The following is a 66,047-nucleotide window of genomic DNA, read 5'->3' on the forward strand; positions in this document are numbered from 1 at the left end:
AGGAAGGGGGAGTGACAACGGGCCACCCCAGGGCCACCCCACCCCCCACAGCCCCCCTGCTTACTGGTGGCACCGTTCTGCTTGCCGGTGCCTGCCCCTCCGCTGCTGTTGCTGCTGCCTCCGCCGCCCCCTCCCCCACCGGGCTGGACGCTGGGGGGCCGGGGCTGAGTGGTGCTGGACCCACTGGGGGCCGGTGGGGCCACAGCCTGGGCATAGGGGGCAGGGGTGCCTGAATTGTGGCTGGGAGCTGGGCTGGCCTTGGGACCCAGGGCACTTGAGGGCGCTGCTGGCGTGGAGGCCCCATTGTTGCCAGGGGCGGTGCTCAGGGCGGAGGCGGCGGGCGGGGGGCCAGACGGGTAGCTGGGCGGCACAGCTGGGGATTGAGGGTGCTGGCTGCTGTGGACGGGCTTGGAGCCATTTTTGGCTGGAGACTGTGGGTGGGGGAGAAGAGGATCAGGACCCAGTGGGCCAGTAGGTCCGCCAGGCCTCCCGCACACAGCCCTCCCCCAAGCTGGGCTCCACGGTCCTCGCTGGGCCTGCTGCCCCCAGCTGTCCCCTCCTGTGACCTGACGCTCCAGGCTGCGATCACCACCTTCATGCCGAGAACACTGGCATTCTAGCCCACACCAGCATCCCACACCCCGCGTGGACGCCTCTGCACAACATCCCACAAGGCTGCCACGGCCTGCGCATCAGGGAGATGAACCCGCTAAGTCTGATGACAGGGGAGAAACTAACAAATGCACCCAGTATGAGACCAGCTGGACCCAACTACCAGTCCAAGAGAAGGAGGGAAAACAGCCTAGAACTGGCCAGTAATTCTGAATGTCACCCAAAGGGTCAGAAAAACAACTTGAGGGGCCACCGTTGACCCCCACCCCAGAAAGTAGAGGAATAAAGTGCCCAGGGCACACCCTGCAGCCAAGCTATTTGCCAGGCAAGTGCTACTGGCCAACCAGCACTCCTGTCCTCAGGTGGCGACCGCCCTGGCACCTCGCATGCCACACATCAAGGGGTCTTGAGACCAACTCCCTCCTGGTCCCCCGAGTCCTACACAAGCCTCATCAGTGACAAGCCACCAGGCTCCTGCCTGTCCGCCTCCTGATGAGAGCAGTGGTTTCTACAGTGTGTGCTCTGGCCCCGTGCTGGCGGGGTGGGGGTGGGGGGTGGGGAGGGGCTCACTTGGGGAGGACAGAAATCCCGTCAATAGCACAGCCAAGGCTTGTGACGAGGCCCACGGAAACCTGTTCGATTTCAGACCTATTGCCTCTCCAACCTGTTGGCTTTACAAGGTGGGGGTCCCTCAGCCTGACCCAGCTGGACCACCTCTAGCCACCTGCAAGCTTTTGGTGTTGACTCACCCGTGTCACCTGCCCCTTCCCACACCAGACAAACCTACATCCTCCTCTAACGCACAGGGCGGGTGCCACATGCCATCCCTTCAGTCCACATTCACACTGGCCCTCCTCAGGGCTTGAGAACCAATGACAGAGTCACACCCACCTGGCTGACTTCACTGTCCGTGGAGCGCCCCCTCTTCTTGTCATCCTCAGAGTTTTCCTGAAGGAGGGGAGGCGCCCTTGGAAACCCGTGTCACCTCTAGGCCCCAACCAACCCTCCCAGGGCCGTTCCAGCACCTGTGCCCTTAACCTCACTGGGGAACCCAGGGTCCTGGTCTCCTGGGAGCCTCTTCCAGACCCAGGAGCCCCTCTCCTTAGGGAATCCAGCCCTGGATCCCTGCCTAAGCTGCCCTGCTGCCAGGCCTCCACCGCTGGCCAGGGACCCCACTGACACTCTATGGCCCTACGGCCTGGATCCAGGACATCTGGACCCCACCCCCTCCCGCACGCCGTGTCCCCGCGTCCTCACTGTGGTGCAGTTGGCCGGGCTGGGTGGGATGGGAGAGCTGGAGGTGGTGGAGGTGGGTGTGCTGCTGGACTGGTTGAAGATCTCATCCTCCATGTGACTGTGGCTGGGGGGGGAGGTGGCGACCAGCGCCTGTGCTGTGGGGGCAGGGAGGGGCATGCTTAACAAGCTGGGACGCCCCCCGACCCAGCCCTCACTGCCCTGTGCCCACGGGCCTGCCCCGGGCCTCACGAATGTCCTCGAGGTCCAGGTCGTCATAGAGAAACTCGTTCTCCTCGAAGTCGGGGTCCTGGGACGAGTCAACATAGTACTCGACGTCGTCCTTGATCTTGCGGATGGCATCCACGAGGATGGAGTCATTGTCCAGCATGCGCAGGATGGTCTCCAGCATGCGCACGTGGTAGCGATGTTTCTCGATGTGCCGCTTCAGGCCCTCGATCCGGTCCTGCTTCTGCTGGCGAGCCCAGGGCCAGGCTCAGGGGCTGCACGGCTCCTGCCCAGGCCCCTCCTGCCCCCACAGAACCTGTCCTCAGTCCCCGACCCCCGGAGAGACCCAGAGGCTCTGCTCCAGCCCCTCCTGACACAGGCAGTGTGGAGTCCACCCACCCTCTGACGTATGAGAGGCGCAGGGACCCCCAGCTCCCACCCAAACATCCCTGGAAACCTCTAGACCAGACAGGCCTGTGCTTCCCTACAGTGTGGCCCTGACAGCCCAGATCTCTCAAATGCAGCATACCCCACACCCCCCATCTCGCCGTAAGGATAATAACAGTGCCCAATTAGGGGGGACTTGTCGAATGCGACCGTGATCACCTTTGTAACGGTCTGTCATCACACCTGCCCACCCTATGCATACACCCAAGGGAATCCAGAGTTGGCAGCTCAGTTCCTCCTCAGGCTTCTGGTCTCTATCCCCCAGCACCTCCACAAAGACCTACTGTGTCACCCCTCTAAGCTCCAGCTTCCTAAACAGCTCAGTCTCAGACACCCAAATCTGGTGCACCTCCCATTGCCCCCCACCCCCGGACCCAGCTCTCCGTTCCCTGTACTTCGTGTGCCAACAAGTACACATGGTTTGCATCCCCCTGAACCCACACCCCACAATCTGGAGTCTGTGAATGTGGGCCCCTAGATCTGGCTTTGTCCTCGACTGCTCTCCTCGGGCCAAAGGAGCGGCTCCCGCGTCCCACCTTGCCTCCGCCTACCATCTCGGCCCTCGGCACCCTGCATGTCCATCCACTCTCTTGCCTGGTCCGCGACCCCAGAACCCAGCGCGTGCTCCCTCAAACCACTTCTCCTTTTCATGGCGCCACTGTTTGCGGAGGCGGGACCCGAGGCTGCCTCCCCTCCACATGCCACTCTCCCCAATTCGCCAGCCCCTCTCTGCCCTCTGGACGCAGGGTGCCCCCACTCACATCCTTGTCACCCTTCTTTTTGCGTGTCTGCACCGACAGGGACTCCACTTCACTCTCAAACTGGTCCACCTGCATGTTTAGGGTGTCGATGGTATTCTGCATGGGGGGAGGGAGTGGAAAGGCAGGTGATCAGTCAGAGACCCCACGGTTGCCTGGCGACCAGGGCCCTGCAGCCACTTCTCCACCCGGACTCACCGTGAGCCACTGGCCAACCTCCTCTTTCTCCTTCTGGGCAGGGTCCACCTTCTGTGCCAGGCCCAGGCCCTCCTTGCTGTAGGCTTTGGTCTTGGTCTCTCGCTCCACAACTTTGAACCGTTCCATTTGCTGTAGAGAGCATGGTTGGCAGGGGTTCCAAGAAACCCTCCTCTTCCCAGGACCCCTAGGGACCCAGGAATCCAGCCACCCCCCCCCCCCCCCGCCCCACCTCAGGTACCCAGCTTTGGGCTCCTACCGTCTCGATGAGCTTGCGGTTGTCTATGAGCTGCCTCTTGTCCTTGATCTCGTTGGATGCTACCCATGTCTTGATCTGGTCCCTCAGCCGCTGCAGGTGGGAAAAATCGCAATGGTCACACTGCCTCAGGACGTGGTTACTGAGGCTGCCAGCCCCTCCTCCCTGTTCCCTCTGCCCTTAGGACACAGAAATCCAGGCCCCCAGTCCTCTCACTTGAAGCTTCTTAATCTCCTTCTTTAGGTCAGCCTCATACTTCTCTTTCTGGTTCGCGTTGGCTGCATTGTGGAGCTGAGGGATGAAGAGAACACAGGTGTCAGTGTGGGACTTGCTGCCCTCATGCCCACTCCAGCGGCAAAGCTCCAGTCTCTGAGGGCTGGGGACTCTGGGGACACCCACTAAGCCATCTCAGACCTGCTTCTTAGGTCCTCAGCACCTGGACCCACAATCCCTCTCCCTGGCCCATGCCTAGAGATCCGGAACCTTTTCCCGTGCTCTCCTCCCTGGAGACCCAGATTTGTACCTTCTGCCAAATGTCTTCGAACTGCTCCACGCCCTCGGACACCTTCTTGAGGCAGCGATCAATCTCACCTGGCAGGGGAGGAAGGAAGGCTGTTAGCATCCTGCCCGGGCAGCAGGCATCCAAGGAGCTGTGAGGACAGCGAGCACGTGGCCACGCAGGCAGTGGGCAGTCAACCCAGTACCTTGGAGTTTGCGCTTGTCCGCCATCTTCCCTGCCCTACAGACGCACTCTCTTCATACTCTCCTGGAGACGGACGCTGCTGAGAGATAAGGAAGGAACACAGGTATTCTCTGGCTGGTCCATCAGAGAGACACGAACGACACTGGGAACAGCAGGGCGTGGGGGATGGTAAAGGGAAGACGCGTTCACAGTGTAACGACTGAGACCTGGCCAAGTTCCACTTATGCAGCCTCAACAGCCCAGCATGGGGGGCTGAATGAACGTTCTGGAAGAAACGTTCCACCAGAACACTCTGGAAGTTTGTGGAAACAAGGAAGCAGACATACTTTTTGTGTAACTCTCACCCAGGCAGTGAAAAACTGCTGGAGCACAGACCACCTTGTCCCCAGGGGACACTCCAGAAGATGTTTTAGGGCAGGAAAAAGTCAAGCAGCACATCGCTGAGTGCTGGGGATGAAGGCACGGGGCCTGGAGGCCACACTCCCACAGCGGGGCAGGGCACACGGGTGACTAGAGTCCTGACACCAGAGAAGCTACCCCTCAGACAGGTCAGAAGAGAGTCTGCAGGAAGAAGAGCCTGATGCCGTCTGTGCACGAACTGTAAGGGATGGAGGGGAAGCACCAGGGGTGGGAAATGCCTGCCATTAGGAAGAACTACTTCCCCCCCATTAGGAAGAGCTACCCTCCCCGCTCCCCCCCCCTCCCCCCCACATCGTGACAGGGCTGGGACCAAGCAGAAGAGGGCCTCACGGCACCAAGTTTACTCCAGAGCAGGAGACGATGCTCCTGACCCAACACCAATGCCGAGACTTAGTCGTATGGGAGCAGAAGGCCACAAGAGTGCCCGGAAATGAGTGAGGTCTCACAGAGACGAGGGTGAGGGGCCTCCGCTGTGAGGCAGCGATCTGCGCACGCGAAGTACATCTTGGATGCGCTGGTAACGCAGACACAGGGAAACACAAACCTCTAGGACGTGTGCCCAGTACCTAGAGATAGGGCTATCTTCACCCTCAAAGTACACGACACGCGGAAGACAGAGCTCAAAGACGAGTCACCAGGAGCTGTGGCCCAGGGGGAAACCAGAGCTGAGAGCCTGACACCAAGACCAACGGAGATCCAGGGGGTCTCCTGCACTGCCCGAGATCACCCCCTAGAAACGGGGCCTGACTGAAAAGCAAGGCTCCGAGATAGGGGGGCTCCCACTCTACAGGCCCAGGACAGGGGGCCCCAGAGCAGCCTGGACTAAATCCAGGACTGAGCCTCAAACCATGGGGAGGCCATACCAGGAGGGTCCCTGCCCACCGGGAAGGACTTGTCTCTGGAACAGTACTTCCCGGCCAACAGCACTTCCTGCAGTGGATCTGTGCTGCCCGTGCCACTGGACACGGAGAACGTGGCTCGTGCACCAAACAAGTGGAATCTTTCATTTGTATTTCAACTGTTTCAATCACACACAGCTGGTAGCTCCCGGTGGGATGGTGTACCAGAGAGCACGCTCTGGAACCAGAGGCCCTGAGCTGGTACCAGCATGGTCCACAGGGGCCCACTGTGGACAGCGGCGGCTGTGACACCTTAGACCCGAGGGAGCATCAGTCTCCGGGAAGGGCCCACCAAGAGAAGAACAACACCCCGGGCCCAGGCCCAGCTGCCACACTGAGGTGGGGCCCAGTCCCCACACAGAGAAATGCCAGCTCCAGGGCAAGGCAGCCAGAAAAAGGACGGAGGAGACAGTTGCACAGAGGGGACTCAAAGCCTTTGATCTGGGAGCTCAGGACAGAGCCAGGACTCCCAACACAGAAATGCCTCTTCCTGCCTGGGATCAGGGACAGGGACGTTAACACAGGAGTTTGCACCCCTGCCTCCGGTCCAGAGGGAGGGAACGCCGACCTTCTATCCCTACACGAGGCACTCCACACCGAGGGATTGGGACACCTGGCTTAATGGGGAGGTGATACCCCTAAAAGGGGAACAGACTGGCAACAAGAAGTCCTGCAGGAGTCAGAAGCAAGGTGCCAGGGGGACAAGAGCCCCAGCCTGGGGAGGTGAGGTCTCAGACCCTCAAACAGAGAACAGCTGAGGTCCAGAGAAGACAACACCAGGTCTGGGGGAGGCACCACGGGCCCAGGGTACCTGCACCCCCTAGACAGGGCGGATACAACAGGGGCAGGAGCCCCTCCCTCTAAAGAGAGACCCCACTTCAAGACACCTTCGATCCCCCAGCAAAGGACCAGAGAGAAAGAAAGCCTGGGCCCTGAAGCGGAGGTGCCACCATGGAGAAGTTCCATTCTTAAAGGGCTGGGAGCCCCACTGCTCTTGGGGGGACCCAGCAAGACCCCACAGCAAAAGGTGGCCGAGACAGGGGGCAGCTGAGGCACCGAAGAGCCTGCATGCTCATGGCGAGGGGTCTCCAACAAGACAGGGGAACCTGGGAACCAGTCTCTGTCCACGAGAGCAGATCCCCTCGAGGAGCAGTGTGCCAGACGCCCAGGGGGGCCAGCAGCCATGTAAATGAGGGACACAACTGATGAAGGAGAGCCCCCGAGACCTAACCTCAGGGAAGAGGATGCAGTCACACACAGGCCTGGCAGGGACCACACAGGAGGGGTGGAAGGCCTAGTCCTGGGAGCTGACACCAGGGGAAGGGGGGGGGGGATCCCTAACCCTGGGGGCTGTCATGTGCCCCCAAGCAGAGGCTTCCCACTGAGCCAGGAGCTCGGCCACTGGGAGGTGATGCTGGAGGGCCATCCTCACCGAGCACCTGACACTGTGGAGGAAGGACGTGTTAGGTCCTGGGGTGGAGGTACTTATCTGCCCACTGGGAGGCCCAACACCAAGGATGGGGGGGGGGGGGCCTGGGAACCCCACTGTGGAAAGCTGCCCACAGCGGGGTCTCTCCCCCACCACACGGAATCATGTCTCAGCCGAGAACAGAAGCCTTGGTCCCCCACAGCGAGACCCCACGACAAGTGCACCAACACCTGAGAGGCAGGAACCTCGACCCTGGGGGGTGGGCGGGGGGCAGCGCTGAGAAAGTTTCCTGCCCCTGGAGCCCCTGGAGGACAGAACACAACCCCAGCCAGCACAGCCCACGTGTCACAGCACAGGAACCTCACATCTAGGAAGCTATTCCCCCGAGTGTGGGAGCGGGGAGGGCGAGCCCCGGATCCCATCAAGTTCACACGCTCGCGGCCAGGGGACCCAACACAAGCACCAAGGGGGGCGGGACCCCAGCCTTCTGGAAGGACTCATGTGAACGGAGGACAGAAGACTCAGACGTAGCAGCAGCAGCAAAGGGACACGCTGGGGGCAGTCCCCAAACAGCGGGGGCGTCAATGCTGGGGGAGGGGACAGCCCTGCTCGGAGAAGCTGGCACTGCTTAGAATCAGGGGTGCTTGCACTGCCAGGGGCAGGACACCGTCTGCAACCCGGCGAAGGCAGGAGCTTTGGAAGGTGTCACCAAGCCGCGAGGAGGCTAAGTGGGAGTGACACCACAGGCCGGGGGCTCGGGGCCACAGCACCAGCGGGGGACACGCAGCCCGCCCCGAGCAGGTACCGCTCAGGACAGCCCTGACCCCCGTAGACTTCTCGCCGCAGGGGAAACTTTGGGGGCGCCCAGGGGGCCGGGCCCCGGGAACGGAGCCCCCCGCCCCGCCCGCGGGCCTGGCTCGGGGTCGGGGGGGCCCGACCCCCACGTGAGGGCGGCCGCCTCGCCCAGGAGGGGCTGCGGCCGAGGGGGGCGGGCACCCGCGGCCGGGGCGCGCCCGTCCCCGCGGCGAGGGGCCGAGGCCGACGCGGAGGGGGCGGCCCCGCGCACCCGCACCCCCGCGGAGGAGCCCGGCGCCGCCGCGGGACGCGGAGGGGGCGCGAGCACCGGCGGGCACCGGGGCCGCCCCGGTCGGAAGCCCGCGCCGGGGCCGGGGGCCCGTGGGGGGTCGGCCATGTCGCGACAGGCGGCGGTGGCGCCGGGGCGGGAGGCGGCGGGGAGGGCGGTGGTGGCGCCGGGGGAGGAGGGGAAGGGGTCCGGCCCAGTCGAGCCTGACGCTCTCACCACAGGAGCTGGCGCCGCCGCTGAGGAGCGTATCGCGACAGGCGGGGGAGGCGAGCGCCCGCCGCCTTTTTCTCGCGCCCCGGGCCCGGGCGCTATCGCGATAGCGGCGCGAAGCGGAAGTGGGGTGGGGGGAAGTGGGCCCGGGGTTGTTCTGACGACGGGGTCGGGGCTCAAGGGAGGCCGCGGCGTCTGCCGATGGCTCCGCGGAAGCTGACCGGGCCGGTCCAAGATGGCGGCGGCGGAGGAGGCCTCCCTCCTCTCTTCTCGTCTCTGGCGCCGACCCGCCCCCGAGCCCCGAACGGAGGCCTATGATTGCTCCTGCGGCACGTCGCTCTTGCCCCTCGGACGCGCTCTATTGGCTCTTGGCAGGGATGCAGCCGGCCCCCTCTTGCCGAATGGGCAATCGCTCCAAGGCGCGGCGTTCGATTGGCCTCCCGCGCAGACTGCTAGGATTGGCTCTGGTTTTCTTCCCCGCTCCTCCTCCTCCCCGCCTCAGGGCACAACACGCCAGCGCGAGGGCCCGTGCGTCAATCAAGAGACCATTGGCGTGCTGATTGGATACACCCGCCCCCCTCTCCTAAACTAATTGGTCGGGGGGAGGAGCTAGGCTGATCAGGGGCGGGAAGTCGTCCGTCAAGTTTAGAGCCATTTTTAATTGGTTCTGAGGGGATATTCTGCCCCGCAGCCATTGGTTGGCTCCGGAAGTGGGTGGGGAAAGCGGAGGAAGGCATGGAGCGTGGGCGTTAAAGGCCGAGCACCTAATGAGAGGGAGACAGGTACCTTCAAGCCGGGGCCGAGCTGGAGTCGTCTGCCACTCAAAACAGCCCTGGGGCCACCGGGGAGGAGCTGGGCAAGAGGGCCCACCCCCTTCCCCTCGTTGGCCCTGGCCGTTGCCATTCGCCCCAGCGTATCCTGCAACGCCGCGAGGGGGTTGGTACCCGCCCCTGAGGCGTGTGAAACGGGGCGTAGCAGGCAGCGTCGGCTCCTGGACACATCCTTCCGCATCCCTTGTGTCCCAGCTGCGTCGTCTTCCTGCAAGTGTCTGTTGGGCATATCTCTGAGTCTCTGTACGGTAAACGGAGGGAAAGAAGCAGTGGCCAGTGTCCCAAGTCACTGGCACCTCGCATACCCATGGCAGGGGCATGGCGTTTCTGCCCTGCCTCGGCCTAGTTGTGCGGTTACTGTGGGGCACTGTCCTCCGCAGCCCGCTTCCTCGGTGTTGTGGGTACGCTGCAGAAGGGACAGAGGGGGCTACCCTGTCCTCTCCCGCTCACTGCTCTGCGCTCCAGCGGGGAAGACTTGCCGACCTCGTGTGCAGGATCCACTTTTGCACTTCTACCGTCGTTTCCACGATAACTCCAGTTTGCCCTTCCGGGGTTTGCATTCGCAGAAGTACAGTGACTGTTTACCGAATGAATACGAGGGATGAAGTGTGGTTGACGACTCGGTAGGCAGTGGTACCCGAACCACCTACGAGGCATTTGCTCCGGGTCACATAGTGAATACATAAAAAAGATAAACCCAAGGAAGATGCAATTAAGAGCGGCATCTGAATCATCTGACAAGGGGAGATGACTAAAAATGCAGTGTTCTTAGGCCCACACGGACCTGAGGAGTGAAGCCTAGAGATCTGCGCTTTTACACACTTCCTGGGTGATTCCCATGCTTACTGGGGTTTGAGAGTCATTCATCAAGCCACTCTTCAAAGTGTGGCCCTTGGATGGAGCAGGGCCTCTCAGAGGTCTTGGGAACCATTTGAAGACTTGCTAAAATGCAGATTCTGGTTCAGCAGATCCCAGATTCTGGTTTTTGACAAGTTTCCAGGTGATGCTGATGGTCCACACTTCGCATTTTTGAGTAGCAAGGATTCAGATCAGTGGTTCTCAAACTCGGCTGCAATTGGAATCACCTGGGTGGCTTGGAAAAAAAAGCCAGACACTCAGGGCTTACCCTAGATGAATGAAATCTGAATTTTCGAGGATATGAACCAGATAGTGATTTTTAAATCTGCTTAGATGATTCCAACATGCAGCTAATCTAACAGAGAATTTTATGGAGCAGTGGGTTCTCAGTGACGTACCTGGACCAGCAGCACAAACATCACCTGGGAACTTATTAGAAATGCACATTTTTTAGCTCCCCCATAGACCAACTGAATCAGAAACTCTGGGCCCTGAAACCCTGGTTTTAACAAGCCATCCAGGTAATTCTCAAGCATGTTCAGTTTTGAGCATCTCTGTTCTAAGACTATGCAGGACTGCGGCACCAGGTGACTCCGATTCTTTCTTGACTCTGGCCACGGAGGTGGAGGCTCTGAAGAGGGGCGGGCAGAGCGCCCTCCCCCGGGCAGACCCATCAGCAGAGATCAGCAAAGGCTGTCACTTCCAAACAGGGCTCATCTAAAGACTCCAGGATAAACGTGGGGACACAGCTAAGCGACCTAGGTAATTTGGCCGGCCACTAGAAGGATCCCCGGGGGTGATGTAGACTCTGATGTGAGAGAGGAGACTCAGAGAGCTGCTAAGGTCCACAGACTGAGCCCTGAACTGAGACACACTTAGAACAAGTGTGATGGGGGGCGGCCCAGAGACAGGAACAGGAAGGGAGATCTCAGCGAGGACCCAGCCGGCTAGAGCCCCAGGGAGAGAGCGAGAGATGGAGGGGGGAAGGCGGGCACAGGTGCAGGGCGGGCTGTGCACCCACCTCCTGGGTAACTAAGAGGGGCACGGGTCAGTGACCAGGCTCCGACACTCTGTGGAGCCCGGCTCCAGAGCACAGCAAACGGGCCCCCGTGTGGGGCTCTTCCTGAATTAGCTCTTGCAGGGTAGCTGCTGGGACTGCCTCTGCTGCCAGCGTTGTCCCCACCTGCCTATAGGCCACGTGCCCCTCAGCCAAAGTGAAGGAGACCTTGGCTGAGCCCCGGTTCCAAGACAGCCTGGGGGCTCCACTTGCTGAGCTGGCAGGAACTCTGACAGCACTGAGTCCCTGCCAGCAGGGAGCCTGTGTGCTTGGCCCGATCGGGGCTTGGCTCACCACTCCACACACCGGACCCTGATGGGAAGCCCAACACCGAGCAGGTCCTGGGCGTCCTTCACGTCCTCACGAGGGACCTCTGGCATGGAGGCTTGCACACCTGAGACCCCACAGCCACCCCGGCTGGCCCGTTTTCAGGGCTGGGGCTTTGGGCAGCCATATCACTTGGGAGCATCAAAACAATGGACGTTCTCCAAGTGGTCTGGAGACGGAGAGAGCTCTGCTCTTCCTGGAATCCAGGACAGGGAAGCAAAGGGCCAGGGTGGGGCCCAGACACCACCTGGATCGGGAGCCCCAGCTTTGTCCCCCAAGCCCCACAGCGGACTCCTCCAGTCGTGCAGGTGTTTGACAAATGATCACTCCCCAGGAACAGAACCTGATAATGTGCTTTTAATTGCACTTTTTCCAAAAGTATCTCCCTTTCTAGGTAAAAAAGATGAAGCATGATGAAGACTGGCTCTATCCCCCAAGATGGGGAGGCCATCTTGGTGCTCAGGGGACTGGCTCCTCCCATGCCTCCTCGGACAGTCCTGGCACAGGGCTGCTGAGGGACACTCCCAGCCCGATCCTGACCCGGGTCTCTTCAGAAGGGCAGGGCCCGTAGCTTCAGGGGCAGCCACCTGGGTACAGTCCCTCAGGTGGACATGATGCCGCTCTTCTCGCCCTTGACCTTGAGGAACTCGGCCATGCTGGAGAAATACTTCTGGTTGGCCTCGGCCACCTTCTTCTCGGCTGCTTGCGGGTTCACAATCTCCAGGCCCTGGGCAGGCGGGGGAGGTGACGATGGGGTGGGGAGCTGGGCTGGCCGCTGACAGGATCCCCCCCCCCCCGCACCCGGCCCCAGTAAGAGGATCATGAAATGTCAGGGAGCCCTTCTCAATGGTCCTGGGGCTCCAGGTGATGAGGACAGTTTGCCAGTCACCAAACTGCCCCCGCCCCAAAGGAGGACCTGGGCATCTGAATATTTAACAGGTCCTCCAGGTGATTTTAAAAACAGTTTCAGAACAGCCAACCCGGTTTGGTTCCTGAGTAAGGAAACCGAGTCACAGAGTGAAGCGGCTCCCCTGCCGCCGTGGTGCGAATCACACCAACCCCGGTAGGGACAGTGACCCGCGCTGGGGGCCCCGCAGTGGCTGGAACCTTTCCCAGTATCCTCCACACGGTAATCCTACCTTGCGGCTGAGGCCTCCCTGGGGGCCTCCAACCTGACCCCTCACCCCCTCTTCTCCGTGCACTTTCCACTTTCCGACAGGCTGTGTATCTTACCTACCTGACCTGCCACCCCATAAGGTCCACAAAGGCAAGGCTTACTGCCTGGTGTCTGTGGTTTTACCCCCGGCTCTTCCAAGGTGCAGGGGACTTAGGTGCTCAGCAGACCCTTGCTGACAGAGGAAAGCTGTTCTGTTCGATGCCGTGGGACACACCAGCCCTCTTTTGTGGGCGCGTAAGCCAAGGAAGGGACGGACGCAGTGGCTCCATCCTGTGCACTGGCCGGGCTGGGACCTCACCCTCCCAGCCAGCTATGAACCTTCTTACGAGGGCCTGCGGTTGTCCCAACCACCCAGCACCTCAGGGAGGGGCTGAGCCCGCTCGAGGTCACAGGGTCGCCCACAGCCTGAGTCTAAAGCCAGCCTGCGCTTGCTGGCAGGACCGTGTCCCTTCTGTCCCTGCTAACTTGAGCACCGGGGGGCCATGCCCTCCACCAGGGGCTTCACTGATGCCCCGTCCACACCAGCCCTGTGAGGAGCTCGATCGTGTGCCTGTCTCACAGGAGAAGAGGCTAAAGCCCAGGGCTGCTGGGAAAGCTGGGAGTGGAGCCGCCTGACTCTGGCGTCCAGTACCTGGAGTGGGGTGAAGGCCACGCTGGAGGCTGTCCCTGACGAACGGTCGCGGATGGTGGACTTCCCTCCGTACACCACACTCTGCTTCTGCAGTGTCCGCTGTGGGGAGGTGGGGGCAGGGGACGTCTGGGCTTGCCCCGGGCTTGCCCACCGGTGCCCCCTCACCCCTGGACCCGCCCAGGCCTGGTCTGTACCTGCAGTGTCTTGGAGATCCTGGCTTTGGTGGCCTCGTTCACCTGTGTCTGCCGTACCCGCCCGCTGCCTGATTTGCCCAGGTGGCCCAGGCTGAAGCCCAGGTCCTCCTGGTAGGCGTCCTCCTCGATCTGGTGGGAGGAGAAGGCATCCCGGAGTTAGACTCTCCATCAGCTAGACACCCGGCCGTTCACCTGATTCAGGTGCCTGCGGGGCCAAGATGACCCCCGAGAGGGGCCGTGTGTGCACACACACGTGCGTGCACGGCGTTAACAACCGAAGCCGGGCTCGCAAACCAAAGGACACTCGAGCTAGTTCTTGCAGGACCAGCAGGGTGATGCTCAGAGAAGAGAGTGGCGGAGGTGAAGCCAGGGGAAGGACATGTACGGGAGGGCGGGGGGCAGGGGGGATAGGGCCGGCACAGAGTGCTGTGTAGGGGTGCATGGATGTGGGGGAGAGACTGGAGGCGGGGGTAGTGCCCCAGCAGAGAGGAGAAACGTGGCAGGGGACAGAGGGACAGCGCTTGTGACAAAGACGACCCCTGAGGCCCTGCAGTGGGAAAAGGGCTAAGTGTCCGGGTCGGGGTTCTGACCTCTCCAAAGCTCATGCGGTTGGCCTGCTTCCGGATCTCGGTCAGTCCCAGCCGCTCCTTCATCTTGCGGTACCTGGGGATGGGCACCGGGGGTCAGCTGGTGGGTGAGCCCCTTCCCTTTCCCTCCTCCTGACCCCGGGCCTCGGGACCCACCTGCGGCCGCCTCGCTTCTTGCGCTGCCCGTCCAGGGGCGCAGGCAGCGGCTTTACCTGCTTCACAGGGGGTGGCTCCTGCCACTTGTCAAACTTCCGCTCGATCTCGTCCTTCAGCTCGTAGCCCACCTGGGGAGGGCGCGAGGGTCCCATCAGGGCCTGGGGGACCCGTCCGCTCTCGGGCCCAGACTCCTCACTGCACTACACACACAACTGTCTCCTCGATGGGGGTGCAGGCAGCCCCTCAAATGCAACACAGCCAACCCCAGGCCCGCGCCTCCTCCCCAGCCTTTGGCCCCAGCCTCTGCAAGTGGGGTCACCTGGGAGCTTCACCTCTGTGCTTTCTCTCCCAGCAAGCTCTTCCTTCAGAGACCCCAAATGCCACCCCCCTCCAGCACCTCTGCTGCAGCGAGGTCTCTGCAGGACCCACCCCGCCCCACCGCCAGGCTGGGGCCTGCGCACTGGCCGCTCCCTCCTCCTGGGTCTCTTCCCCCAGGCACTCACGGGAGCTGCTTGCTAGCTTGACCCAGGTGTACGTGCATTACACCTTCACCTCTTCAGAGAAGCCCCCCGCCCCCGACATCCTGGTTGAACAGTGCCCACCTCCCCCACCAGCCCAGCACCCTTGGACCCCTACGCAGCAGTGACACGGCGTCCCTGGACACAGCACAGATGTCCCTGGCCCCCTCGCCCTGCCCCCAACCAGAACGTGCATGCGCACACAGGGCTTTGGTCTGAGCGGCTCACTGCGGTACCCCCAGCATCTCGACCAGTGGTTGAGAGGAAGAGAGAAAGGAGGGAGATCACAACCCTGAACACTGTGCCAGGCTGGGTGTCTGGACGCCAGTGCACAAGACACAAAACACATCCCCTTTCACAGAGCGGGTCTGCTGAGGAACACAGAGGCGAACTGAATGACGGTCTGGATGGTGACAGGTCCCGGTGCAGCAGGCAAAACCGCCCCACCAGGGTGTCCACATCCTCGTCTCCGCTCCGGATGGAACTTTGTGGGTGTGATCAGGTGAGAGATGTGAAGACGGGAGACGATCTAGATGGCCAGCGTGGGCCCCACGTCATCACCACGTCCTTAAAGGAGTCAGAGGAGGACCCGTGGAGACAGGCCTCGAGTCAGGGAGAGACAGAAGACGCCACGCTGCCAGCAGTGTGGACGGAGGAGGGCTGCGAGCCCCGGGCAGCAGGCGCCTCCAGAAGCTGGGAAAGGCAGGGGGCGGATCCTCCCCAAGAGGCTCCAGAGGGAATGCTGTGCCAGCACCTGGATCTCAGCACAGCGGGACCCTCGGCGGACTTCTGACCCACAGGGCTGGACGACGACACTAACACACGACACCCCCCCCCCCCCCCCCCCGCACACTTAGAACAGTGCTCGTGTGTGCTGGGTCCCCTGATGGTGCCTCCCCCCAGGACACAGGACACACCACAGACCCACACAGACGCCCGCCCGTGCCTCACCTTCCCCTCTGTGCTCTCGTGGAAACTGTCCACGCGGGCTGCCAGCGTGCACTTGGCGGCCACCAGCCGGGCCGCTTTCCGTCGGAGATCCTGGAGCAGCAGGAAGGGGCAGAGTCAGTGAGAGAATTCGTTTGAGAGCCCTGAGCATTTCAGAAACCACAGGCACCAGGGCTCACCCTCCGCCCACCAGCGCTTCACCGTCCCTGCCACGCGTTACTGTGAAAACCGGTAATAACGTGTTACCGCAACAAACTATCACCATTGCTGTTTTCTTTCAGCCCACTTTTCAAAAACTTGAGCCCCTTTGCACAGACATCTATATTACTGCAGTGGAAAACTGTCACACGCTAAAAAGAAAGTGATTAAAATAGAACACATCCATCTGTGCATCAGAAAATTGTGTCCTGCGCCACGAAAGGCAGGTGGCCCATGATCTGAGATGCACCAAGATGGTACGCGTAAACCCACAGCCACGTCTCGATAAATAACGATAACAAAGTTAGCAGTGGCTCGCGTGGCGAAAAGCAGCCTTGCCCTAAGAGTTCCGGCCTGGCCCTCAGCTCTGGGAGGTAGCCTTTGTTGGCCCGGGACCTTGGACAAGGCAGAGACCAACCATGTGAGACGCTCAGGGGGGTGTCTGGGTTACAGGATCTCAGTCAACCTGGAACCCAGATCAGCCACATGGGCTACCCGGTCCGGTCTACACAACTCAACCCCAGAGAAGACTCCCAACTTGGAGGCTCAGTGGGGCTTCCCTGGTGGCGATTCCCCCGCACGCTGTTACGTGTGGAGGCCGGGAGTGACATGGGCAACGGGGAGAGGAGGTCTGGAAGTGCCGTGGCTGCTACTTCTGGCTCCGACCCCACCCACTTCTTCCCTTGGCTGCTGGGAGTCTGTCCTTTCGTGACAAACCACAATTCAAGTGCGTCAGCTCAGTGAGTCTGCACCTCCCTCTAGTGGGTTATTGAAGCTGGGGGTGGTTTGGGGACCCCTGCACCTCACGAGCTAACGCTTATGTTGCTTCTTATGTGCGAGCGTGACCTGAAGGTGTTGCATACGTAAGAGTCCTCATCACAACCCTGGGAAGCAGGTTCTATCCCCCCCATTTTACAGACAGGGAGACTGAGACACAGAGCTCACATCTCTTGCCCCGTTGTTAATCCCAAGCCCAGCACATCTGCTCCAGGGTCCTTGTTCTTACGCTCCATGTGACCCTGTCGTCCGAGCTCCTGACCACTGTTGTCAGCTGTGACCAGTGGGAACCGGGGAGCAGAGGGGCAAGTTGCTGAGGCTCACACTGCCCCCCGGACAAGGCTGCTTCTGCCACAGCAGAAGGTTCCACGGGGCCCACGTGTCAGGGCGGCTCACCGGGGGCAGAGACTGCACGATGTCGCTGTGGTAGATGTAGCCAGTGTGGGGCAGCACAGAGGTGGACGAGAAGCCGGACAGCGTCTTGCGCTGGGCCCCAAGCAGCATGATGTTGCAGGCGGGCATCTTGGAGAGGTTGGTCAGGCCCCCAGCCACCCCTGCGGCAGGAGAGAGGGAGGGAGGAGGTCAAAGGAAACACGGCACTTGTTTGGGGGCTCACTGCACACTTCGTGCCTTAACCTGAGCTTCTGGTTGAGTTCCCGAGCTGGCCCTGCTAGGGAGGGCTGATGGGTCCCGCTTCGGAGGGAGGACTCCGAGGAGGCCCAGAGAGGTGAAGCCACCTGCCTGACGGTGCACAGTGGGGAGGCGGCCCAACAGGAGCCCCCAGAGTCTACAGAGCCACACAGCCCCTGCTCTGTGTTAGAACAGCGGCCACCAGGCTGGGGACGCTCTGATGACGGGCCCTGGTGTCAGTCACCCCTGGGTTCCTGTGGGCTTGTCTCCAGGCCCAGCGCAGAGAAGCTGCAGATAAAAACGTTTACCTTTCATGGGGGACTGCTGTGTGCCAGGCTCCGCACTAGGCGTCTTTAAGGATTAGGTAAGCGATCAAGGCATGGTAACTTGCAAGTGAGCAGAGCGCCCCCCGCCCAGAAGCTGACGTCAGAGTCCCCAGAACCTTCGTGCTGCCTTATAGGACCGAAGGGACTTTGCAGACACAGTTAAGGACTTTGAGAGGGGCGGGAGGGAGGGGAGGATTCTATGAAGCACAAGGGTCCTTGTAAGCTGAAGGGAGAGGCAGAGAGTCACAGGGATGTGAGACAGGAGACTTTAAGGTGGGGAAAACCCGGAGCCAAGGGTGCAGGCAGCCTCTGGGGGCCAGGAAAGGCCCGGAAGCAGACTCCTTCCGCTCCTTCCTCCTAGAACCTCCATAAAGCAATGCAGGAGCCAGCCGACACCTTGATTTCAGCCCGGAAGTCACAGGAAAGTAGCACACCGTCAATCACCACTGGGGAAACTGAGGCACGTGAAGATGGGAGGTCAGTGAGGGGGAGGCAGGATCCATACCTGAGGTGATCTCGCCCCGAAACCACCGCAGCCCCACACACACCTGCCACTCCAGGCTGCGCTAGGGGCTGAACCGTGTCTCCCCAAATTCCTGTGTCGAAGCCCCACGCCCACGACCTCAGAATGTGGCTGTGTTTGGAGACGAGGCCACGAAAGAGGGGATTCAGGGGGAATGACATCACTGGATGGGCCCTGACCCAGCACGACCGGTGTCCCCACAAGAAGAGAGGACAACACAGATGCACAGAGGAGAGGCCAGTTGGGCAGACGGCCCCCTGCAAGCTGAGAACCCAGCCTGCCGACACGCTGCTCCCACCTTCTGGCCTCCCAGCCTCCAGGACCCCATGACAACGAACCTTGGTTTTTAAGGCCCCCACTGCCTGCCACCCCTGCCTGTGCTACTTTGTTATGGCAGCCGAGCAACCTAGCACACAGCTGCTCCACCCAGGTCCCCGAAGAGCCCCTCAGCTGAAGGGGCTAGGAGCCCGAGGGGGCGCCTGCTCGGAGACCGCAAGGAGTCTGAGGAGGCCCACCCTTCAGTCCCAACCCGTCACCAGGACTGCTGTCCCCATCTCACGGATGAAACCATGGTCCTGACGGCTCACACCGCCTATGCTGGGCAGCCCAGGGGTCTGTGCGGAGCCGGGAGCTGCCGGGACGTGCTGGCCGAGCAGTGCCGGGGTCCCCAGCAGCCACACCACCTCCTCCGGGCTGGTCAGGCCAGCCCTCCTCAGGGCCACCATTCTTTCTGCGGGTCTGCAGGACAAGCAGGCTGGCCGACCTCTGTGATCTCCAGGAGGGATGACAGGGAGAGAACAGGGCACTGGGGCCCTGGGCCAGATGCCCCGTTTCATACACGAGGGGTGTGGCTTCTCCACGATCACACTGTCCAAGGTCGGCCCTCTGCCCCCACTCTGCCCCAGGACCTCACCCATGATCTTTGCGGCTGTGGACGCCCCGATGATGATGGAGAGGTTGGGTGCGATGAAGGACATCCGAGACTCCACGTACTCGTAGATGCGGTGCTTGGAGGCGTTTAGCTCCAGTGCCATGTCACAGGCCTCCTCCAGCCGCTCCAGCTCCTCCTCCGACAGCTGCTGCCTGCGGTGGTTCGGGACTTAGGGACGTGGCTGGGACAGACCCGGCCCCTCCTGTGTACCCCACCTGACGGGCACGGGAGCCCTGTCCTTCTGGCTGTGTGCTCATGCGCAAACGCACGTGTGTGCACACGTGCACATGTGCGCATAGCGTATATGCATGCACGCACGTGTGCACATATACACGTGTAGCCACAGCATGTATGCGTGTGTGCACATATGTACATGCACGCAAGCACGTATAGGTGCACATATACGTGCGTAGGTATGACGTGCATGCATGCACGCACGTGCACGCGCATACACGTGTAGGCACAGCATATACACGTGCACACACATGCGTGCACATGTACACACGGCATATATGCATGCATGCACAGTGCACACATACACGTGTAGGTGCAGCACATACACGTGCATGCACGCATGTGTACATATACGTGTGTGGGTACACACACGTGTGCGCACACACACACGTGTAGGCACAACATATATGTGTGGATGCACGTGTGCGGCCTCAGGGCTACTGTAAGTGCTATTAGCCTGGAAGCGAGGGCTGCTGGGAATCCTAGGTTTTCAGTCAGCACCGCTTGTCAGCCCGGGCCGGGCCCTTGCCCATGTGCCCCTGCCGGCCCCTCCTCATCCTCCAGGCCTCAGCCTCGCCGAGCACCAAGGTTCCTGCCCTGTTGCTTCCCTCGGGCACCATCACCAGCTGCGATCCACCGAGCCTCCCGTCCACCTCTGGCGCTAGACAGCAGCCCCCCAAGGGGACCCCACCCCAGATTCTCAGCAGCGTGCCCAGCACACCCTGGCACACGGAAGGTGTCGGGCTAGTACTTGCTGAAGGAAACCACAAAGGTGGGCTATCTTCACTGTCACTTTACAGAGGGGACCCGAGGGCAGGACGGCAAAGGGACCCGGCGGCCACAGAGCTGCGAGCCAGCAACCAAACCCGGCCATACCCCTCCCTCCCTCAGTTGCCCCGTCGCGCTTATGGCGCACAGACGAGGGACCGTGGAGCCCGCCCTAGGCCCCTACAACCAAAGCCCAGTGGGCTGAGGCTCAAGGCTGCTCCCCCCAGTGGCAAGCTAAGAGCCCAGTGTTCTCCCACTAGAGACCCTGGCCCCTGCATGAGGCTGAGTCGTCACCTCCTCCAGGAAGCCACCTGCCCCAGTCTGGAGAGGTGCCCCTCCTCTCGCGCCCCAGGCCACTCAGCACCTGTCTGCACTCTGACACTCGCCCTCCAGCCTGTGACCTGCGGGTACACCTGCCTCTCCCCAGACAGGAGCTGCTTTGCTGAGTTCTGTCCTCAGAACAGTGCCTGGCGCTCGGTCAGCATTTATTCAGTCAACAGAAGTGCAGCCCGAGGGAGGTCTCCATGCCACAGGGCTGTTCTGGAGCTAAGGACACGTCCTTCTCTTAGACACGGCACGGATGCCACAGGGGCAGGCGGACACCAAGGGCCCCAAACCAGGTCCCTGCCTTTATGGACACCTTCATCCCAGCGAGGGGAAATGTGCCCGAGACAAACGCTTGTAACCCAGGCTGGCCCTCTGCCTCACCACTCAGGACCTCCAGGCCCCACACTCACTCCACACGCGTGGGACAGAAATGAGCTGTCCTCCTGAGACAGATACCCGCCCACTGGGACCCTGAGATCCTCCTCTGCCATTAGATGGGCCTGCTGGGGCCCCAGTGACTCCTTGCCCCTGAGCACGCACCCCTGGGTGGTGGAGGCGGTGACGCTGACGACCATGATGGTGGCGTTGGTCAGGATCTGCTGCAGGTTCTCGTTGTTCTTGCACTTGTCCAGGCTGTTGCCCAGCTCCTGGGGGCGAGAGGGCAAGAGAGGGGAGGCCCGGAGACTCAGGGAGGCCCGAGAACCTCTCCTGCTCATGCAGCCACCCGGGTCTCTTCTGGGGACACTGGCAAAGCTGGGCTCTGTACACAGAGGACCTCCTACCAGTTCCAAGAACTTCCCTGCTGAGGGCATCAGCACCACACTGCTGATCCAGAACCAGCCACCCAGGGAGGCCCTGCCACCCGTGTCAACTCGGAGCGCAAACACGACCACGCTGCTTCCCTGCACGGACGGCCCCCTACCATCCTCCTCTCCTGGACTCACGAGGGAGCCTCCTCACCCGTGTCCCTGCTTCCACCTGGGCCTGACCCTCCCAGGGCTTTCCTGTAAGGCCCAAAGCCTTGGAGGTCAGATGGCATCTGGCCTCACCAACTTTGTCTCCCCACCGCCGGCCGCCTCGGGGTCTTGGTGCTCATAAGTTCCCCCAAGTCTCTGCACGGCTTCCCCTGCATCAACCTTCAGATTTCCACTCAAATGCCACCTGCTCCAAGCACGGCCAGAGAAGCGCTGGCTGACACGGGGCACCCCCTCATCTCCCTCCCTGCTTCCTCGGCCTCAACCAGCTCCAGGCCCTTCTTGGGAGGCCCACCCAGGGAAGGAGTGGGCCTGGAGGTGGGCAGAGCAGCCTTGAGAACATTCCTTCCAGGCTCCACCCCTTTCTTGCTGGGAAGCCTAGAGCAGCTCCTGGCCTCAAGAGAACGGGGAGGGCAGATGAGCCCTCGGGAGCCGTGGCTCCAGGCCGCTCACCTGCTCTCTGTTCCCAGTGGCTGAAGGCTGACTGAGGGGAGTCTTTCCCCTTAGACCCGGGGGCCCAAGGGCAGGGCCTTGCCCCCCATCACTCAGTTCTTCCTGAGTCCCCACTTTGGTGCACTCACCTTGACCGTGCGGATGTAATCCAGTGCGTTGGGGACCAGGGACTCCAGTTCGGGGAATCGCTTTGAGTACTTATCCCGGATGAACTTGTGGATGATGTCTGAAGTGGACAGAGAGGCGAGGTGTCTGATGAGGGGGCAGGCGGACTCCGCTGGCTGTCCCCAACATCCACTGCCCCTCTTCCCTTAGTGACTGAAGCCCTGAATTTAGCGGGGCTCACGGCCACCCAGCAAAAACGCCGTTTCCCTGCTGCACGCAGCCACGTGAGTTAGTTCTGGTTTACGACACGTGATCTGAAGTGAAATGCAATTTCCAGGTCACCCCTTAAAGAACTGTGCCCTCTTCTTCCTTCCTCTTTTGCCGGTGGGATGTGGAGGTGGGCAGTCACCTTGGACCCTGACACAGGTGGCAGATCAACAAGACAGAAAGGGCCCGACACCAGATGCCGCGACTTTAGGCCTGGGGTCCTCACCCAGACTCTCACATCACAGGAAAACACACTTCCTTCTCAAATAAGCCACTCTGCTACAGCAGCCGAACCTGGACTTGAACTAAATGAGGAGTCTGGGGGCAGGACCCTGGGGAGGCCAGTGGGGAAGGCGACCAGGATCCTGCCTCTGCCCTCCTTGGGGACTGGAGGGGGCCGTGAGGGACGCCAGGCAGGGCCATCTCTGCTCGCCCTTCAGGGCACTCACTCAGTTCGTTCTCGATCTCCACGGTCAGGTTGTTAGCGTCCACGATGACCCGGTATTCAGGGGCCGCCTCGACTGGTCCCATCACTGTGAGGGGGAAAAACAGCCTGGGGGTGTGTGTGTCTAGGCTCCCGCACCTGGGGGGAGACGGGGTGTGGCTGGAGGGGCTGGAGGAGTAAGCCTGGAGGTGGGTGTGCATGTCTGCAAACCCCCCATCTCTCCCCCTCCAGTGCGCCCTCCAGGCGTCATGACCCCATCTTGCCCTGGAACTAACCCTCCGGCAGCTCCCCACACCACGAGGCCACGGGCCTAGCTCCCCAGACTGCAGTCTGAGGCTCCCAAAAGCCAAGAAGCCCTGGGAGAACAAGAACTGCATCTGTTTCCCAGGGCTGTCCCCTCCCTGTGCCCAGAACAATGCCTGGCACACTGGTGCCACTCCGGGGTATCAGCCGGCCTCTGCACCGTCCCAGCCCCACCCTCTCATGACGCCCCAAAGGGCTGACTGCAGTGCCTGAGCACCCAGGGCTGCTTTGCTCTCCTCTGGGCCTCTGCATATGCTGTTCCCTCCCCCTGGTACATCCCTTCCTCACATCGGTTTCTGAAACGTTCCTCTCCAGGTTTCAACAACGATAACAACGACGGTGAAGGTATCACCATCAGCAGCAGAAGCAGCAGCTGACACACACAGGACTTACCGTGTGTCTCCCACCGTCCCAAGCATCTTGCAGGCATTGACCTCTTACCCACAACCAGCCAGAGGTGTGGGCGTCAAATTAGACCAATGTTGCACAGAAAGAAATGGAGGGACACGGCCTGATGTCACAGAGCCAGCAGATGGCAGAGCTGAGATATGGCCCCAGAATCCACATTCTTAACTCTGATGGCTCAAGTGTCTCTACGTCCCTAGGACTCGGAAGGCACCCTGGAATCGTCTCTGCTCCCTCGGCACCCCTGCGTATCCATTAGACACAACTGCCACCCAGTGCTGAGATGTCCCGTGCCCGCCTCCCACTCTAGATGCCCGGTGACATCAGGTCTGACTTAACCCTGAGCCTGACCCGACACGTCACTTTCACTGCTCCCCACAGCTCGTCAGATGGAGAAGCCCCCTAGCTTGGTGTTCAGAACCCTGCAGGATCTGGCACTTTCTTCTGCCGCCATGAGCACAGCAGATAAGCGAGGCTCTACACGCACAGCTCCTTCCCAGGGCACGCGGCCACTGTTCTCCGTCTGGTGTGTGGATTCACGCTTCAAAGTCCATTTCAGGTACTGGCTCTTCCCTGGCCCCAGAGCTGGGGTCAGCCCGCCCCTCCAGCGGCTCCAGCGTCCGGAGCCCCCTCCATCCCAGCAGGTGCTGCCCACCAGCAGCCGCCTGGACCTGCCTGTCAGCTCCGCCAGAGCCTGAGCTCAGAGTGGAGAGCTGGGCGGATTCCCCAGGGCACCCGGTGCCTCCAGGGGCCCGCCACTGAGTGCCTCAGGAAAACTTTAAAGAAAAGAAGCGAAGAGCGGGGAGCAGGTCTGACCACACCGCTGCTGTGCCCGACAGCGTCCCGTGGCCGCTTCAGCAGTCAGTTCCATCCCAGAGCTCCCCCTTGGCAAGAAGACCGTGAGCAAGCTCTGAGCAACCTGTCAGAGCTGAGCTGAGCGCTCGAGACACCCCAGCACTCCCGGAAGCTGGTGCTCCGATAACTGCCCGCTGCAGGGTCACTCACTACTTACCAAATGATACCAGTTTTCCACACACGATAGCAGTAATGTTCCTTCTCTTTCTTTTTAAAAAATATTTTTTTTACATTTATTTATTTTTGAAAGACAGAGAGAGACAGCACAAGTGGGGGAGGGGCAGAGAGAGAGGGAGACACAGAATCCGAGGCAGGCTCCAGGCTCTGAGCTGTCAGTACAAAGCCTGATGCAGGGCTCAAACTCACAGACCGCAAGATCATGACCTGAGCCAAAGTCGGACGCTTAACCGACTGAGCCACCCAGGCACCCCTCCTTCTTAAGTAAACTGAAGGAAAAAACCATGCTGCTTTAGAGAAAAATGTAAAGTAAATAACGAAACGAGTGGTTTACGGAGGTGGCAAAACCCTTAACCGGACACGTGAATCACTGACACTTGAGAAGCCTTGAGGGGAGTCCTTCTGCAGCAAGTAAGCGCTTGGCGAGAACTTAAGAAGTGTCAGCTTCATGATGCAATGTATTCTCAGGAGAGAAGGGAACCGGGTTGGGATGGAAAAGAAAAAGAAAGGGGCGCCTGGATGGCTTAGTCAGGTAAGCGTCCGGCTCTTGGTTTCGGCTCAGATCACGATCTCCCAGTTTTGTGAGATCGAGTCCCGTGTCAGGCTCTGTGCTGACAGTGTGGAGCCTGCTTGGGATTCTCTCTTTCTCTCTCTCTGTCCCTCCCCTGCTTGTGCGCTCTCTCTCAAAAGTAAATGAATAAATATTTAAAAAAAAAAAAAAGAAAGGAAAAGAAAAGAAAAGAAAAGAAAAGAAAAGAAAAGAAAAGAAAAGAGGGCTCTCAAAAAGTCTGAGAAGGAGGCAAGCCGAACTTCCAAAGCCACAAGCAGCGGAGGAGCCAAGGGGCGGGGCAGGGGAGGGACGTGGGAGGGGGAAGTTACCTTCTGAAGCTTTGGCTTGCTTGCTGATATACTCCTCGATCTTCATCATGATCTCAGCAAACTGCTCAGGGAAGACAGGAGAGTCGGAACTCGGAACTCTTCAGGAAAAAGAGCTACTGCGCACATCACCCCTGCGGGGAGCCCCTATTTACAGCCCGCTCACCATCTTGCTGTCCCACAGCTTGGCGATGCTCTTGACCGAATCCCCGGAAAGATCCAGCTGTGTCTCCTCCTGCACATCCTCGATCGCCGGCTCCTCTTCTTCCTCCCCATAGCTTCCTCCTTCCTCCTCTTCCGCCGCTTCCTCAAGGTCAGCCAGAAGCTCATCAGCCAGAGACATGCCGAGACCTATGGGAAGGGAGAGCGAGGTCCCCCCTTCATTAACGAGAGGGGGCTTCTCCCCAAGAAGGCCCTGGTCCTTATTGGATCGACCCCACGAGCAAGCAAGCTCCATAAGGACAGGTGTTTTCATCTGCTTTGTTCTTCAGCTTCTAACTGTGTCTGGCATATAATAGGTGCTCAATAAATACCCAGTGAATCACTCCATGAACAAACCTTCCAGAACCAGGTGGTCTCCGGTCACAGCTCCCACCACCTACCCTTCTCACACTCACGTCACTGGCAAGACACAGCACGCCCCTCATGCCACCACCTAAGACTCAAAAAAATTCACATCCTCTCTTTGAGATTGGACGTCTCCTAGAATCCTTTTTTCTCCTATAACAGAGATCCCTCCCCAAAACTGTAGGGCCCCAAAAGAGTGACAGATACCCTAAAATATTGATCTCCCTAAACATCAGGGCAACCAGGTGGGGCCTAAGGTGTCTAGAGGCCCTCATGGCCGGTCCCCTCTGGCCATGAGCAGCCTCCTCACGTACTCCAAGCGCTGGACAAAATTATTATTTTGAGTCCCAGAGGGTGGAAAAGAATGGGAAACACTACTCATCAAGATACAATCCCACTGTTTTTTGTTTTTGTTTTTGTTTTGTTTTAACGTAAAACACCTCTCCTCCTTCCCGTTCCTCCTTCCTTTCCATAAAACAACCCCCCTTCCTCATTTCCTTCCCTTCTACACTGCCGTCCCTGGAAGGAAGTATAAAAACAGAGGCTGCATGGGTAATGTGTCGAGTGAAGCACGCTGGGGGCTGGGCCCCCGGGAGCAGCGGGACTCGGACACCGGGGGCCTCACGGCCAATGTAAATGCGCAGCCGAGGCGCAGCTGCAGACACGCCTGGCCAAGCGGCCAAACATGTTGTCAGGTGCTCTTTCTTCAACAAAAAAGATTCAGAACTTTGACGCAGAATCTCTGTTTCAAAGTTTCCATGCGATCATTTAAGTGGATAATTTAAAACCATAACCCCCCGAAATCCCCGCAGCACAGGCCAAACCCAACGGATCACGGGACAGATTTGGCCCCTGAGGTGGCAGTTGGGGACAAGCCTCAGAAGTCCAGTTGCGCGTATGAGACCCTCCTGCCTCCCTGCGCACGCCGGCCCCCGGCCCCAGGAATCAGGGCTCCCGCCCTCCCCGCGTCCACAGCGCACACACCTCTTCCCAGCCGGCAAGACGGTTTCTAGGCGAGTCGCTTCCCGACAGCGGTTGACGCTCACCGATGACGTCTCAGCTTCGCGCCGTCGTCGCGGCAAAGCTGCGCTCTGATTGGCTCCCGCCCTGGGCTGCCTTTGGAACAACAACTTTATTAGCTCCTGCCGCTAGGCGGAGAAGCGGTGAGTCCGAGAGGAGACGGATCTGTCCGGTTTACGGCCTGGCGAGGACTGAAGCTGCTAAGCGGAGAATCGCCGTAGCCGGGCGAGAAGGTGCCGAGACAAGAATAAAGACGGGGACAACTCGGACGACTAGGAGAGGAGTGCGACGAGAAAGCAAGGCCTTTAAGCCGGGACTCGGGGTGGAGGTGGAGGGGGTGGGGAGTGAAGCCGGAAATAGGGAACTACAACCCCCAGAAGGCCTAGCGGCTAAGTCCCGGATGCCGTGGCCGTAAAGCCTGATGGGACAAGTAGTTTTGCGAACGACTTAACCTGGAGGTTTGCGAGGTTGGAAGTTCTGAGACCCGCGGCGTCCGGAGAGGGAGACAGACATGGAACTGGAACAGAGAGAGGGGTGAGTGGCTTTGCATAAAACTACGACTCCCAAGAGACATTGCGGTTGCAGCACGTGCAGCCGTCTGCGCTTTTAGCTGAGGGTGGATGGGTATTGTAGTTCATGCAACTGCTTTCGCTTAGCGCTCTTAAGGGACCAGGGTCTGTGCTGGGCCATCCGCGGGGAGAGAGCTACGGTCTGGAGTTTTGGATCCTAGGACCAGGGGTCGGGAGCCTGGGCTCCTGGATCCTGGGACGAAGGGCTGGGGGCTTGAACTCCTTCGGATCCTCGGGGAGCAAGAGTCTGGAGGTCTGGATCCTGGGACGAAGGGATGGGGCTCGGACTCCTGTGGGACTCTAGGATCTGAAGGATCCGGAGGGGGCCGGGGGCCGGGAGTTCAGGGTCCCTGAGCCCCCTGACCTTGCAGGACCATGGCAGCCGTGGGCTTTGAGGAGTTCTCAGCGCCGCCAGGCTCAGAGTTGGCGCTGCCTCCGCTGTTCGGTGGTCACATCTTGGAGAGCGAGCTGGAGACAGAAGTGGAGTTCGTGTCTGGGGGTCTGGGCGGCTCTGGGCTCCGGGAGCGAGATGAAGAGGAAGAGGCCGCCCGGGGACAGCGGCGGCGCCAGCGAGAACTAAATCGAAGGAAGTACCAGGCGCTAGGTCGGCGCTGCCGGGAGATCGAGCAGGTAGGTGAGTGCGGATTCCCCGGCTTGGGGGCCCCTTGGCCTAAATCACCACCCCTTCCCCGTCTCTGCCCATATGCCAGCTTTCCTTACCTAGCTGAATGAACCTTTCATTCATTTATTCATTCATGGTTCGTTTGCTCTGCGCCTGTTACCTGTCGGGCACATGCAAAGCACCTGGAGAGCGGTGTGCTCACCAGCGACCCTGACCACCCAGATCAGCTCACTGATGTTTCCTACGTGCCTCTGGTGCTCCCGCTGATCAGGCTTTTCAAGTCCCCCTTACCCCTCGCGTCAGGCTCTCACGTCCTGTCCATCCTGCCTCTTCAATCCCGCTTGGATCCTTCTCCTGTCCATCCCCATGGCTCCTGCCCCAGACACAGGTTCTATACGCAGCATCACAGCATCAGCTTCCTTGGTGAGAATGAGGAACGCACCTTTGGCAGGGACCAGATCTAGAAAGGCCAGGAACACCAGGGCACGAAGTTTGGGTTTGGTTTTGTTTTGAAGGGAGGAGGAGCTCCTGAAAGTTTTCAAACGGAGGGAGGAACAGGGTCAGATCTGGGTGTTTGAAAGACTGAGCTAGGTTGTGTTAGTGTCACAGGCCTCCTGTCACCAGGTACTAAGTAACGGCAATGCACCCTCCCGAAGTTATGGAGGCTGGAAGGGCAAGGTCAGGGCGGCGGCGGGCTTGCTTGCTGGCAGTCATGGTGTTCCCTGACCGGTGGATCTCTGCCTTTATGTGGTGTTCTCCCTGTGCATGCCTCTCTGTACCCCAGCTTCCTCCGTTTGGAAGGACACAGTCATGTTGGATCAGGGCCCACTTAGTGACCTTTGACTCCAACACCCCTGTGAAGACCCTATGTGCCAAGAAGGTCATGTTCTGCGGTACTGGGAGAGTTAGGACTCCACCCACACCATCCAACCCCTCACAGTGGTGATGGGGAGCGCTGGAAGAGGGGCGGCTGGTGTAGTGGCCCGGGCAGGACAGGACGAGGTCTGAGCTGGAGCGGAGGGTTAGGAGGCGGCAGATGGAGACGCGGGTGGGTGTTTAAGCCGTCTTAGGATGAGGAGTGCGTCAGGCTGCCTGGAGCAGGACCTCGGTTCACCCAGGGCTGGCTGGATGTGTGCTCTGACAGGAGGTGTTGGAGGACCACAGGGCAAGTGGGAGGGAGCAGTCAGCCCCGTGTACTAAAACGTCCCCCCTGAAGCTGCACTAAAGCCCAAGCTGTGTACGCCCAACGGCAGCTAGGATGTGCACAGGACGCGAAGAGCCATTTGGTTTTATGTATGTGTGTGCGCGCAGGCGTGCACTAGATGGTTTGTGGACAGATCGGGTGTAACGTACACGAACCAGACAGCATACATCTCGAACTAGACCGCGGTTGCCTCCACGCCGTCCTTCAGCTCACCCCGACCTTCCTCCCTCCTCCACCGCTGCTTTCTTACTCTTCCCCCTGGGGACTCCTCTCGGGGAATTCCACAACAGCAGTGACAGCAGTAACATTTCATCCCAGGAATCCTGCGTTCACAGGGCTTTTCAGTACCCGGGTGGTGCCATCAGAGCGACCGCTGTCATAGGGGAGCACCCACCGTGTGCCAGGCTCACCCAAGGCTTTCCGCACAGGGCATCTCCGGGCTCCCTGCTGTCTCCACCCACTCCACGCCCCACCCCTGCACTGCCCCAGCTGGCAGTGGGGACCCCAGCCCTGTTTAACACGTCATGCTGGGGCCCACAGGGACTCAATCATCTGCTCAAATGGAGCTGGCATTTGAGCTTCTGCTCTTAGCCCCACCTCCCCCGCCCCACTCCCCATTAGGAATAGGTGGTGGTGTTATTCCTGTTTTTACAAATGCAAACAGCTGAGGCTCAGGGAGGTTCTAAGGAACTGGCCCAAGGTCACCCAGCAAAGTGGCAGGCTGGGGTCGGAGCCCACGTCTTCTGACCCAGGGGCGGAACCTGCTCATCTGTGTCTCTCTGATGGCTCCGAGGTAGCCAGCTCCTGCCTAATCTCCAGCAAGTTGGCCTGTTTGGTGTTGCGCGACACTTGACATGACAGAAAGTCATGCATTTATTAGCAAGTATGCGTGGAGCACCGCCTCTGCCAGGCTCTGCTTAAGGCATGGGGACACAGGCACAAGTCCCTGTCCTTTGGAGCCTATGTCCCGGTGGGGGAGACAGACGGTGAGCAAGAAGAAAAGTGGGTGGGCGAGAAGGCAGTGAGGAGTGTGGGAAGGAAACGAGCGGAGAGGAGGGGCTGGGCGCCCAGGTTCTGGGGGGCAGGGAGAGGGTGCTGCAGTGTAGTGGGAGGTCCCTGACTGGGAATGTGGGAGCTCAGACTTGAGGGAGCGGTGCAGGCGTGTGGGGGAGCCCCCAGGACAGAAGGAGGCCCACCGGAGTGGAGGGGATGGAGGGAGAGGCTGTGTGGCCGCTCCCGGGGTCACGGCACGGCACGTGTGGAGTAAGCGACGGGAGTCCCGGTGACCCTTGCGCTCTGCTGCCTCCCTGCAGGTGAACGAGCGGGTCCTGAACAGGCTCCACCAGGTGCAGAGGATAACCCGGAGGCTTCAGCAGGAGCGGAGGTAACCCCTTGCATGTCAGGCCGGGCCCCCTGCCTCCGCTCCCCCGCTGCTGCTTCCGCCACCTCTCGGGCTCCCGGCCCCCTTCCTGTCGGCTCAGCGCTTGCCCGGGCCGGGAGTGGAGTCCGCCTGGCCGGGAGACGCGGGGGGTGGGTGGGGGAGGGGGGGGGGGACGAGGAGAGGCGGGGCGAGAACGAAGGGGCGTGGCGTGAAGCCACGGGCTTGGCTTCGGGCAGTGTTGCTGGGGGACTCTGAGCCTGCTTCCTGTCTCAGTTGAATACCCACAGGTGGCGACTTCACCTGAAACTTCATTAAAGTTGAAATTTAACATCTGTCAGGACACACTTAGTTCGTTGAAATGAAATAGAAAATTCGCAACATCAAAAAGCCCGTTCCTGTGTCACTGTCACCACATGCCAGGTGCTCCCCAACAGCGGCAGGTGGGCAGTGGTGACTACAGTGGATGGTGCAGGTGCGGGAAGTTTCTGGGTGCACTTCCGGAACACTTGTAACACCGTGGCAAGGCCACCTAAGCGCTGCCAACCCTCGATCCTGTCTGCAGCTCTGGACAGTGTCCACCTGCTGGACAGTGACTTCTGGTCACCTCACAGGCATCCAGAACTAACCCTGATCTCACCCCCCCAGCCCCCCGTCTGCTCGCGTCGGAGAATGAACCTTCCCAGCTGCTGCTTTCTGTCCCCCCCCTCATCTGCTGCAACCTCAGAACAGACCCAGGATGCCAGCACCCTGGGCCCAGGGACATGGCTCCTTGTCCAATTCCTGCCACCCTCTCCCTGGCCTCTTAACCTCTCCCAGGTCCCCTGTCCCAACACCCTGGGTGAACCACTTTTCCTATCTGCACCAGTAGCCAACATCCTCTTTACAGTAGAACCAAGAGAGCTTACGAAGCCAGCAGTGGCCTGCGTGGCTGAAACACCACAAGGTTGGGAAGGTATCTGGAGCTGGTAAACTCCCCTCAACAATACACATCAGTCAGGACGGTTCACCCTCTGAACCATCTATCTGGAGCTCAGCCCTGTGGTTCTCACAGTGTGGTCCCTGGACCAGGAGCGTGGGAACTTGCTCTTGGCTCAGGTCATGATCCCAGGGTCAGGGGATCAACCCCCTGCATCAGGCTCTGTGCTGACAGTGCAGAGCCTGCTTGGGATTCTCTCTCCCCCTCCCTCTCTGCCCCTCCCCTGTGTGCACTCGCTCTTTCAGAAAAAAAAAAAAAAAAAAAAAATGCCACTATGTAAAAACGGTAAGGCAGTTCCCCCAAATTTAAGAACAGAATTACCATGAGATCTAGCAATTCTGTTTCTGGACGTGTCCCCAGAAGAATCGGAAGCAGGTCACTAGCAGAGGTGTGCCCACCCAGGATCCTAACAGTATTCACAAGAGCCTAAATGTGGAAGGCCCCAAGCATCTGGGTATGGGTGAGCGGAGGAACAAAATGTCTGCACGTGAGAGTATGATTCAGTCTTAAAAAGGAAGGAAATCCCACCACAGGCTACACCGTGCACGAGGACATTGTGCTTAGGGAAGCAAGCCTGTCCCAGAAGAACAAGATACCACGTATACGAGGCACTCAGTCAAGGTCACAGGGGCAGAAAGGAGAATGGTGGTGGTTTAATGGGGCAGGGTTTCTTTCTGGGAAGAGGAAGAGAGCCCCGGAGTCGGATGGTGGGACGGTTGGTTGCACAGCAGTGTGAACGTACTTAATGCCGCGAAGCTGCACGCTTAAAAACGGTTCCGCTGGCAAACCGTATGTTATGAACGTCTTACCATAATTCTTAAAAAACACTTTTTTTAGAAGTTAAAAAAAGATAAAGAGTAAGACGGACCAAGTCACTTCTCTGCTCAAAACCCTGCAGAGGCTCCCAGCTGAGTCCCCAGCACACCCCCTGCTCCCGCCTCAGGGCTGCTGTACTCGCTGTGCGTTCAGCCAGAAAGGCTTTCCTGCCATTCCCTCGCCTCCGTGAGGCGGCCCCCACCGTCCATCTGAGGTTCAAGCCCTCTTCCAAGTATCCTTGTATTCTCCTCCCTACTTTTCCAGCTTACTCTTTTTTTCTTATTTTAGAGCGAGCACGTGTGTGCTGGCGGGGGGTGGGGGTGGAGGGGGTCAGGGGGAGAGGAGAGGAAGAGTGAGAATCCCAGGAAGGCTCTCTACACTGTCAGCACGGAGCCTGACGCAAGGCTTGATCCCATGACTCTGAGATCATGACCGGAGCCGAAATCAAGAGTCGGACGCTTAGCTGCCTGAGCCACCCAGGCGCCCCACAGCTTACTCTGCTCTGTTGATTGGCTGATGGTCCCCCTGCAAAACTGAGCTCAGTGTGCACAGGGGTTTCGTTTGGTTCCCCAATGTGTCCCTAGCACTGAGAACACGGGTGCAGAGCTGGTGTGGACACACCATGAGACTGCATGATAAACACTCCTCCGGGCGCCGGCCCACAGGTAGCATTCAGAGCTTAAACAAACAGAAGAACCCCAAAGCCCTGGAAGCCGAGACGGAAGCGGAGAAGGCGGCATCAGCAGGAGTGCCCTGCACCTTTCTCTAGCCCTTTGGTTCCTGGTAAAGAACTCAGCCGACGCCGGAATGTTCTCTGAGCCCGCACACAGTGAGCACTAGGAGATACCACTGTCTAGCTGCAGGGTCACCCTCACGGCCACCCGCCCACACAGGGTTGTGGCGTCCTGTTGACAGTTAACAGGTGAAGAGAGGTCACCTAGTGCGGCCCAGGGTCCCACTGGCTGGGCAGGTATCAGGCACTCAGGTCTCAGATTTGGGAGCTCCGAACCCCTTTCCCGAACCACCGGACGCTGACGCTGTGCCCCTGGGGGCCTCTCTCCGGAGCAGGTTCCTCATGAGAGTGCTGGATGCCTACGGCGATGACTACCGCGCCAGCCAGCTCACCATCGTGCTGGAGGTGAGCGCGGCCTCCTGGCGGGCCGGGCGGGCTGGGCGATGGGATGCAGCCTTCATCTGCTGCCCCTTCCCCCCACCAGGACGAGGGCAGCCAGGGCACAGATGCTCCCACCCCTGGCAACGCGGAGAACGAGCCCCCAGAGAAGGAGGGGCTGTCCCCGCCCCGAAGGACACCCGCACCCCCAGAACCCAGCAGCCCGACCCCTGGTGAGGGGCCCAGCGGGCGCAAGAGGCGGCGAGGGCCCCGGGATGGACGCCGAGCCGGAGCTGTGCTGACTCCAGAACTGGCCCCAGTGCAGGTGGGACCAGAGCTCCTGCTTTGTGACAGTGCTGTGGGAGCTGGGCCCTGCGGCCCATGTAGGCTCAGGCCTGGGGCAGCTGGAGGAAGCAGGTTGGGCTGCAGGGGCCGGGATGGGCAGGGAAGGAGAAAGCTGGAAAAAGCCAGGTGGGGACTTGGGTGGAAAAGGAAGGAGAGAGACCTGGAGAAGGGAGGGGTAGGAGGGGGGCAGGAAGGAGGATGGAGAAGGTTGGGAGAGACCTGGAGGAGGCTGGGTAGGGGGCAGGTCGGAGGACTGGAGCAGGTGGGGACAGAGGAGGAGGAGGAGGAGGATCAGAGAACAGGGGTGGAAGGGAAGGCAGGGCTGTTGGGGTTCTCCCCGAGGTGCCTGAGGTTGTCTGAGGAGGCAGAATGGTGAGGCCAGCGGCCTTTCTCTAGGTCCCAGGCCTGCTCATGCCTGCCCCTCTCTCCCCCAGATTAAGGTGGAGGAAGACTTCGGCTTCGAAGCAGATGAGGCCCTGGACTCCAGCTGGGTTTCTCGGGGGCCAGACAAACTGCTGCCCTACCCCACTCTAGCCAGCCCCCCCTTTGACTGACCCCCCTGCCTCCAATAAACTGACCCACAGACTTGCCTTGGCCACCGTCTACTGTTTCCACCTCTGATCACACACAAACTCAGATTCTGGGGTCGCTTTTCACATTTTATTGGCCACAGGGGAGGGGGCCTCCTCCATGTCACCGGAGGTGCTCACAGTTTCTTCAGCCACTCCAAGCTTGGACCCTCAGGGTCCTGGGGGTGGCTGGGCACGTCAGGCATGTTCCCATCATCTCGGAGGGGCACTGTGGGGCAGGAAGGTGGCCCACTGAGACCAGCAGATCTCGGGAGGCCCATAGAGAAAGGCTAGACTGGCAGTTTATACCCAGAGAGGGAAACGGGACCCCAGGGGAGAGAGGGGACACAGAGAAGCAGGCGTACAGAGACACAGAGGGATGGGAGAACAGAGAGGGCAGAGACCCAGAATGACAAAAATCCAGAAAGCAACAGAGAAGGAAACCCAGAGAGGAATACAAATCTGCAATGACAGAAACTCAGAAGTGTAAACACAGACAGGAAATAAGTTTTATGGCACGTGGTTTGGATCTCAAAAGAAAAAAACAAAGTCCAGCCTGCACTGCAAAATCTGTCCCTGCCGAGGAAAGACCCACCCATACTTACTCCTCCCCCAGCACAGGGAGGTCTACCCCCACCCCCACCCCTTCTGGGCAGCCCTCCTTCCAGCTCACCTGGATAGTTGTAGGGCGTGGCCTGGTTGATCATGGTGGCATATTTGGTGAAGGGGCTGATGGTGGGCAGAATTACAGCTGTGGAGAGACAGGAGTGAGGCCCAGGGGACAGTGGCTCTGGGGCGGGGGGTTGGGGGTGGTCAGGGGCAGAAGCTGAATCTCAGCAAAGTAGGAGTCAAATGCATGGGAGGAGGGGAGCAGGGAGGTCCTGGCCCCTCCAGGAGGCCCCTTGGCACTCTGGGATCCCCATTTATCATCAGGAGAGGGGGTGGAGGGAAGAAATAGGGGTGGTCACCGAATGAGTGCAGGACCATAGAGGTGGTCATGAAGCAGCAGGGGTGGTAGAGGAGGGGAGCTTTTTGGAAATGTTCCAAAGAAATCATGAACTGTAACAAAATCAGGGAAAGGGGGGTTGTCATTGAGAAAGGATTAGTCTCTGAGAAATTACAGTTCACCTAGGGTGGGCGCCAGGAGTCCCAGAGGGAGTATAAAACAATGTTCTAGGCCAGCACTGTCCAAAACAAATATAAGAGCCACATCTTTAATTTCCCACCTTCTAACACTCACATTAAAAATTAAGGATACAAATGAATTTAAAAAAATTTTTAACCTGGTACATCCCAAACAACTCAGCATATAGTCAACATGCAAAAAGCTTGAGATATTTTATATACTCGTCCTGTTCCTTGCAATCTGGTGTGTACTTTCCACGAGCGTAAAAGTGCTTCTTCTCAGGTGCTCAGTGGCTAGTGTGGCCGGTGGCGGCCGTATGGGACAGGGGCTCTAGAACCTTACCCAGTGTGTGGCCCACAGATTAGCCGTGCTGACAAGGCCTGGGACCCTGATATAAACGCTGCATCCCAGACCTATGCAATGACAGCCTGCGAGTGACCCCCAGTGCACGTTGAAGTATGAGTAGCCTTGTTCTAGAACAGAGGTTATCAATCAAGGCAGCACTGAGGGATTTGCAAAGGATACAGATTCCCCTGCTCCACCCCCACCCCACTCAACTCCACACTGAATCTGGTTGATAGCGAGTGTGGAAAGTGGGTAGGATTCGGACATTTTTACCGCTCCGGTGCTTTTAATGGACACCCAGGGCTGAGAACCTGTCCCTTAGAGGGATCACGGACCTCTTGGGTAGGTGTGTACGGGTGGGAAGGGGTCATAATATTGGCGAGGGGGGTAGGCAAGGGGTCGGCGTGGGGGCGCTGACACACGAGCGGAGCAACAGAACGTTGAGGGCGGCGACAGGGCCTCGGAGCTCCAGGATGGACGCAGGTGGGGAGCGATGGGACCTTTGGCGAGGGCGGGGAATGGGGGTAAAGCTGGGACGCCAGGTGGGGGCGATGCACGCTCACGCACCGAGGCCCGCGATGGTGAAGGACGCGACCAGCACCGGCTCCTTGGCCCAGACATCCTTGAGGAAGGCGGTGAGTCCTGGAGCGGGGGCGAGGAGGGTCACCCCTGCAGGGGATGCCCCTGATGACCTCTAACCCTCTCACGCCACCCCCACCCTGAAGGAGCCCTCTTGTGATCGCCGCGTCTCCCGCTAACCCCGGACCCCTCCGCCTCTACCGGGACTCGGCCCTGCCCTACCCCCGACACTGCTCGGGGCTCCCGGAACCACCCGGCCCCGCGCGCCTGCGGCGCCAGCACTTACTCCCGGCCATCTTGGTTGCGTCGGCGGCGGCGGCAAGAGCGCGGAGCACTCTGGGAGTTGTGGTCCCTGCGCCGGAGACTTCGCTGAATCTGCGCGTGCGCATTGGCAAAGAGCAGCTGTCATGGGCCGCGGCGAGGACGCGGAGTACTCGGGGACTTGTGGGCCCCGCGCGCGTCTCCGCAGTCTGAGCCCGCGCGTGCGCACTGCGGCAGAACAGCTGTCCGAAGCGGTGGCAAGAAAAGGGGCGGCGCTGCAGATGTAAGTGCAAACCTGTCTCTTTCGCCTAGGAGTCACTCCGGAGCTGTACTCCCAGTCCTCCAGCTGCGACCCATCTAAGGCAGAATGCAATAGTCCTCAGTTTAGAGTTTGCTCAGGAAAGCCCATTTTATAGACGGAGAAGCGGAGGCTGGGAGAGGACAAATGACTGAACTATCATTTGAGGTCGCAGCTCAACATCAGTTCGTCCTTTAACTCTCATCCCAGAAGGGTTAAGGGCCTTCTGTGGATTCTCTCAGCGCCATATGTGTCCTCCATAGTCGCTCACCTTTTTCTTTTCTTTTCTTTCTTTTTTTTTTTTTTAACTCACACGGTCGGCCTCTCTCTTTACATCAGCCTGGGAGCTGCTCTAGGGCAGTAATAGGGTCTGACTCCTCTCTGTGCCCCCAGAATAGTGCAGCACAGGGTCTGGCACATAATAAGTGTTAGTTGTCTTTTTTTTTTTTTTTTTTTTTAATTAGTGAATGCCCATTCTCCCAGCTTTTTCCACAGCACCATGGGGCTGTGACTCTGTCACCCAGAGTCCCCCACTTCCCTCCTCTCTTCCTTAAACAGAGCTCTGACTTTCTGATATTGCATTTCCTGAGACGTTAGAGGGCACGGCTGAGCCCTGGCTCCTACTTCTGCTCCAGCCGAGATCTGCCCACCATGATCCTGGTGCTGATCCTGCTGCTGCTGGCCCTCTGTGAGCTGCTCCCCCCTTCTCCCTGGGTCCCAGGCTGGCTGGGGTGCAGGGAGATAGGCTGTGTGGAGCAGGTGTGGGGCAAGGAAGAGGGCTACTGAGTCTCCCTGAGGGCAGGTGCAGGATAGTCAGGCAGCACTAGCTGAGGGTCCCGAATTCTAGGCCAGAATAAGGGGACAGGGCAGGGGGCCCAGATCCTTGGGTCCTATAGCAGGAGGACACATGGACCCTGAATTCCTGTTCCTGGAAGGGAAGAGGAGGGAGTGGGGACAGGATTCGCTGGGTGTGGAGGCAGGAGGATGCTAGGGTACCTGAATTCCTGGGGATAGCAAGTGTAGAATCCTAGATTCTGATGTGGGAGGGGATGAAGCCAGACCACTTGGGTCTCTGGGGAGAAGGGAGCTGGGGGCCCAGACTCCTGACCCCCAGGGAGGAGACCCTGTGGGCTCAGATTACTGTCTCCTGGAAAAGGGGAAGGGAGTCCAAGGGCCTGAACACTGGGTGTAGAGGCAAGAGGGGGCTGGGGCCAGACTTCAGGCTTCTGAAGTAGGTGAGGACTGAAGTCCACAGTTATGGCTACCGAGAGAGGTAAGATCCTGTTTCCCAGAGGAAGGAGGGCCTGGGGACTCAGGTTCCTGGGTTCACAATGAGATAGGGATAGCAGCAGCCTAGGGCTTTGAAAAGACTTAGCCCCTCCACCTTCCGCAGGGCCTCTGTGTGATGCAGACATCACGCCAACTGGTGAGTAATACCCTCCATCTGTTCACCTGTATGCTGCTGACAGCCCATTTCCAACTACTCAGATTTTCTCTTGGTGCCCAGCTTCACCCCAGATTTCCGTATTTTCCTCCCTCCCTTCCCTTCTTTCATCTTGTCTCCCCTCTCCTTCCTTTCTTTCCTTCTAACCTCACTCCCTTTAGTGACCAGGATAGGTGAGTCAGCTAAAGAGATGTAAGCTTCACCATATTATTCATTGACAACTTTGAACAAATTACCGCTTGCTGTTTCCTTCTCTGTGAAATGGGCTTTCCTGTGGATGTAATAAAATCACCCACGTGTACAGGTCGCCTGTCTGGCTCAGAGGGAAGAGCATAGGAGTCTTGATGTGGGGGTCATGAGTTTGAGCTCCATGTTGGGTGTAAAGATTACTTTAAAAATAAAATAAGGGGCCCCTGGGTGGCTCAGTCGGTTAAGCATCTGACTTTGGCTCAGGTCATGATCTCATGGTTCATGAGTTCAAGCCCTGCATCAGGCTCTCTGCTGACAGCTCAGAGCCTGGAGTGAGTATTTTAAAAATTAATTTAAAAACCCTTGGCTCAGAGCTTGGCATAATGCAGGGCAAGAAATAGGATCTCTGGGGGCGCCTGGGTGGCTCAGTCGGTGAAGCATCTGACTTCGGCTCTGGTCATGATCTCACGGTTCATGAGTTCGAGCCCCGCATCGGGCTCTGTGCTGACAGCTCAGAGCCTGGAGCCTGCGTCAGATTCTGTGTCTCCCTCTCTCTCTGTTCCTCCCCTGCTCGCACTCTGTCTCTCTCTCTCTCTCTCTCTCAAAAATATGTAAAGATTTTTAAAAATATTAAAAAAAAAGAAATAGGATCTCTGGCAATGCCAACTATTGCCCCATTTGGAACCCTACATCCACGAGAGTAAGATTCTCCACCCTGAGATAGCCTTGGGTTTCTTTACAGGTTTTGTCTTTTCTTTTTCATTCCTTTTCTTTTCCTTTCTCTTTCTTTCTTTCTTACCTTTTTTTACTTATTTATTTTGAGAGAGAGAGAAAGCACGAGTCAGGAGAGGGGCACAGCGAGAGAGGGAGAGAGGGAGAGGGAGAGAGGCAGAGAGAGAGAGAGAGAGAGAGAGAGAGAGAGAGAGAGAGAATATCCCAAGCAGCTCCACACTGTCAGCTTGAAGCCCAATGCGGGGCTCAAACCCACAAACCGTGAGATCATGACCTGAGCCGAAGTTGGATGTTCAGATGGCTGAGCCACCTAGGCACCCCTCTTTTCAAGTTTTCTGATTGGTGAGATCTCTTCTTTCTCTGAAACCTCCCCCACTACATGACAACTTCAAACAAGAATCACCTGGAAAACAACTGATACCTTAGCTATCAATTTATTTTGAATTATTATTTTTTAATGATAAATCTAACATATATTCATGATTTAAAAATTATTACCAAAGGACTTAGAAACTCCCTCTTTCACTTCCCCATCTTCCTTAAATAAGCTCTGAATCCTTGTTTTAAAAAATCCCCATGCATTCAGACACATGTATGTATTTATATACTTCTTTGTTTTCTTGCTGAGGCAAAATTGATATTTCATGACCTACAGTGTTCTGCCTCTCACATTTTTCACTTTACAATCTGTGTTGCAGATGTTTCCATACTATTATAACTAACTCTGCTTTTTAAAAAAATACCGTTTAACATTTGCTGATGTATGGTAGGATTCTATTTTATTGGTCCTATTGATGTATATTTAGGTTGTTTCCAGTATCCTCCTCCGGCCCTACCCCAATCAATAATTCAGCGAGTGCTCCAGTGTGAGCTTTTTGTGCCCATATAGCTACATTTGTGTAGGGCAGAACAGGAATTATTGGGTTGTTTGTCATTTCCTCTGTGTATTTTGATAGAAATGGACAAATTGCCTTCTCAAAAGGTGCACTTAAGTGGACCTAACTACTCGTTTCACTCTGTCTTCACCCAAACAGGATATAAACCATTGTTTAAATTTTTGACAAGCTGATACGCAAAAAAAAAAAAAAAAAAAAAAAAAATCTTAACTGTTAATTTTTTTTAATGACTACTGCTAACGTTAAGCAACTTCCCCTCCCCCCGCCATGTGTTTTAATCGATTGGACTTCCTCTTCTGTGTACTGCCTTATTCATATAACTTGTCCAATTTTCAACTTGGCTGGGTTTGGGATTTCTTTCTCTACTCCTTTTAAAAAAATGTTTATTTGTTTTTGAGAGAGAGAGAGAATGGGAATGCAAGCGGGAGAGGGACAGAGAGAAAGACACAAAGGATCTGAAGCGGGCTCTGCACTGATAGCAGTGAGCTTGATGTGGGACTTGAACTCACCAACTGCAAGATCGTGACCTGAGCTGAAGTCAGACACTCAGTCAAAGGAGCTACCCAGATCCCCCTCTTTCCATACTCTTAATCTCTGTGATTAATGAATAAGTCATTTCCGTCAGGGCTGCTGCTTGTCTTCTAGCTTATTTCTTCTATTCTCATACACAACTTAAAAAATTTGAAGTCATCAAATTAATTAACCTTGTCTCTCCTGAGTTTTTTGTTTTATGTTTTAAGATAGCTGTCTCTGCCCCCAGGACAAATCTATTTTCCTGTATTTTCTTCTCATACTTTAACAGTAAAACAAAAGAAAGTAAAACAATGCAGGTCTTTAATTAACCTGGAGCTGGTTTTGGGGAATGGTCTCAGGTACAGATACAACTTTTTTTTTTTTTTTCTACCCAAATAGATAGCGAGTTCTGGCAACTATTGAAATATGTTGACTATGTTAAAAACAGTCAAGAGCAATTTAAAATTGCAGATTTCTGGGACCCAATCCCTTGACATTATGTTTAAAAACCATGGAGTAAGGGGCGCCTGGGTGGCTCAGTCAGTTAAGCAACTGACTTTGGCTCAGGTCATGATCTCATGGTTCATGAGTTCAAGCCCTGCATCAGGCTCTCTGCTGACAGCTCAGAGCCTGGAGTGAGTATTTTAAAAATTAATTTAAGAACCCTTGGCTCAGAGCTTGGCATAGTGCAGGGCAAGAAATAGGATCTCTGGGGGCACCTGGGTGGCTCAGTCGGTGAAGCATCTGACTTCAGCTCAGGTCATGATCTCATCACAGATCATGAGTTCGAGCCCCGCATCAGGCTCTGTGCTGACAGCTTGGAGCCTAGAGCCTGTTTCTGATTCTGTCTCTCTCTCTCTCTTTCTCTGAAAAATGAACAAACATTCCGACAAACCATGGAGTAAAGCTTAGGAGTTGCCCTGATACTCTGACTTGTAGCTAGTGTTGACAATCCTTGATTGGAGTCAGTGCCTCCTGTTTTACAAGCAGGAAACTGAGGATGAGGAAGAAGCAGTGATTGCCCCAGGTGATTCTCTTCCCACCCCATCTCCTCGGGCTCTCAGGAAGCCCAGGGACCCAGGCAGCCCTGTTTATTCAGTCCCCCCAGCCTCATACCCCAAGCCGTGGCTAGGGGCTCAGCCTGCCGCAATTGTAACCCCTGGGGTCAACGTGACCTTGAGTTGCCGGGCACCTCAACCTGCCTGGAGGTTTGCACTCTTCAAGTCTGGAAGGATCATCCCTGTGCTGTACCGGGGCGTGTCCATGGAGCTGGCAGAGTTCTTCCTGGAGGAGGTGACCCCAGCCCAGGGGGGCAGTTACCACTGCTGCTACCGGAGGCTAGGCTGGGGTCTGGGTGTCTGGTCCCACCCGAGTGATACGCTGGAACTGCTGGTGACAGGTGAGGTCCTGGGGCGGGGAAAAAGAAGGGACATTGGGGCAGGATGAGGGAGGGAAAAGGAGGGACGGACATACAGGGAGAGAGAACTGAAAGAGACATAAAGACAGGCTTCTACAATGACACAGAGGAAAAGAGCTACATGGGGAGAGAAAGAGAACCAGAGAAGCAGGGGTGATTCTTAACAGGGAGGACTGTGCCCCCCCCCCCCAGGTGATCTTTGGCAATATCCGGAGACGTTTTTGGTCGCCGTGACTGGGGAAAGGTGTGCTACTGGCATCCAGTGGGTAGAGCGAGACCAGAGATGCTGCAAAGCACGGGACAGCCCGCACCCTCCTCCCGTAAAACAAAGAATTATCCAGATTTATCCAAAATGTCACTAGTGCTGAGGTTAGGAAACCTTGGGAGAAACCCCGAACCACAAGGAGAAAATATTGGGGAGACACTGCCTCTGAGATTCAGGACAGTAAAACACACGGGATGGGGGGGAGAGAAAAACACAGAGAATTTTGGTGAGGCAACAAGCAGAGAGAGAAAAGGGGACATCGAGGGAGATGGAGATGGAGATGCGGAGAACACAGAGAAAGGCATACTTGGGGACGAAGACACAGGGGGGACACAGGGACAAGGACGCAAAGGGCACAGAGATCCACGAGGAGGCAGAGAAACTGAGGGAGACACTGGCAGAGATTGAGAGGGACGGACAGACTGAGGGAGGGGAGGGGGGAGGGTGGATGAGGAGGGGAGGGGGAGGGACGGAGGGAGGAAAAGGCCGAGGGCGGAGAGGGAAGGGGGAAACGAGGAAGGGGGAAGGGACCAGGGAGAAGAAGAGGGAGCCCAGGAGGGACCGGAGGGAGGGAGGCCGAGGCGGCAGGAGGAGGGGGAGGAGGAAGAGGGGCGAAAGCCGGGGAAGGGGAGGGGGGGGCGCAGGGCCGCGCCAGCGCTCGCCCCCGTCCGTGCCCCTCGCAGACGAGCTGCCGCGCCCGTCGCTGGTGGCGCTGCCCGGCCCGGTGGTGGCGCCCGGGGCCAACGTGAGCCTGCGCTGCGCGGGCCGCCTGGGGGGCATGAGCTTCGCGCTGTACCGCGTGGGCGAGGCGGCGCCGGTGCAGTACCGCCGCTCGGCGCAGCCCTGGGCCGACTTCCCGCTGCGCGGCGCCCGCGCGCCCGGCACCTACAGCTGCTACTACCACACGCCGTCCTCCCCGTACGTGCTCTCGCAGCGCAGCGAGCCGCTGGTCGTCAGCGCCGACGGTGAGGGCTGCGCGCGGCCCCAGCCCCTGCTCCCGGACCCCCAGCCCCTCCGTGCTTTCCATCCTGGGGGTCCGGGCCCCCAGCCCTTTCTCATGGGACCTGGGGGTCCGGGCCCCTAGCCCCTCCCTGCTCCCCATCCTGGGGGTCCGGGCCCCCAGCCCCTTCTCATCGGACCTGGGGATCTGGGCCCCAGGTTCCTCCCTGCTCCCCAACCCGGGGGTCCGGGCGCCTAGCCCCTCCCTGCTCCCCATCCTAGGGGCTCGGGCCCCCAGCCCCTCCTGCTACCACCTGGAGGTCTGGGCCCTCAGCCCCTTCTCATCCGACCAGGGGGTCTGGGCCCCTAGCCCCTCCCTGCTCCCCAACCCAGGGGTCAGGTCTCCCAGCTCCTCCCTGCTCTTCAACCCAAGGGTCCCGCTCCCCAGCCCCTCCTGCTACTCACCTGGGGGTCTGCGCCCCCAGCCCCTTCTCATCTGACCCCGCGGTCGGGCCCCTGGCTCCTCCCTGCTCCCCATCCTGGGGGTCCCGACCCCGGGTTCCTCCCTGCTCTCCAGCCGAAGGGTCCAGGCCCCTAGCCCATCCCTGCTTCCCAACCGGGGAGTCTGGGCCTCCAGCCCCTCCCTGCTCCCCACCTGGGGGTCTAGGGCCCTGGCTCCTCCCTGCTCCCCAACCTGGGGGTTCAGGCCCTATCCCCTCCTCCCCAAACCCAAGGGTTCAGGACCCCTGCTCGCACTGACCCACCTAAACTTTGAGACTGGGAATTGTGTCTGCAGTCTCACCCTGGAGGTTAGAGACCAGGAGGGCAGGGCAGGCCGAAATTGGGTTCGAAAGCTGAAGAGCCCTCTTCCTCGCTGCCCTGCAGGCTCAGGCTCCTTGGACTACACACAGGGCAACCTCGTCCGTCTGGGGCTAGCCGGCCTGGTGCTCCTCTCCCTGGGCACGCTGGTCTTTTTGGACTGGCGCGGCCGGAGTCGCATCCCATGTAGTGTTCGGCCCTGAGTCCTGGAGGACTGGATATAGACGCCCTGAAGCGTGAGAAGACTTTCCAGAGGTGGCGAGAAGAAGCAGGGATTCCCAGGGTTGGACCGGCCCTTGCAAGAGCCCCACAGTTGGGCTGAGCCCAGCTTCTGAATAATAATCTGCTTCATACTGTGTGTTCTCCCTCCCTTCTGGGCCAGTACCTCCTAGATCCGTGGAAGGCTCTATCCGTGGTTAAGGCTTCCCAGCCACAAGGCCTGGGTTCGATTCCCAGTGCTGCTGCTTCCTCGCTGGGATACTAGGAAGATGACCTTTGCCAAGTCTCAGTTGCCTGGACTGTGAAATGGGCTCACTGATAATACTCACTTCCTAGGATTATTGTAGGATTAAGTGGGCAATACGCACAAAGCCCTTAAAAGCGACTGGCCCGTAGCAAACGCTCAATAAATGTTAGCTATCGGATGAGTGTGGTTTCTACTCAAGGCTCAGGGCTGGAATGAAGTCACAGTCTTTTTTTCCATGGTGCCAGCTCCAGCTCACCTTGTAAGCAATTCGCTGCCACTTCCTTCGTGACATCATTCTCGGTCGCCAAGCAGACCTCTTTCAAACCCCTGCTCAGACCTTCCCCAAAGGTGGGCCAAGGTCAGATCAAGTAGAACTTCTCTAATTACAGCTTCATTTGCGTGCACTGCAGACTGTTTTCTGGAGCCATTAGGATTAAGAGGCATCCACTGCCAAGGCAACGGCAAGGGCGGTGTGCACAGTAGACCTTTGACGTGGACATTAACACATTGCACCTGGCCTGTTTCCCCGATGGCTCTTGGCTGCCTTCGAGGTTGTCAAAATAACGTAAACCGTTCCTCACGCAGTCTGCTTGCTCTCCCCTCTTACCTCTCTGGAAGGCCTGACTACATTCAAGTTTCTCCTGTAAAATGGAAAATGGTGGAATAGAGGGGTGGCCTGAAGCTCCCCCCTAGTCACACGGGAAGTCAGTGGCGCATCAGGGAGGCTCCCCCTGACTTTGTGCTTCCACTCATTTCTGGTTCCTTTGCTTTTCAACCACCCTCTCCCTCATTTCTCGTCATCCATCCACCTGCTCATTGATTCTCATCCTTCTTTCCTCCCATCCCTCCGTCCCCTTTGCACTTGCTCTCATTGGATTTTCTATCCTTTCTTTTGCCCTTACCCGTCATTCATTCATTCTTACACCCATTCCTCCCTTTATTAATCAGTTAATCAGCTTATTAATCCAGTCACTTATGTACTATACTTATTCAGTATCTATCAACCAACCGATGCATTTAATTCTTTTTTAAAGATTTTGGGGGGCGCCTGGGTGGCTCAGTCGGTTAAGCCTCCGACTTCGGCTCAAGTCATGATATCAGGGTTCGCTGGTTCGAGCCCTGCATCAGGTTCTGTGCTGACAGCTCAGAACCTAGAGCCTGCTTCGGATTCTGTGTCTCCCTCTCTCTCTGCCCCTGCCCAGCTCACACTCTGTTTCTGCCTCTAAAAAATGAATAAAAAAAATTTTAAAAATTAAAAAAAGATTTTGGGGCACCTGGGGGGCTCAGTTGGTTAAGTGTCCGACTTTGGCTCAGGTCATGATCTCACGGTTTGTGGGCTGGCGCCCCGCATAGGGCTCTGTGCTGACAGTTCAGAGCCTGGAGTCCCTCTCTCTCTCTGCCCCTCCCCGCTTCGTGCTCTCTCTCTCTCTCTCTCTCTCTCTCTCTCTCAAAAAGAAATAAACATTAAAAAAATTTAATTCTTGGGGCGCCTGGGTGGCTCAGTCTTGGTTAAGCCTCCGACTTCGGCTCAGGTCATGATCTCATGGTTTATGGGTTCGAGCCCCACGTCGGGCTCTGTGCTGACAGCTCAGAGCCTGGAGCCTGCTTCGGATTCTGTGTCTCCCTCTTTCTCTGCCCCTTCCCCACTCGCACTCTGTCTCTCTCTCCTTCAAAAATAAATAAACATCAAAAAAAATTTTTTTTAATTTAATTCTTCTGGGGCGCCGGGGTGGCTCAGTTGGTTGGGTGTCTGACTCTTGGTTTCAGCTCAGGTCATCATCTTGCAGTTCATGGGTTCAGCCCCTGCATCAGGCTCTGTGCTGGCAATGCAGAGCCTGCTTGGGATTCTCTCTCTCTCTCTCTCTCTCTCTCTCTCTACCCCTCCCCTGCTCGCCCTCTCTGTCTCTCTCAAAATAAATGAATAAAGTTTAAACATTTTTTTAAAATTAATTCTTCTTTAAAGATTTTATTTTTTGGGGTGCTTGGGTGGCTCAGTCAGTTAAGTGTCCGACTTCGGCTCGGGTCATGATCTCACGATCAGTGAGTTCAAGCTCTAGTCTGGGAGAGAGAGAGGTCTAGTCTCTCTGTGTTGGGCTCTGTGCTGACGGCTCGGAGCCTGGAGCTGCTTTGGATTCTGTGTCTCCCTCTCCCTCTCTGCCCCTCTCCCACTCATGCTCTGTCTCTCTCTAAAAAAAAATTTTTTTAAAAAGATTTTATTTTTTAAGTAACCTCTACACCCAACGAGCCACCCAAACTCACTCCACCGAATGAGCCAGCCAGGTGCCCCAACTTATGCATTTACTTATCCAACAGGCCTGAAGAGTCCTTCTTCCTAAAGTGGGGAGAGGGGGAGGGGAAGGTGGAAAATGTAATAACAACAGAGAGGGATGTGTGCCCCACCGAAATCAGGCATAAAGCAGGAAAGGCACATATGAGTGCTGAGTGGTGAGAAGGGCTTGGAGACGGAAAGTGTGCCTTTCCGTCAAAGGCATCAAGGGGAGCCAGGTGAAAATAGATTATTGATGGCTAATGTCATTCATAGAATATTACTGAGTGAGCAGTCGTGAGAGTACTAACTGCATTCTCTACCAGCCACGGTGCCTCTGCACCGGTCGGTCCGCCGGGCAACCCCCATCATCACCAACAGCCCCCTACGGCCTGTGTGTGTGTCTGGTCTGGGACTTCAGAGGGCCCTTGCCGTTAGGCTGTGGGGTTTGTCCCCCGTGGTTGTGCCACAGGACCAGGACAGCAACAGTGACGACAGCCGTCCCTTCCAGCCTGTGGAGTCGAGGCTTCTGGGCTTTACTGGCTTTGGTCTCCTCCGTCACCTCCACTTCTGAATGAGGAAGAGGAAGGGGAACGTGATCACATTTAACAACTGCAAAGCAATTTACCGTCCCTGAGGCGGTGGTTCCTGGTATTGGTCACCCACAATTGCTCAGCACTTACAAGGCGTTCCTGAGGAGGCCGTGACAGATCTGCTCCCCTCCCTCCTCCCTAGTCCCTCTGGCCCGGTCCACCACTCTCAGCCTTCTGGCCTCAGAGTAGATGTCGTTTCAGCTGCCAACTTTTGCCCGGCCCACGTGTGTTCCGTAGTGCCCTGTCGTCCCCGAATTGAGTACTGGGACCGTGTTCTGATTCTCTCTCTCTCCCAGACTAGACCACAAGATCCTCCCAGGAGTGGCCAGGTCGTTTCATCACTATGTCTCCAGGGCCTGGGAGGGGTCTTAGGAAGCACGCAGGGTGTGGCTGGGTGAGCTCAGCATGCTGAACATTAATTATCTAAGCGGGCTCTGTACTTTCGCCCTTGGGCAGCGAGCAGAATGACGGGCCCCCCCCCCAGCACGTGATGTCCCAATTCCTGTAGCCTGTGAAAATGTTACACATGGCGAAAGGGACTTCCCGGGTGTGATTACGTTAAGGGTCACGAGGGGAGGTTATCCTGGACTATTCAGGTGGGTTCCATGCAGTCACGGGGGTCCTTACTGAAAGAGGGAGATAGAGGGCTGCCTGGGTGGTTAAGCGGCTGACTTCGGCTCAGGTCATGATCTTACAGCTCGTGGTTTCGAGCCCCGCGTCGGGCTCTGTGCTGACAGTTCAGAGCCTGGAATCTGTTTTGGATTCTGGGTCTCCCTCTCTCTCTGCCCCTCCCTCACTCATGCTCTGTCTCTCTCTCTCTCCTTCAAAAATAAATAAACATTAAAAAAATTTTTTTTAATTTAATTATTTGGGGCGCCTGGGTGGCTCAGTCAGTTAAGCATCCGACTTCGGCTCAGGTCATGACCTCATGATCAGTGAGTTCGAGCGCCGTGTCGGGTTCTGTGCTAACAGCTCGGAGCCTGGAGCTGCTTCAGATTCTGTGTCTCCCTCTCTCTCTGCCCCTTCCCTGCTCATGCTCTGTCTCTCTCTCTCAAAAATAAATAAACATCAAAAAAAAATTTTTTTTAATTTAATTCTTCTGGGGCACTTGGGTGGCTCAGTTGGTTGGATGTCCAACTCTTGGTTTCAGCTGAGGTCATCATCTTGCAGTTCATGGGTTCAGCCCCTGCATCAGGCTCTGTGCTGGCAGTACAGAGCCTGCTTGAGATTCTCTGTCTCCCTCTCTCTCTACCCCTCTCCTGCTTGCTCTTTCTGTCTCTCTCAAAATAAATGAATAGTTAAAATAAAAATAAAGAAAAAGAATTCTTCTTTAAAGATTTTATTTTGGGGGCTGCTTGGGTGGCCCAGTTGGTTAAGTGGCTGACTTCAGCTCAGGTCATTATCTCATGGTTCGTGAGTTCAAGCCCTGTGTCAGGCTCTGGGCCGACAGCTCAGAGCCTGGAGCTGCTTTGGATTCTGTGTCTCCTTCTCTGCCTGTCCCCTGCTCGTGCTCTCTCTCTCTCAAAAAATAAACATTAAAAAAAATTTTCTTGGGGCGCCTGGGTGGCTCAGTCGGTTAAGCGTCCGACTTCAGCTCAGGTCATGATCTCACGGTCCGTGAGTTCGAGCCCCACGTCGGGCTCTGGGCTGACTGCTCAGAGCCTGGAGCCTGTTTCAGATTCTGTGTCTCCCTCTCTCTCTGACCCTCCCCTGTTCATGCTCTGTCTCTCTCTGTCTCAAAAATAAATAAATGTTAAAAAAAATTTTCTTTCAAAAAGAACAGAGAGGCAGCAAGGTCAGAGTCAGAGAAGGGAACCTAGAGACAGAAGCAGAGGTCAGCATGAGGCAGGGTCACGAGGCCAGGAACGCAGGCTCCTCTAGAAGCTGGAAAAGTCAGGGACCTGGGTCTCCCCTACAGCCTCCAGAAGGAAGGCAGCCTCTCAACCCATTTTGGACCTCTGACTTCCAGAACAGAAAGATAAAAATTTTATGTCATTTCAGGCCACGAGTTGGTGACAATCTGTTACAAGAGCAAAAGCAAAGCTAATACTATTAGCTTCAGCGGAAACCTCTTTTCCTTTTCTCGCAAACCTGGACCTGTTCATCCTCAGGATGTGCATTTTCGGCCCCGAACTCTGCTTCCCCCCCCCCCCCCCAGTTCCCATTCACCCACTTGGGACACATCTGTCCAATGCCCACCTCGCGTGGGGCACTGTGCTGGTGCTTGGGGACACAGCACACACACCCTGCTCTCACGAAGCTCACCCAGGAAAGCACGGGCCAAATTGGTACTCGCCGTACTGATCAGGGAGCACTTTCAGCTGCTGTAACCAAGATACCCCCCCCACCCCCTGCCAAAGAAAAAGATAACCATGTAATTTGATTTCTCTCTCACTTAACAATATACAGAAGAAACAGTCTAGGGCTGTTTATCAATCAACAGCTTTGCTTTTGTCAGTATGTAGCTTTCCTAGGTGGTTCTGAGCCAGCACGAAAGGAGGACCAAAGAGAGACAGAGAGGGAGGGAGGGAGGTATCGCACACAATCATTTTTTAAAAATGGGAGGGGGTTTCTATTACTTAAAGGAAGAAAGGAAAAGTGGATGCTGGGAAACCATTTGCCTCTTCATCAGTACAAACAGAGCAAAAACCAAGAGGGAGTTTTGAAAGCCTCTAATAGGATTTGATCCAATCAATGGAAATCTCTGATGGCTTTGCTGAAGAAGTGAGGTGACATCTGAAAGTTGGGCAGACCTTAACTAGACAAAGAGGGCTGGAAGGGTGTTCTAAGCAGAGGGAACAGCCTGTGCAAAAAGGCTCCCTGTGGAGGAAGCTAGGGGGTTGCGGTTGGGAGACCGAAAGTTGTGTGCTGTTGCCACCTTGTGGTCACATCATGTTCCTTGATGGGTAAGGAAATCCCTGAACTCACTGGCGCGTCACAGGACTATTCTGGCTGGACGAGTGTCACTTCCAAGCTGGAGCATTTAACTGTAAGAACTCCCTCCTCCCCACTCTGAGTTCCCTCTTGTCTCAGACACAGTGACCAGCAGTGTTTGAGATGGTGGCTGGTCCACTGGCCTGGCTGCCTGAGTGCCAAGGATGAGCCGGGCCACCTGCAGGCTTTTTCTACACCTGTCTCCCTGCCTCAGCTGGCTCCCAGGCACTCCTCCTGGGAGCCCATCAGTGTGACCATCTTCTCGCACACCTGTCTCGGTCTACTCAGGCTCTTGTAAAATGCCACACGCTGGGTGGTTTGAACAACAGAAACTTATTTCTAGCAATTCTGGAGGCTGGGAAGTCCGAGATCAGAGTGCCAGCATGGTCCTGGTGAAAGCCCTCTTCCTGGCTTACAGGTGCCCTCTTGTATCCACACATGGCAGGGGGAGAGGGAGAGAGGTAAGGAGAGAAGGAGAGCAGGGGGAGAGGGGGAGAGGTAAGGAGAGAAGGAGAGCAGGGGGAGAGGGGGAGAGGGAGAGAGGTAAGGAGAGAAGGAGAGCAGGGGAGAGGGAGAGCAGGAGAGAGGGAAGGAGAGAGGGAGAGCAGGGGGAGAGGGAGGGAGGGAGAGGGAGGGAGGGAAGGAGAGAAGAAGAGCAGGGGGAGAGGGAGAGAGGGAAGGAGAGAGGAAGAGCAGGGGGAGAGGGAGAGAGGGAAGGAGAGGAGGAGAGCAGGGGGAGAGGGGGAGAGGGAGAGAGGTAAGGAGAGAAGGAGAGCAGGGGGAGAGGGAGAGAGGTAAGGAGAGCAGGGGGAGAGGGGGAGAGGGAGAGCAGGGGGAGAGGGAGAGAGGGAAGGAGAGAAGGAGAGCAGGGGAGAGGGAGAGCAGGAGAGAGGGAAGGAGAGAGGGAGAGCAGGGGGAGAGGGAGGGAGGGAGGGGGAGAGGGAGGGAGGGAAGGAGAGAAGAAGAGCAGGGGGAGAGGGAGAGAGGGAAGGAGAGAGGAAGAGCAGGGGGAGAGGGAGAGAGGGAAGGAGAGGAGGAGAGCAGGGGGAGAGGGGGAGAGGGAGAGAGGTAAGGAGAGAAGGAGAGCAGGGGGAGAGGGAGAGAGGTAAGGAGAGCAGGGGGAGAGGGGGAGAGGGAGAGCAGGGGGAGAGGGAGAGAGGGAAGGAGAGAAGGAGAGCAGGGGAGAGGGAGAGCAGGAGAGAGGGAAGGAGAGAGGGAGAGCAGGGGGAGAGGGAGGGAGGGAGGGGGAGAGGGAGGGAGGGAAGGAGAGAAGAAGAGCAGGGGGAGAGGGAGAGAGGGAAGGAGAGAGGAAGAGCAGGGGGAGAGGGAGAGAGGGAAGGAGAGGAGGAGAGCAGGGGGAGAGGGGGAGAGGGAGAGAGGTAAGGAGAGAAGGAGAGCAGGGGGAGAGGGAGAGAGGTAAGGAGAGAAGGAGAGCAGGGGGAGAGGGGGAGAGGGAGAGAGGTAAGGAGAGAAGGAGAGCAGGGGAGAGGGAGAGCAGGAGAGAGGGAAGGAGAGAGGGAGAGCAGGGGGAGAGGAGGAGAGGGAGAGCAGGGGGAGAGGGAGAGAGGGAAGGAGAGAAGGAGAGCAGGGGAAAGGGAGAGCAGGAGAGAGGGAAGGAGAGAGGGAGAGCAGGGGGAGAGGAGGAGAGGGAGAGCAGGGGGAGAGGGAGAGAGGGAAGGAGAGGAGGAGAGCAGGGGAGAGGGAGAGCAGGAGAGAGGGAAGGAGAGAGGGAGAGCAGGGGGAGAGGGAGAGAGGGAAGGAGAGGAGGAGAGCAGGGGGAGAGGGGGAGAGGGAGAGAGGTAAGGAGAGAAGGAGAGCAGGGGGAGAGGGAGAGAGGGAAGGAGAGGAGGAGAGCAGGGGGAGAGGGGGAGAGGGGGAGAGGGAGAGAGGTAAGGAGAGAAGGAGAGCAGGGGAGAGGGAGAGCAGGAGAGAGGGAAGGAGAGAGGGAGAGCAGGGGGAGAGGAGGAGAGGGAGAGCAGGGGGAGAGGAGGAGAGGGAGAGCAGGGGGAGAGGGAGAGAGGGAAGGAGAGAAGGAGAGCAGGGGAGAGGGAGAGCAGGAGAGAGGGAAGGAGAGAGGGAGAGCAGGGGGAGAGGGAGGGAGGGAAGGAGAGAGGAAGAGCAGGGGGAGAGGGAGAGAGGGAAGGAGAGGAGGAGAGCAGGGGGAGAGGGAGCGAGGGAAAGAGAGAAGGAGAGCAGGGGGAGAGGGAGAGAGGGAAGGAGAGGAGGAGAGAGGGAAGGAGAGGAGGAGAGCAGGGGGAGAGGGAGAGTGAGAGGGAGAGCAGGGAGAGAGGGAGAGCAGGGGGAGAGGGAGAGAGGAGAGAAGGAGAGACCTGATGTTTTCTCATGTCTCCTTTTCTTTTTAATGGTTTTTAAACAATTTTTAAATGTTTTTATTTTTATTTTTGAGAGAGAGAGAGACAGAGCATAAGTGGGGGAGGGGCAGGAGTGAGGGAGACAAAAGCAGGCTCCAGGCTCTGAGCTGTTGGCACAGAGCCCAACGCGGGGCTGGAACCCACAAACAGTGAGATCATGACCTGAGCTGAAGTCGATGCTCAACCAACTGAGCCACGTGGGTGCCCCTAATGTCTTTCTTTTTAAGTTTATTTTTGAGAGAGACAGACTGTACTCTTTGTACAGAGACAGAGTACAAGCAGGGGAGGGGGAGAGAGAGAGAGGGAGACACAGAATCTGAAGCCGGCTCCAGGTTCCAAGCTGTCAGCACAGAGCCCAATGCGGGGCTCGAACTCACGGACTGTGAGATCATGACCTGAGCCAAAGTCGGACGCTCAACCGACTGAGCCACCCAGGCGCCCCAATTCCAGCCAATTTAGAACATGCATAGAAGCAAAAGGAAAAAAAATACTGAGCACAATTCCACCACTTGGAGTTCAATCATGTCCCCACAGCAAACAGTTTTCAAACCCACCACAGAACTTTCTCTTCTTCAAATTCCTTGTCCGCCATGCTGCCTGCCACTGAGGGTTCTTGTCTCTTACCTCCTCTCTGTAGGGCCTGTTGTCTCGTTCTCCCAGATCCTCATCCGTCCCTGATGCCTTGTGACTTCTTCCCTCTTTGCCCTCAGCTCCGGCTCTAACCCTGCCCTCAGGGTCCCTGGGGCATCACCCAGAAGTTGTGCACATCTCTTCTGCTTACATCCTATGACCAGAAGGACCTACGGTTCCCCAATGGAGAGAAATGGGTCTCTTATTCTGGACTGCTGGGGACCCAGCTCTTTTCAGCCACTTGGCAAAAGGGGACAAAGGCTAGCAATTTCTCCCATGCTTTGCATATTCATGGACGTGCCTTAGCAGTGGATGATGGCTGTGCTGGGCATGAAGCCTGTGGGAAGTGGCTTGAGAATGTGTTGCAATAATCCTTTCCTAACAGAGACCAGAAGACACAAAGTGTGGGTAGGTAGAGCAGAGGTTTGAAAAACTGGGAGCAAAGCTGTTCCTGTCTGTCCTGGAGTCAAGAGAACGTTTTGGCTCACCACCAACAGCAAAACTCAAGGAAGATCCTTGGAGGAGGCTTGGGGGGGCCGCCATGATGCCCCAGCTCCCGACCTGGCTCCGCACCGGTAAGCCCTGCGGGGGCAGATGGGCTGTGGCGGCAGCTGGAGTTGGTGGGACCTTCGGGGGCAGTAGTGGGGTGGGGGTGAATAAGCACAGACTAGAACCTTCCATTCCCTGAATGCATGTTAGGTACAAGGACGCTTCACACACATTTTCCTGTTTCCCCAAACTCAGTCATCCCTGAACTGCCCAATGAACGACATTGTGCCCTATGTCTATGACATGTCCCGGGTTTTCACATTAGTATTTTTATGCTCAACTCTATTTTATTATTTAAAAAAGTTTTAAAAATATTTTATATATTTTTGAGAGAGAGAGAGAGAGAGACAGAATTCGAGTGGGAGAGGGTCAGAGAGAGAGGGAGACACAGGATCTGAAACAGGCTCCAGGCTCTGAGCTGTTAGCACAGAGCCCGACGCGGGGCTCGAACCCATGAACTATGAGATCATGACCTGAGTTGAAGTTGGACACTTAACCAACTAAGCCCCCAGGCACCCCTATTTTATTATTTAAAAAAAAAAAAGTTTATTTATATTTGAGAGAGAGAGAGAGAGAGAGAGAGAGAGAGAGAGCAAGTGGGGGAGGGGCAGAGAGAGAGAGAGAGAGAGAGAGAGAGAGAGAGAGAGAGAGAATCCAAGCAGGCTCTGCACTGTCAGCTCAGAGCCTGGTGTGCGGCTCAAACTCATGAACCCTGAGATCACGACCTGAGCCTGAACCAACAGTTGGACGCTTAACCGACTGAGCCCCCCAGGCTCAACTGTACTCAACTCCATTTTAAAACATCTGTAAAACTCATGTATTAGTGGGAAAATCCGTGCCCCTCATCAAAAACAGACCCGAACCGGCCCCAGTTTTCCCCGGTCTTGTTTTGAGAGGTAGCAGCGAAGCCAGAAGCTACATTCAGCCGAGCACCCGGCTGTGGTATCTTCCAGGGGCTTGGTGGAGAACGAGCCGGGAACCGAGAAGAGAGAGACTTTCTCACACAGACTCAGTGATACCCTCCTGTCATCATACGACCGGGAGTCACCTTACATCTCTTAGAGAGCTTCTCCAAAATAGTCCTCTTCCCCACACTGCATTCGAGGAATCTGAAAATCATCCCTGAAGTCCATGCCAAGGCCACTCAGCTACTAGGCGGAAAAGCTGAGCTCAAATTCTGGTCTGCGCAGGGCCAAAGACCGTAATTCTCCATGGAGCCACACGAGGGAACTGAAAGGGTCCAACGTGGGGGGGCAGGGGGGCAGGGCTCTGGTGCGGAAACATCTGGAGGCTAAATAAAGGGAGTCATGGTTAGCACGACCACAAGAAGGTAAGTGAACAGTGAATCCCTCTGAGGAAATGTCCGGCAACCTTTTCAGAAGGGCTCTGTGGCCGCAGGTTGTCGGTTCCCCTCAACCGGTCAGAATGGCCCTCATCTTGCGACAAGTGTTGACGAGGATGTGGTGCAAAGGGAGCCCACGTGCTCTGTTGGCAGGAATGCACACTGGTGCAGCCACTGTGCGGAAAACAGTTTGGGGGCTGGTTCCTCAGAAAGTTAAAAACAGAACCACCCTGCGATCACTCACCCCACTTCGGGGCCGTGTGTCAGAAGGAAATGAAAACAGGAAATTGAAGGGATATCGGTGCCCCCACGTTCATTGCAACGTTATTCACAAGGCATGGAAGCGACCTAAGTGTCCATCCACCGACAAACGATGAAAGAAGATGCAGCATGTTATATACAAGGGGATGTTATTCGGCCGTGAGAAAGAAAGAAATCCCACCATCTGCGACAACACGGAGGGACCGTGAGGGCATCGTGCTCCGTGAAACCAGTCAGACGGAGAAAGACACCGGACGACTTGTATGACCTCACTTGTATGTGGCACCTAAAAATGTTGACTTGTTGAAACACGACGTGGGATGGTGCTTGCCGGGAGCTGGGGGTGGTGGGGAGAGGGAGATATGGATCCAATGGTACATGCTTGCAGTTCAAAGACGAGTGAGTTCTGAGGCTCTAACGTACAGCATTGTGACCACAGATGGCAATACGGTATTACGTGCTTTAAAAAAAGTCTCAAGATAGTGCCCAACGTCCCTGGTGTGTGTGTGGGGGGCAAAGCCCCCCCCCCCCCAGTAGAGAACCACTGTTATACGCTAATCAAACTAGAACACCTATATGGATGTGCAGGAACATATTTCTTGGGGTCAGTTTGGTCTAGATCTGAAAGTAAGGCCCCCAGAGGGGAAAGGTGGGGGACATACACTTCATCCTTCCAAGTAATACCAATCTTAGATTTCTGAGATTTACTCTGGGGCACCAAGGAGATGACTCATGGCCAACCGTAATGTCCAAGATGAGTTTCGGTCATACCTTGAGGGCAGACAGAAGTATCTCAGCACAAAGGACTGTGTTCTCAGTGTCTAGATGTCCCCCTATCATAGGGCAGGGAATCTCCCCACCTCACTCCACGTCCTGACTCCCGGGAGCTGTGGATACCTTCCTTTACATGGCAGAGGACATACATACAGGGTGGCAGGTGGAATTAAACTTATCAGTTGACCTTGAAGTAGGGAGCTTCTTCTGGATTACCTGGGTGGTCACAGTGTAACCGCAGGGTCCTTAAAATAGCAAAGCAGGGGGCGCCTGGGTGGCTCGGTCGGTTAAGTGTCTGACTTTGGCTCAGGTCATGATCTCACGGTCCGTGGGTTCGAGCCCCGCGTCGGGCTCTGTGCTGACAGCTCAGAGCCTGGAGCCTGTTTCAGATTCTGTGTCTCCCTCTCTCTGTGACCCTCCCCCGTTCATGCTCTGTCTCTCTCTGTCTCAAAAATAAATAAACGTTAAAAAAAATTAAAAAAAAAAAATAGCAAAGCAGGCAGAAGAGGGTGCCAGTGCACCAACCATTGCTAGTTTTAAAGTCAGAGGGAGAGGCTGCCATGATGAGAGGCAGGCATCTCTAGAAGTTGGAAAAGGCTGGGGAATGGATTCTTGTCTAGAGCCCCAGAGGGAACGCAGCCCCAAAGAGACCCTGGGTTTAGCAGTGAGACTGTTTTGGGGCTTTTCTACCCCACAGAACCACAAGATAATAAATCTGTGTTGTCACAAGCCACCAAGTTTCTGACAATTTGTTAACGGCAGCCATAGGAAATTAACACAAGGTGCAAACCAATGCCCACGCCAGATGGGTTCTTGGGCAGGATGCTGGGACCGGCCGTGAGCGGGACCTCCAGGGTCCGGTCTCAGCGGCAGCCCCCCGGGAGGTCCCCTCGGGATGGGGCTCAGGTCTCACGGACAGAGGGTTCTCTTGCAGGGCTGTGCACTGGCCAAGGAAGCAGGGGGACTGACGGTGAGTGTTCCTTCAGTTAAACCCTCCCTCTCCTTCGCTCCAAATTCCCCGCATCCCTTCTCTTTCCTTCAAGGGGTTTCCTGACAGCAGGCGAGGGCACCAAATCCTGTCCCCAATCTGCTTCCTTCCAGAGCCCCTTCCCAAGCCCACCCTCAGGGCCTGGCCCAGCTGGGTGGTGCCTCCCAGAAGCAGTGTAAGGCTGCAATGCCAGACCCCGACCAAGGATGTCGACTTTGTTCTCAAAAAGGGTAATGTTGTTTTGGACGTTTCACGATCACCGACTTCCAAGAAGGGCCTGGCTGAATTTCACCTCACTGACCTAAGAACCAGCCACGCTGGAGACTACACCTGTGAGTGCTACAGACCAGGGGCCCCGGACATAAGATCACCGCCCAGTGAGGTCATCCTGCTGCTGGTGACGGGTGAGGAGCAGGATGGGCCTGGGGGAGGGACCAGAGGACGGGACAGAGAAAGTGGAGAAACACAGCAACAGAATGACTTGGTCGGCCTCATCCAGGGCTCATGGGGGGGGGGGATCTCCTTCCCGCAGAGTCGAAAGAGGGTGACACCAGGGATCTGTGTCCCACACTCAGCAGGAACCCCCCGCGGGTTCCTGGAACCCGCCAGAAACAAGGCCAGCAGGAACAAGGGTGAGTGGGGGACCCCAGCTTCTCCCCGTGACCTCGGAGCCCCCCTTCTCTTACAGGAGGTCTCCCTAAACCTTCCCTGCAAGCCCACCAAAGGGGTGTGGTGACCGCAGGAGATGACGTGACCCTGCAGTGCCAGAGGCCAGACAGTGTTTTCGGGCCCATGAGGTTCGCTCTGCTGAAGGCGGGAGTGGCAGGGCCCATCCGGCTCCGGACCCCAGTCGGCAAGGAGGCGGACTTCTCCCTGCAGACTGTGACAGTCGGTGACGCCGGGAACTACAGCTGTGTCTACTTCCAGACCGGGACTCCTTTCTGGGCCTCACAGCCTAGCGATCGTCTTGAGATACGGGTGAGAGGTGAGGTTTTTACCACTGGGAGGACCCCAGCTGGATTACCTGCCCGCTCAGGTGCTGGCACAGTCTGTCTCCACAAGATTCTGCAGCTTGGAGCAGTCATTTGGGAAGGACCGAGGGAGGGCCAGGATTCTGTGGAATAGAGCAGAGGATCTTCTGCTGAGAGAGAGGGAGCACCACCAATGGTGGAGATCACATAACTGGAGGCTGGGAGGGGAGCTTCCCACTGTAGGTGACCAGCTGTGTTGTGAGGGGGCCAGGCCTCGAGGAGGAGGGATCTGTAATAATTGACCCCCCCCCTCACCAGGAAAATAAGATGTAGGCACAAAGTCATTGCTGTTCTCCTGGGAAGGGCACAATTCATTTAGACTAAAGTGTGGATGACACCTCCTGGGGTTATACAGGAGGAGAGTCTAGCAAGAAGGCAGAGGAGGAGGGAGAGAATAACAAAAGGGTCCAGGAACATCTTTCCGAGAAAGATTCAGATCTCAGTTTCATTTTAACCGGGACTCTAGCACTCTTGCCTTTAGCTCAACTGAATCGAGTTTTTCTCTTCCTGCTGAGACTTTTCCTTCTTTTTGAAAGGAATGATTTTTAAAAATTATGGCAAAACTGCATAAGGTAAATTTTGCCATCTTAAGTATTTAAAAATTTTTTTAACGTTTATTTTAGAGAGAGAGAGAGAGAGAGAGAGGCAGAGAGAGAGAGAGAGAGAGAGAGAGAGAGAGAGAGGCAGACATAGAATCCAAAGCAGGCTCCAGGCTCTGAGCTGTCGGCACAGAGCCCGACTCATGAGCTACAAGATTATGACCTGAGCTGAAGTCGGATGCTTAACCGACTGAGCCACCCAGACGCCCCTTAAGTATCTGCCTCCAGAATGCTCTGCATCTTGCAACACTGAAACTCTGTCCCCATAAAACAGCCTCTCCTCACCCCTCCTCCCCAGCCCCTGGCGACCACCATCCTACACATCGTCTTAATCAATGTGACGAATCTAACGACCCCACATCATTGGAATCATTGAGTATTTGTCTTCTTATGACTGGCTCATTTTGCTCAGAATAATGTCCTCATGGCTCAGCCACACTGTAGCACATAACTGGGCTTCTTCCTTATTAAGGCTGATAACGTCCCATTGTACGGATAGACCGCATTTTGTCTCTTCATCAGCTGACGGACGTTTGGGTCGTTTCCACCTATTTGGCTGTCGGCCGGTCACCTACTGGCCATCACTTCTTCCGGATGTATGCTCAGAAAGGGGGTTGCCGGATCATACACTACGTCTGCTTTTAATTTTTTGAGGACCCACCACCCTGCTGTTCTCCATAGTGACCACACCATTCTACATTTCCACACCCAGTGCACATGGATTTCTGTTGGTTTTTTTCTGAAATGGATGTTTTTTGACCCTTGTGTATTAGGGCCAGTTTTGAGGACTGAGTTTGTCCAGGACAAGGGGAGGGAGAGAGGCCAGTAGGAAGCAGGCATCCTCCCGGACGGGGGTACTGAATCCCCCAGGGTTGATATGGGGCCAGTCATAACTGCACAGGGCACTGACCAATGAACCCAGATTCTCCCAAACCACACACGGGGCAGGCATTCAGGGCCTCTGAGAAAAACCACACGGGGTACGAGATTCTGAAGTCAGTGGACCCGCAACTCACTTCTCTCGTCTGTCAAGTGGGGGGGGGGAACAGTGATGCATACATCTGACCATAAACTTCTGTGAGAAGGAGACATAATAGTAATCAATTATAAAGGAGAGTTTGATGATTGTATTAGTCATGACACTTGGTTCCAAGTGAAAAAAACACCGATCTCGAAGTGACCTAGAAAAGGTGAGGTCCTTGGAACTAAAGGGGTCATTCAGGGCTGCCCAACCCGGCACTACTAACATTTGGAGTTGGATAATTATTCTGGGGGGCAGGTGAGGAAGAAAAGTGCCTCCTGTGTAACATAGGATGTTTGCAGCATCTCGGATATCTACCTACTCCACGTTCCCTTTTCCAGCTGTGACAACCATGGTGTCTCCCGACATTCCAGATGTCCCGCAGGGGGCCAGACTGTGCCCGGCCAGACACAGCGGGGATCCAAAGCTAGTGAATCTTGGGAAGCATGAGGATACCACCTGGCTTCACAAACTAGAATGAGGGACTGAAGTCTTGCCCAGATTCTCTTCCTTTCTGACACTTGTGTCTTTATTGTACCTGTTTCATTCTCTTTTAAACTTTTTAAAATGTTTTTATTTTTGAGAGACACAGAGCGTGAGCGGGGGAGAGGCACAGAGAGAGAGAGAGGGAGACACAGAAGCTGAAGCAGGTGCCAGGCTCTAAGCTGTCAGTGCAGAGCCCGAAGTGGGGCTTGAACTCACGAACCGCGAGATCATGACCTGAGCCAAAGTCAGATGCTTAACTGCTTTACGGACTGAGCCACTCGGGCACCCCTGTTTCATTCTCTTTTAGTGGGGACCAGTTCCCTCTTTGGGGCAGAGAGCTTCGCTTTTAAAGCTGAGTTTCACAGCTCATAAATTCTACTCCTGGAGAAGCATCCGGCTCTCCTTCCCAGACCAGTTCAAAACAGACAGACAGATAGACAGACTGGGGAGGGTTGTGAATAGTCCTGGTTAGCTCAGCCTCTACATCGATCCTAGGAAATGCTCATGGAAGGATGCCATTCAAGAAAACCCAGCCCCATCCAGGGAGACTGGAATGTAGGAGGGTAATGAACAGTTCCTAAAAGAATGAGAGTTGCTACCCTTTGATCCGATCCTATGGGCTGAAGGTCTATGTCAAACCCCCCCCCCCCAAAATTTCATGTTGAAATCCTGACCCCTAAAGTGACAGCATTAGGAGGTGGGGGCCTTTGGGAGGAGCTTAGGTCATAAGAGCGGAGCCCTCATGAGATCAGTGCCCTTCTAAAAGAGACCCCAGAAACTCCCTTGTCCCCTTCCTCCACGAGGGGCTCTAGAAGTCTGCCACCCAGAAGAGGGCCCTCCCTGGACCATGCTGCCCCCCTGGTCTTGAACTTCCTGTCTCCAGACCTGTGAGAAAAAGGTATCTGCTGTTCATTGGCCCCCTAGCCTGTGGCATTCTGTTAGAGCAGCCCCAATGGACTAAGCCGACGACGGGGAGGTAGGCCCAGCAAGTGTGTTTGCTTCAGAGTCACAGACCCCCGGACAGAGCAAGAAAATCCCAAGGTCCGGATGTTGATCTGAAGCCCATCGGCCACACGGGGTAGAGGAGAATGTTTGTCTCTGCCCCCTGCTGGGGCCATGGAGCCCGGGAGTGAGGCAGGGAATTCTCACATCTAGGATTCACCTGCTTCATGCTGTTTTCTAGGTCAGTGTGAAGGACATTCCATGTCCCCTCCACCAGGGAGAAGTAAGGCAACTGGGGGAAAGGGGAGAACAACCACGCAACCAGAGATGGGCACCCATCACTTGGGTACATGGCCCCACCGTCTGCAAGTGTGTGTACGGACTCTTGCGTTGCAGATAATTATAACCGCTTGGATTTGGGCTGGGGCCAGTACCTAACAAGCTACCTTCCTACACATTCCTTAGCTTCCCTCTGTCTCAGCTTCCTTATCTGTCAGGGGTTCATAGTAGTACCTACACAAGGGACTCGTGCTTGGGATTTTGAGGAGTTATTTTACCTAAATCCCTCCTAAACTGTGTCCGGTGGACAGCAAAATATTATCTAAGGATCTGCCATTATTATCATTATGAAACACCCAAAACTTCCTCCTCTGACTACTGAAGCAGCTTTATCAAGAACTCCATTCCTCAGGGGAGACTTTCCAGGAAACAGAGAGCCTGCATATCCCTCGGAAGGTACCAGTAAATATCCTTATCGTTATAATGAATGATAAATATTAGTGGAAAATTCCATGACCTGTTAAGGGCTTCCTGGTTCTAAAAAAGCCCATGGGTGCGTGTCTGTGTCTTTAACTCAGTTCAACTGTACGTGACACGGTTAAGCACCGATGAGATGGTCCTTCCAAAATAGGATGATAAAACAGAATGGAAAGAAAAATACCACAAGCTAGATTGGCTCTCTGTAGGAGGGGGAAATTTTACATAATTTTGGGTTCTTCCACAGCTGGTGAATCATTTTTTTTCCCACTTCTTTATTTATCCTTGGCATATGAGGACACTTCTGAGTTTTTTCCTCGATGGTCATAAATATTGCTGCTTCTGACATGAATACATCAGTGACAGGACGCTTCACCAAGAAGGACCCGGGAAGCTGTTGTCAAGTTCAACGTCGACCTTTCCTGTCTTCCTTCAGCCACGGTTCCAACCCTGGCAACTGTCGCCAAGGGCAAGACTGAGGAAGAGAGGAGGACATCATGGCGGGGAGGGGGTGTTTGGCAGGCAGATGACTGGGTACAGGTGCATTGGCAGATTATTGAAAATGGAGCCCGAGGGGCGCCTGGGTGGCTCAGTCAGTTGAGCGTCCGACTTCGGCTCAGGTCACGATCTCGCAGTCCGTGAGTTCGAGCCCCGCGTCAGGCTCTGGGCTGATGGCTCAGAGTCTGGAGCCTGCTTCCGATTCTGTGTCTCCCTCTCTCTCTGCCCCTCCCCCGTTCATGCTCTGTCTCTGTCTCAAAAATAAATAAATGTTAAAAAAAAAAAAAAAAATGGAGCCTGAGGGTTTCCCTTTGGGATTCGCCAGAGCCTTTTACAAACCCTCACAGTTTTACGTGGCTCTTGCAGGGGCCAGAACCGTGAAGCTGCAGCTACACCCCCGTGTTTGACTTGTGGGGACGTGAGCGTCACCTGACTGGCCAAGGGCAGGAGGCGGGGAGAAAGTGGGCAGCAGGAATCCTGACAAAGGACAAGGAAAGAGAAGTCCCTCACTTTTGGGTCACCTCTTATTTTCCTCAGGCCACTGGTTGTCCCCTGGGGGCGATTTTGCCACTCGGCAGCGTATGGCAATGTCTGAGACAGTTTTGGCGGTCACAGCTGGGGGTGGGGGATTCTTCTGGCATCTAGGAGGTAGAGACCACGGATGCTTCAAAACACCCTACGACGCAAGGACCCCTCCCCGCGAAGAATCATCTAGCCCCAAATATCAGTGGCGCCCAAGAGGAGAAATCCTGCTGTAGACCCACTGTCTAGTTTCCAGTTAGACACCAGAGTTCTTGCAGGGATCTCACAGGTGGAGACCATACTCTCCTCCAATTCCTGAAGACTCGAATTACTTAAACTACGTGCCCCAGACCAGTAGCTGTTTCAGAAAATACTTACCAGTGATACTGGTATCACCTGTCTTCCTTGAAGGCTGCTTGTGATGTTTGGGGTTTTTTTCTTTTCTCCCTTTATTCCGGTTTGATTTGTCTCCAGGCTCCCAGAGATTTCTTCGGAGCCAGACCCCAGGGTTTCGTGGGGTTTCCTCGTCATTTCCGAAGTTGGAACAAGACGAGTGCAGTCTCCGGTTCGGAGGAGAGCAGAATGCAGCTGGCGGTGGGGGAGGCTGAGTCGGCAGGAGGAGGCCGGGACAAACGGTGTCCCACCTCCTGACGGTGTGGCTGTGCAGGGCAGAAGTGAAGAACCATAGGCGGTACCACAGGGAACAGAGGAGACAGTGGTCGGGAGTCAGCAGGCTTCCCAGGCTTGCCTTCTCTGAAGTGTAAGGCTGAGGGTGGAGGTCTCGGCTTCAGGCTCGAGGAGGCGGGGCCTACACAGCTGTGGATGATGATAAAGGCAATGAAGAGTCATGTGGTGTCACATCAGTAGAGCTTTGTGAAGCTTGGCTCTGCTACTCACTGCCTGTGTGACCCCGGGCAACTCTGGAGCCAACAAGCTAGAGACCCCGGGAAGAGGTGATGTCGAGTCTGAAGGCAGCCGGAAGCCGAATTCCTTCATCCTCAAAGGAGATCAGTCTTGTCTCCTTGGACCTTTGACCGATTAGAGGAGGCCCACCCACATGACAGAGCGTAATCTGCTCCGCTCAAACTCTACCGCCTTAGATGTTAAACACATCTTCTTTTTAATGAATTGACTTAAGATTGCATTTGCTTTATTTGACTGTAATTCCAGTGTAGTCAACATAGAGCGTTATATTAGTTTCAAGTGCCAGCTTCCTGGCCACCTTTCTAGGCTCGTATTAGACCCAAACAACTGGGTACCGCGGCCTAGTCGAGTTGACACATAAAACTAACCATCACACCCGCCCACACGGGAGTCTTGGGGTCCTTGAGTGGGGTCTGGACATTTCTGGAATACACTCACCTTCTCTTTCTGCATTCCATCTTACTTGTTTCCTAGCTAAACCTAAAACTCACAAAAATTTCCCTCCAGAAACCAGCAAGACAACGGATGAGGATTAGCTTCCTTTTGGGGCACCTGGGTGGCCCAGTCAGTTAAGCGTCCGACTCTTGATTTCAACTCAGGTCACAATCTCACAGTTTGTGGGCTCGAGCCCCGCATCGGGCTCTGCACACTGTCTGTGGCACTGTCCGTGCGGAGCCCGATTGAAATTCTTTCTCTCTCCCTTTCTCTCTGCCCCTCCATCACTCTCTCTCTCTCAGAATAATAAAAAAAAAACCTAAAAAGAAAAGAAAGAATTTCCTTTCTTTTTTAATTTTTAAAAAAAATTTTTTTTAACGTTTATTTATTTTTGAGACAGAGAGAGACAGAGCATGAACGGGGGAGGGGCAGAGAGAGAGGGAGACACAGAATCCGAAGCAGGCTCCAGGCTCTGAGCCATCAGCCCAGAGCCCGACGCGGGGCTCGACCTCACGGACCGCGAGATCGTGACCTGAGCCGAAGTCGGACTCTTAACCGACTGAGCCACCCAGGCGCCCCAAGAATTTCCTTTCTTTTGAGAAATCTGAAAAAGTACTATCTAGTAGAAATAACAGTCAAATATCAGATAGTCACGTATCCACCACCCATAATTATACTTGTTCACATTTTGTCATATTTGCCCCAAAGCTGTTTTCTTTCCACAAGATAAAAAAAAAAAGAAGTCCTTTTTCTCTCTCAACATTACTTCTGTTATTTTTCCCCTTTCCAGAACTTACCGCCCTGAAGTTGGTGTTATTTCTGTGCAGGTTTTTACACTTTTACTACATAGACATGCCTTTGTAAACACAGCATAGAGTTTTACATTCTATTTACAATTATTTAAGTTTAAAATTTAACTCTAGGGGGCGCCTGGGTGGCTCAGTCGGTTGGGCAGCCGACTTTGGCTCAGGTCACGATCGGTCTGTGAGTCTGAGCCCCACGTGCTGACAGCTCAGAGCCTGGAGCCCGCTTCAGATTCTGTATCTCCCTCTGTCTCTGCTCCTCCCCCTCTCACACTCTGTCTCTCTCTCTCAAAAATAAATACTTAAAAAAATAAAATAAATAAAATTTAACTCTAGAATTCTCTCTTCTAGATAAAACTGAAAGGAAATCACCCAAGGGAGCAGAAGCAGGACTCGGTAGGAGCACGGATCTTACATACACTCATCCAGGGGTGGGATGAGATATCCTTGTGACGCTGTGAACTGTCCACACCTGGGAAAGTTCTCAAGGATGTCTGTCTGTCTTGTGGTGACGCCTGAAG

At 56.4% G+C, this 66,047-nt stretch overlaps 6 protein-coding genes across 15 annotated transcripts in view; 3 read left to right on the forward strand and 3 right to left on the reverse strand.

The window, feature by feature from the left end:
* CNOT3 (CCR4-NOT transcription complex subunit 3) overlaps positions 1-8,739 on the reverse strand; it is a 14,438-nt gene extending 5,699 nt beyond the window's left edge. For 2 of the 4 annotated variants that reach the window (XR_008423322.1, XM_053905784.1), the window contains exons 1-11: positions 8,481-8,739; positions 4,434-4,511; positions 4,253-4,320; positions 3,946-4,020; positions 3,733-3,822; positions 3,477-3,605; positions 3,282-3,377; positions 2,098-2,320; positions 1,870-2,003; positions 1,504-1,560; positions 65-431 (exon numbers count right to left, since the gene is read on the reverse strand). Coding sequence is in view for 3 of the 4 variants with exons in the window: in XM_053905784.1 (XP_053761759.1) it covers positions 65-431; positions 1,504-1,560; positions 1,870-2,003; positions 2,098-2,320; positions 3,282-3,377; positions 3,477-3,605; positions 3,733-3,822; positions 3,946-4,020; positions 4,253-4,320; positions 4,434-4,458 (1,264 nt within the window). In the remaining variant the exon portion in view is untranslated. The remainder of the gene's footprint in view (positions 1-64; positions 432-1,503; positions 1,561-1,869; positions 2,004-2,097; positions 2,321-3,281; positions 3,378-3,476; positions 3,606-3,732; positions 3,823-3,945; positions 4,021-4,252; positions 4,321-4,433; positions 4,512-8,480) is intronic. The other 2 variants (XM_019436708.2, XM_019436713.2) reach the window with 2 other exon arrangements.
* Positions 8,740-11,881: 3,142 nt separating this feature from the next.
* PRPF31 (pre-mRNA processing factor 31) lies at positions 11,882-26,989 on the reverse strand. Its single transcript, XM_019436757.2, has 14 exons — positions 26,883-26,989; positions 25,498-25,682; positions 25,335-25,395; positions 22,720-22,803; positions 22,027-22,124; positions 21,012-21,118; positions 19,125-19,294; positions 17,129-17,286; positions 15,761-15,850; positions 14,292-14,419; positions 14,139-14,211; positions 13,549-13,677; positions 13,355-13,453; positions 11,882-12,273 (listed from the first exon to the last, which is right to left on the reverse strand). The coding sequence occupies exons 2-14, from the start codon at positions 25,672-25,674 to the stop codon at positions 12,148-12,150; spliced, it is 1,500 nt and encodes a 499-aa protein (XP_019292302.1). The 5' UTR covers positions 25,675-25,682; positions 26,883-26,989; the 3' UTR covers positions 11,882-12,147.
* A 57-nt stretch (positions 26,990-27,046) lies between these two features.
* TFPT (TCF3 fusion partner) lies at positions 27,047-34,538 on the forward strand. Of its 2 annotated transcripts, none has more exons than XM_019436764.2 (6): positions 27,047-27,452; positions 27,859-28,117; positions 30,627-30,697; positions 33,555-33,624; positions 33,704-33,922; positions 34,377-34,538. In XM_019436764.2, exons 1-6 carry the CDS (start codon positions 27,430-27,432, stop codon positions 34,494-34,496), a joined length of 762 nt encoding a protein of 253 aa, XP_019292309.1. In that variant the 5' UTR covers positions 27,047-27,429; the 3' UTR covers positions 34,497-34,538. The 2 variants fall into 2 exon arrangements, with proteins under 2 accessions (XP_019292309.1, XP_019292311.1); XM_019436766.2 differs by lacking the exon at positions 27,047-27,452 and adding an exon at positions 27,563-27,740.
* Positions 34,539-34,588: 50 nt separating this feature from the next.
* Positions 34,589-36,968, reverse strand: NDUFA3 (NADH:ubiquinone oxidoreductase subunit A3). Of its 2 annotated transcripts, none has more exons than XM_019436768.2 (4): positions 36,848-36,968; positions 36,550-36,624; positions 35,185-35,262; positions 34,589-34,740 (listed from the first exon to the last, which is right to left on the reverse strand). In XM_019436768.2, the coding sequence occupies exons 1-4, from the start codon at positions 36,948-36,950 to the stop codon at positions 34,649-34,651; spliced, it is 348 nt and encodes a 115-aa protein (XP_019292313.2). In that variant the 5' UTR covers positions 36,951-36,968; the 3' UTR covers positions 34,589-34,648. The 2 variants fall into 2 exon arrangements, with proteins under 2 accessions (XP_019292313.2, XP_019292312.2); XM_019436767.2 differs by having other exon boundaries at positions 36,550-36,651; positions 36,848-36,965.
* A 637-nt stretch (positions 36,969-37,605) lies between these two features.
* On the forward strand, positions 37,606-44,978 carry OSCAR (osteoclast associated Ig-like receptor). 4 transcript variants are annotated; one of them, XM_019436758.2, is made up of 5 exons: positions 37,606-37,808; positions 38,514-38,546; positions 41,885-42,293; positions 43,260-43,541; positions 44,401-44,978. In XM_019436758.2, exons 2-5 carry the CDS (start codon positions 38,526-38,528, stop codon positions 44,535-44,537), a joined length of 849 nt encoding a protein of 282 aa, XP_019292303.1. In that variant the 5' UTR covers positions 37,606-37,808; positions 38,514-38,525; the 3' UTR covers positions 44,538-44,978. The 4 variants fall into 4 exon arrangements, with proteins under 4 accessions (XP_019292303.1, XP_019292306.1, XP_019292304.1 ...); XM_019436761.2 differs by having other exon boundaries at positions 37,608-37,808; positions 41,994-42,293; XM_019436759.2 differs by lacking the exon at positions 37,606-37,808 and adding an exon at positions 37,813-37,922.
* A 9,056-nt stretch (positions 44,979-54,034) lies between these two features.
* Positions 54,035-58,642, forward strand: LOC128778010 (T-cell-interacting, activating receptor on myeloid cells protein 1-like). Of its 2 annotated transcripts, XM_053905801.1 has the most exons (4): positions 54,035-54,170; positions 57,456-57,491; positions 57,623-57,913; positions 58,198-58,642. In XM_053905801.1, exons 1-4 carry the CDS (start codon positions 54,137-54,139, stop codon positions 58,632-58,634), a joined length of 798 nt encoding a protein of 265 aa, XP_053761776.1. In that variant the 5' UTR covers positions 54,035-54,136; the 3' UTR covers positions 58,635-58,642. The 2 variants fall into 2 exon arrangements, with proteins under 2 accessions (XP_053761776.1, XP_053761775.1); XM_053905800.1 differs by lacking the exon at positions 54,035-54,170 and having other exon boundaries at positions 57,127-57,491.
* The last annotated feature ends 7,405 nt before the right edge of the window (positions 58,643-66,047 follow it).

This window comes from Panthera pardus, unplaced genomic scaffold, assembly GCF_024362965.1.
Source record: "Panthera pardus isolate Hobbes unplaced genomic scaffold, ASM2436296v1 HiC_scaffold_18, whole genome shotgun sequence".
Classification (NCBI taxonomy): domain Eukaryota; kingdom Metazoa; phylum Chordata; class Mammalia; order Carnivora; family Felidae; genus Panthera; species Panthera pardus.

Excerpts from the sequence above, each read along its gene's own strand:
- LOC128778010 (XM_053905800.1), top strand. The coding sequence starts at position 57,314 with ATGCCCACGCCAGATGGGTTCTTGGGCAGGATGCTGGGACCGGCCGTG. Across the intron at positions 57,492-57,622 it reads AGGAAGCAGGGGGACTGACG|AGCCCCTTCCCAAGCCCACC; the intron begins GTGAGTGTTCCT and ends GCTTCCTTCCAG. Across the intron at positions 57,914-58,197 it reads CATCCTGCTGCTGGTGACGG|GAGGTCTCCCTAAACCTTCC; the intron begins GTGAGGAGCAGG and ends CTTCTCTTACAG.
- PRPF31 (XM_019436757.2), bottom strand. The coding sequence starts at position 25,674 with ATGTCTCTGGCTGATGAGCTTCTGGCTGACCTTGAGGAAGCGGCGGAA. Across the intron at positions 21,119-22,026 it reads ATTACATCCGCACGGTCAAG|GAGCTGGGCAACAGCCTGGA; the intron begins GTGAGTGCACCA and ends TCTCGCCCCCAG. Across the intron at positions 15,851-17,128 it reads TCGTGCAGTCTCTGCCCCCG|GATCTCCGACGGAAAGCGGC; the intron begins GTGAGCCGCCCT and ends CTGCTGCTCCAG.
- OSCAR (XM_019436758.2), top strand. The coding sequence starts at position 38,526 with ATGCAGACATCACGCCAACTG. Across the intron at positions 38,547-41,884 it reads TGCAGACATCACGCCAACTG|GAAACTGAGGATGAGGAAGA; the intron begins GTGAGTAATACC and ends TTTTACAAGCAG. Across the intron at positions 42,294-43,259 it reads GCTGGAACTGCTGGTGACAG|ACGAGCTGCCGCGCCCGTCG; the intron begins GTGAGGTCCTGG and ends TGCCCCTCGCAG.
- TFPT (XM_019436764.2), top strand. The coding sequence starts at position 27,430 with ATGGAACTGGAACAGAGAGAGGG. Across the intron at positions 28,118-30,626 it reads GCTGCCGGGAGATCGAGCAG|GTGAACGAGCGGGTCCTGAA; the intron begins GTAGGTGAGTGC and ends GCCTCCCTGCAG. Across the intron at positions 33,923-34,376 it reads CAGAACTGGCCCCAGTGCAG|ATTAAGGTGGAGGAAGACTT; the intron begins GTGGGACCAGAG and ends TCTCTCCCCCAG.
- NDUFA3 (XM_019436767.2), bottom strand. The coding sequence starts at position 36,950 with ATGCGCACGCGCAGATTCAGCGAAGTCTCCGGCGCAGGGACCACAACT. Across the intron at positions 36,652-36,847 it reads CGCAACCAAGATGGCCGGGA|GGGTGACCCTCCTCGCCCCC; the intron begins GTAAGTGCTGGC and ends CATCCCCTGCAG. Across the intron at positions 35,263-36,549 it reads CTTCACCATCGCGGGCCTCG|CTGTAATTCTGCCCACCATC; the intron begins GTGCGTGAGCGT and ends GTCTCTCCACAG.